Here is a 72,089-nt window from a genome sequence, read left to right as displayed (position 1 = left end):
TGATGCGTGATGCCTGTCATTGTGTGTGTGATGCCTGTCATTGTGTGTGTAATGCCTGTGATTGTGTGTGATGCCTGTCATTGTGTGTGTGATGCCTGTCATTGTGTGTGTAATGCCTGTGATTGTGTGTGATGCCTGTCATTGTGTGTGTAATGCCTGTGATTGTGTGTGATGTGTGATGCGTGATGCCTGTCATTGTGTGTGTGATGCCTGTCATTGTGTGTGTGATGCCTGTCATTGTGTGTGTAATGCCTGTGATTGTGTGTGATGTGTGATGCGTGATGCCTGTCATTGTGTGTGTGATGCCTGTCATTGTGTGTGTGATGCCTGTCATTGTGGCTGTAATGCCTGTGATTGTGTGTGTAATGCCTGTGATTGTGTGTGATGTGTGATGCGTGATCCCTGTCATTGTGTGTGTGATGCCTGTCATTGTGTGTGTGATGCCTGTCATTGTGTGTGTGATGCCTGTCATTGTGTGTGTAATGCCTGTGATTGTGTGTGTAATGCCTGTGATTGTGTGTGATGTGTGATGCCTGTCATTGTGTGTGTGATCTATGTAGGAATAGAGTGCTCCATAGTGCATTTATCAAAGGGCGATATTTATTAAACAAGTTAAATTATACTCACAAACATCAAAGTCACAATCGCTTGTCAGCGGTAAGCCAGCCGCTTAAACACCGGGCGGTGGATGGCAACGCGCTGTGGCCAGCAGCGCGATCTCCGTTGTCCTGGACTGCCGTCTCGCTTCCAGGTGGGCGTGCACGCCCACCCGGAAGCGAGACGGCAGTCCAGGACAACGGAGATCGCGCTGCTGGCCACAGCGCGTTGCCATCCACCGCCCGGTGTTTAAGCGGCTGGCTTACCGCTGACAAGCGATTGTGACTTTGATGTTTGTGAGTATAATTTAACTTGTTTAATAAATATCGCCCTTTAATAAATGCCCTATGGAGCACTCTATTCCTACATAGATCCATTTTGTTGACCCCTACATTGAGCGGCACAAGTGCAGAGAATCAAAGAGGAGCATCTGTGAGAACTGGTTTGGGAGCGCAAGGAACTTTTAAATTTTATTGTGTGTATGATGCCTGTCATTGTGTGTGTAATGCCTGTGATATTGTGTGTAATGTGTGATGCCTGTCATCGTGTGTGTAATGCCTGTGATTGTGTGTGTAATGCCTGTGATTGTGTGTGATGTGTGATGCCTGTCATTGTGTGTGTGATGCCTGTCATTGTGTGTGTAATGCCTGTGATATTATGTGTGATGCCTGTCATTGTGTGTGTGATGCCTGTCATTGTGTGTGTAATGCCTGTGATTGTGTGTGTGTGAGAGGTGTGTGATGCCTGTGATTGTGTGTGTGTGTGTGTGTGTGTGTGTGTGTGTGTGTGTTGTGTAATGCCTGTGATGTGTGTGTCATTGTCTGTGCGTGTGAGATGTGTAATGCCTGTGATGTGTGTGTGTTTGTGTGTGATTGTGTGTTGTGTGTGAGAGAGAGATGTGTAGTGCCTGTGATTTGTGTGTCATTGTCTGTGTGTGTGAGATGTGTAATGCCTGTGATGTGTGTGTGTTTGTGTGTGATTGTGTGTTGTGTGTGAGAGAGAGATGTGTAGTGCCTGTGATTTGTGTGTCATTGTCTGTGTGTGTGAGATGTGTATGTGTGTGTGTGTGTGAGGTATGTGTGTGTGTGTCTGTGTGTGTGTGTGTGTGTGTGTGTAATGCCTGTGATTGTGTGTGTGTGTGAGAGATGTGTAATGCCTGTGATGTATGGTGTCTGTGATGTGTGTGGCTGGGGCTGCAGAGACGGTGGGGGGCTTTACTCTGTGTATTTTTTAAAAATATATATATTTATCCTGCCCGATTTATTTTTGGAGGTAGGGGGCGGTTTTTGGTGGTGGTGGTGTGTGTGTGTGTGTGTGTGTGGGGGGGGGGGGTGTTGGTTGGAGCAGGGGGGGGGGGCCCATCCAAAGTTTCGCAGGGGGGCCCAGCGGTCTCTAGTTACGCCCCTGCCGGTGTGCCTTGATCCAGGAGGAAACCGGGGATTTCACACAGTGCTAGGATTGCTTGATAGCCATAATTATAACTGAATATTGTATTATCTGTGTATGACTCTTGCTAACCCTGACTATCCTTACTCTCAGTGATTCTGTACTTCTGCCCATCCGATCTTGTTGCCGACTCTGCCTGCTAAACCTTCCTGCCTTTGCCTTCTGACTCTAAACTCTATATCTGCCAGCCTGTTGCCAACTCGATTAGTCTGACCTCTCTACTCTCACCAGAGGGCCCTAGTCTCTGGTGAGGGGTTTTGCACTGTTAGTGCCCACCAGCTCCTCTGGTGTGGCATAGCAAAACCTGTCAGTACTACTGTTGCACCAAGCACAATACTTTGCTATCACATTAGCTGTTGGTATACCTGCATTATTGGTGATTCTGCAGATCATCAGAATCCAGCTCTTGCTGACACCAATCGTTACACTCACCCTTTAAAAATGACCCTCAGCTTGTTTGTATATTTTGTACTGCTCTTTTTTACTCAATAAACCTTTTGGTCAATGAAAAAAAAATGACCCTCAGCTAGATGGGTCCACAGGTCATCTAGGCCACCCCCGACTTCCAAGATACTCTTTAGCTTCTTCCTCTTGAGCAGGTTCTCATGAATCAATTCACATCCGATAAAAAACATTCAGGCCACTATAGCGTAAAACTGTATACCAATTTAATATAAATAAGAGTGCACACTTACACTAAAAATGTGAATAAAAACACACAGAGTTTTAGCAGGCTTTACACCATGCATGGGCCTCTGGGCTGGCTTTTGGTCACACTGTGCTAGTTGCACCATCAGGTACGAGGTTAAAGTGGTAAGAAACATGCTACAGCCCATAATTTTTTGTTTGTTTGTTTCAACAGGTTTATTAAGGCAATGATATATTTGGATGGGACTTCCCTATGTGTTGTGAATGTGTAAAAACATTTCTGTCCTATTGCTTGATGGGGAGCATTGTGACATCTTTCCTTATCCCCTTAACTAAGGAAGGCTTGCAAAAGTTAAAAATATAGCCCAGCCCAGAAGAGCGATCCTACTCTAGCCCATGCCCAGGAGCAAATTACTGTGGTCAGGAGCATGGTGCTGATGAGCGTTTATCTCATTTTGAACTTAATAATGATCTTCTCGATCGGGTGTAACGATTGTGGAACTTTCTCCGTGATCAGCGCACAACGCGTGCGCTGACACGGCGGAAATCCTCCACAATCGTGTATTTGCAGGCACCCAGCAAAAGGTTCTACGCACCTGTAGAGGGAAATTCCTGTCGGCAGATGGCGCTGGGGAGTGCAGAGGAACCAATCCTCTGTACCTCCACAAATGCCAGACAGGAATTGTACGAAGCGCAGAACGCAATCGCAAGAGAAGCGATTGCGAATGAGAACGAACAAAAGGGACAGGTTGTATGTGTGTGCGCCAACCTAGTCGCCACCCCGCGACAGTGCACACACAACAGCAGATATGAAATAGGAACGCGATCACGAGAGGTGCGATCGCCAGACGTGACACAAGGCAGATCAGGACAGAATACGAGGGTAGCAAAGGCACAGTAAATAATACAATGAGAAGATGCGGAAAACAACAAACGCTAGCTAACCGCGAACACCGCACTCATTCGCAACAGTGCACGCGGTTATGCACGGTCTCCACGTGATAAGCACAATAGAGACAAGCACGCCTAACTAACCATCGACAGACAAACATGAAAAAGAGGACGCGAACGCTTGCTTAACGGTTACCTCACCGAGCCTCCAGCAAGCGGTCGTAGCAGATAAGACAGACACACGAAAACAGGGACAAGCGAGAGATAGGATCCACAGCACTAGCGAAAAGTGGCTAGCGCGATCCAGGTACAGAGTAGCAGAACAGAAGGATCCCCAGCGCTAGCGAAAAGTAGCTAGCGCGATCCCAGGAGACAGAACAGAAGGATCTCCAGCGCTAGCGAAAAGTAGCTAGCGCGATCCCAGGAGACAGAACAGAAGGATCCCCAGCGCTAGCGAAAAGTAGCTAGCGCGATCCCAGGAGACAGAACAGAAGAGATAGCTGGTAGCAACCGCTGCACCAGCTATACTCCAAGAACAGAGATCAGAACCATTTCCTGTCGACCACCGTAGGGACTGGACAATGGCAACAGGCAAGACAAGACAGAACAGGCAATACAGATAATACAATCCTAACTGCACTAGGGAAATCTGCCCAGCGCAGATTCAGGAATTACTATAAGCTGATGTTCAAACAGAGAGCAAGGCTGACACCCCACCAGGAGTGTTACATTGGACGAAATCCTTATGAACAGCGAAGCATTGTGGGAAAGACATAGTACTTATAGTACACGCCTCCAATGAATGTGGCCAGGCAATTTGCATGACAACGTATGCAAATTCCTCTGCAAGCACAAGCTGCAAAACTGACAAAAGCTCTTCTTTCCAGAGTCCTGCAGCATGCAAACCTACACAATGGTCAAAAGGCTGGCTGCCTGCACAGGCAGCTGAGCAAATCATCACAGTACCCCCCCCCCCCTCCAGGGTCGAATTCCAGACGACCCTCAAAACTGCTATTAGCAACAGACTCAAACTGAAGACTCATGAAGGTCGGGGTAGCCCGACAAGGTCCAATTCCAAAGTCAGTCCACCCGAAACCGACCTCATCGGAAACAGAAGCCACCGAAACATGCCCATCAGTACTACCAGTCTCAGTATAACACCCATCAGGACTGTGAACGCCAGAGAAGAAGCCATCGACACCCTCCAGACAATACCCACCACCTTCCAAGGAGCGTCCGAAAATACCAAACCTGCCACAATACCTGTTCGAAGTGTCCCTTACAACACAAAAGCCACCGTTGATCTTATCAAGGGGACCAAGCAAAATTTCTCCCGGAATCTCCCAGAACCTTTTGAAGCTCCACAGAGATCCCAAGAGGGCAGAACAATCACCAGGCTCACATGGAGAATTACCAAGAACCCCCATGGAACCAATGACTATTCCGGATTCAGAATTACGAGGACACCCATCAAGATCAAGACTTTCAGGGACCACTTCTGGGCATGCAAGCAGGCAGGCTAAATCAGAGCATGTCTCCACCGAGGAAGCATCTGAGTACGCTGGTAACCGAGGCACACTTGGGCTTTCTGGGTCACAGAGCACACTGGGGTACACCAGCACAGGAGAAACCTCAGGACATGTCGGGGAACTGCCAACCTCAGAGTCCGGCACGAGGAAACCAAAACCAGGACTGGGCAGAGAATCATCACGAGCAATGGTCTCAAGCACTGGACTTTCAAAAGAAGACTCGGATTCAAATTCGGAAATTTCTGTGACTGCAATATCATCATTGACTACACATGACTGAAGCTCCACCAGAGCTGAAAAGGTAGCCAGCAAGGCAGCAATGCCTACGGAAGAGGGCAACACCTCAGAAGGACTTGAGGGACAGGAGACATCTCCTACAAGTTCTGCACCCTTTGGGAGGAACCCGGGGACCTCCAGAACATCAAACAAGACCTCAGGAACATCATTTTTCAAGTTTTCTAGGATGGATTCTGAACTATCCATGTTACAGGGCAAAACTGGAACTTTATTTTGTGGACAGGGCAGATGTCCCAGGAATGGTTCCACCATAACCTGAGACTGGATCTCATCATCATGAGGGGAATGTACAGGTATATTTACTGGAACACACACTGACTCCCTAACTTCATTCTCACTGTACCCAGAATTCTGTGTGGCAGTCAAACTAGCTTGTAACTCCAAAACTGCAGAAAAACAAGTAAAAATAGCAGCAATACCTAGACGAGCCTCTAGGGGCAGGGCAGGAGATATTGTACAAGGCAATGTTGACTCATCCAGAGTACAGGGTGGAGAGTCAAAACTTCCCTCAGAGCCAGAAAGGGACTCACAAATGTCAGTGTGATTGGACATCATATTGTTATTCATGGTACAGGGCAGGTTCAGAGAAAGCGTCTCTGAATAAGGCAAAGAGGGTTCAGCATCAGATTCGCAAAACCGAAGCGCTGTCTCACTCTTAAATTCGGCTAACAATGTCGAATTCGGGGAATCAGAACGCAAAACCTGCGAATCAAAATTCACTTTAGGTTGTGAAACTGACGCTTCTACAGCGCAAACCTCCGCGATCTGCGGAGCAGACTGCAAGGCATCTAGGACCGAAACGCTGGAGCAACTGTCCCCAGGCAACGGGCCCTGACAGGTGTGAACAGGGTGAGACAGAGACTCATCTGCAGAAGAAATAGTGAAATCAACAGGACAAACTTTATTAGGCATATTAAATTTACTTTTGACGCTGCATAGTCGAGAACTTTTCCCCATAGCAGGGTCACAGACGGAAGATCTCAAAGATCTGTTTCTAAATGACAAAGGATCCCACACATCCTTGAGGAAACCGGCAGACTCATGCCGATCACAATCTGCAGGAACATCCGAGAAACAGACAGATTCAAACTGCACACTGTCAGGAGCGAATCCTTCAGGATTCGCACAGGAATCAACCTCAGCGGCACACTCATTCATTTCAGATTGCACAAAGTCAAGACTCACATGCTTTACCCCAGAAAGGCAGGAACAATCATCCGACAACGATGTCTCTTTATTGGAATCAATTGGTTGGTGTGTGTGCAACTCATCCAAAATCGTTTGCCATACATAGATCACCAGATCCACATCATCCTTGTCACATTCATCGGAATCAATCAGAAGGTACATAGAGTCAAGACAAGCATTCAAGACATCATTACAAACATCAATAGGAAGTGTTTTATTCTGATGCTTGCGTTTTTTAGTTTTTCTCTTTTTCGCCACTTTGCATGTCTGCTGTTTAAAACCTGAAGTGGCAACAGACACATTGAACTGATTTTCATACTGAAAAGTTTTGCATGGAAGGGAAAGATCAGCTGACTTATCAGCAGCTACACACTCAATCAGAGCAGGTGGTAAGCCAGGCAGTTTAAACCAGTGAGAGAATATCACTGCAAGAAACTGATACAGATTATCATTCCAAGAATTGATTTTTAACAGATTATATGCCCAGGTGAACAAATCGTCTTTTAAGAGCACATAGGCAAACAGAAGAGCCGACGAGGACGGATCAGAAATCTGAAAGGTGGGATTCAGACAAAACCTCACACATTCAGAAAGAAATTCCGCCTTGGTCTCTGAATTTAGCCTTTTAAAGCTCTTAAAGACACAGGACCCAAACTCGACAAAATCGTACAAATCAGAAATTCCATCTACACTGGGGTTTTGGGTTGGGCTGTTCATACTGTAACGATTGTGGAACTTTCTCCGTGATCAGCGCACAACGCGTGCGCTGACACGGCGGAAATCCTCCACAAGGGGTGGGGAACAGTTTGTTAATGATTACCATTATTCAACATATCTATAGAAGTGATTATTACCAGCATAAGACCAATAAAGAGCTAATACTGTGGTTGAGGGAGTGCTCTTTGGGGCCCCTCTGACCCAAGGGGTCCAATGCAGTCACGACCTTTGCAACCCCTATTGCTATGCCCCTGCCCAGCCCTACTTTTTCTCCTCCCTTTGGTGTCCCTGCCCATCACTGAGGTGCCATTTGGGCATATCATTATGGGCCTAATGGGTTCCCTTGTGAAGTCTGCTTTGGGGACATCAATATATATATTAGTGATCCCCAGCTATGCAAACTGATAGGCAAGAGGCAATTCCCCTAAGAAAGGCCATCCATTTCTCAAGAACTATTTCAAATGTTTTTAAGGATATTTCCGCCTATCTCCGTCAGAGGAGCCGAAACAGCGCCCCCGCTGGAGCCTGGAAAGGTAAATATTGAAAAGGCTGTCGGATCTGTCGGGCCGGCTTTGAAGGGCTGCAGCGAGACCCCCGTGGGACCAAGGAGGACAGGGAAGCCTCATTAGGAGCCGGAGGCTTCCCCCTCCCGAGGTGAGTACTCCCTAGGGGACGTTTTTTTGGTTACAGCGTCTCTCTAAATCATCAGGGCATCTCTGCAGTCACTATTTTTTTTTTCCAAAAACCTGGACAGTGGCATGGCGGAGGGGGATCAATTGACAAACATTTGCCAAGAAGTACACCTTAGGTGAAAAGTACTGACAAATTACTTACTAGTTTATAATTTGCGTGACTGGGGCACAATGGCGGAGTCTTTCAAACATTCAAAAAGTTACTTTGATGATAGTAAGGTATGCTGTATAGTGGAAATAATCTATCTTTAGGAGATACCTATAGAAGAGGACATATTACTGTGAGAGCACTCTCCTATGGGGAGGTCACTGGCTTTAGGGCAGGGGGTCATGGGGCGCCCCATAAAACATTACACCATACACTTTATTCTCAGATGCCCAAATCTTTACATCAGAAAACATGTTTAACAATATGATGATTTGCTTGAAGATAAGTCAGGAAAATATTTGGGTTCATAGAAAGGATCTCCCCTTATATGCCCCAACTTCTGTACTCCCCATAGGCCTTACCTTCCACTTATTAAAATCCTGGTCCCAGAAGAACATACCATAAATAGGCCAACTTCTTAATAACAATCAAGCTCTACACTCTTTCCATACACCCATAACGGGTGGAGTCACAAAAACACCTGATCTGAAGGATGGATCTCAGAGGGAGTGAAGTAGTAGTTGGGGCCCCCTTACATCACTGGGGCCCCCTGCAATCGCAGGGGCTGCTCCCCTGTAGTTATGCCTTTGATTTCAGGTGTCCTTTAAAGAACAAGCGACACCCATGCTAACCTAGAAATAAAAACCACATATATAAGTAGATAAATACTATATCCTAGCAGAAAATCCTATTGCAGGCAGTGGCCATTTTGCCAAGCTAATGCTGACATCATATCCTCCCTGACTCTTGTTTTTCCCCCTCCCTTCTCTTGCTCATTGTGTATTCATTAGCTGCCCTCCTCCCAGAGTCTTCAGACACTCCCACTGAGGTGACACTCCAGACACTCCCACTGAGGTGTATACTAGGAACTGCACTTTTCTCCTCCAATCGCTGAGTCACCTTAGCCTTGCTTTTAAACACAAGTAAGCAGTGGATAAACAGCTAGGCAGGGATAAAAATCGAAGAGGAGGAATGAAACTGTTTGGCACTGTTTGGCACTGACTACTAAAGGGCCAATGCTCCTTAAGTATGTGATAACTCCAAATCATAACAGCAGAAAAAGTATTTGCAAGTTTTGAATGCAGGATTAGCATCTTTATCACTTAATACACTCAGACCAGTTGCTGTTGAAATTTGATTTTTATGGTGACAATACCGCTTTACAGTACTGCAGAAGAAACCAGCGCTAAATAATTACACAATATTTTAGTAATAATAGTTTATAAAAACAACTTCAAATCAAAGCCAAATATTGTTATACTGTAAATGCAAAAATCTTAAATTCTCTGATGCAACAACAGTACAAATTTACTATCAAGGATGTTTTTTTCTGAAATAAGTTTTTGTAGTATTAATTCTGTTTTTGTAATGCATAGAACAGTAGTCTATAAACTCTATTTGTAGAATAAGGACAAACTCTGAAAGTGAGGTCGTTTTCTAGCATCTATTAAAAATACAGCTGAGCATACAGAGATTAAAGGCAGCAAGGGTTAATTGGATAGGAGTTGTCCCATTTAGATAATGGTTGTTCTCACATAGGAGCCAAGTCTGAGCAGATGTGATGAAAACAAGAAAGGTAATTCTACTGTAGTGTGTAAGTGGTAAACAGTTACTGTGTTCTCCACATAACGTTCTATCAGAACACACCTCTTTTAAAAGTAATGTTTACTTTATCAAACTTTATTTATATAACAATTGTGAAGAAAGGGCTTTAAGTGGCAAGAAGTGAGAGAGTTTTGCGTCTAATAATGGTAATCTTAAGTTCTTCATAGTGAAAAAATAATAGAATACAAAATGAGGATTTTATCTTCAATAAGTGGTGTTTCTGCTGATGTTTCCCTCAGTTAATTCTCATTGCTGGTGGAAGAAGCATCTTACACAGGTGTTGGGTAGCATGTGAGCATGCAAGTGTTACCCAGCATTATTCTATGGGAGTCGAAACTGCTAGTGTTGAGCCGAAATTTGCGTAATTTCGTGTTTCCGTAATTGCGGACACGAATTTTGCCACTACGCTGCAAATTTGTAATTTCGGAATTGCCATACAAACAGTAATTCGGAATTCCGTAAGCAAAATCTCCATTACGTAATTTCACGTTTCAGTGCAAATTCATGTTTAATGCAAAATTTCGTAATTTCGTGTTTTCTATAGAAAAAGTTATTTAAATTACGAAAATGGACATAATTTAGGTTTTAATAGTAATTATGCAAATTTAAGTAATTACTAAACTCAGGAAAGTCACTCAGTGGGCTTGATTCACTAAGACAAGGTTAACACGCCTTATCAAAGTTAGCACACCTTATCAGAGTAGCATAGGGAGTGCTACGAACTTATGCCTGCTAATTGGCAATGACGAGAATCCTGCCCTGAGCCCCTGCGGGTTCGCAGCGCTCGCTATGCTGCTCTGATAAGGAGTGTTAACTTTGATAAGGCGTGTTAGAGGGAACCTAAACTGAGAAGGATATGAATTTTTCCTTTTAAAATAATAGGATCATGATCCTAATACTTTTAGCCACAGCCCCTGAACAAGCATGCAGATCAGATGCTCTGACTGAAGTCAGACTGGATTAGCTGCATGCTTGTTTCAGGTGTGTGATTCAGCCACTACTGCATCCAATGAGATAAGCAGGTCAACCAGGCAACTGGTATTTTTAAAAAGGAAATATCCATATCCCCCTCAGTTTAGGTTCCCTTCAACTTTGATAAGGCATGCTATTTGTCTTAGTGAATCAAGCCCATTGATTGCAATTACTGATAATGCAAAGGCCCTTACACATGCTGTCGCTTTAAATGTATCAGGAGGCTCTACCTGCAGCCACTTCTAAGACAGGTGCTCATTGTAAAGGGGCACTTAGCGGACATGCATGCTGAGACACTTGGTTTTGGGCCTTGCAATATCTGATAATGCAAAGGTCCCTGCACGTGTTGTCTCTTTAAATGTATCAGGAGGCTCTGGACTGGAACACAATTTTGAGAACGGACGAATTTCCGTGTTAAACACACAATTCCGATTTGTTTCCATTACGAATGATAATGATCATTATTATGAAATTCTGCATAAACGCGAAATTTTGTGTAATTTCCCAAAATTTCAAATTTTCGATAACAGCCAAAATTGTAATTTTGCGAATTACGCAAAATTACGCTCATCACTAGAGACTGCAAGAATAATGTAGCAGAGTACCCCATGTTGCACAATTAGTGTGACTGGAGGTACATACAGTAGGTAACGCTAGCATTGCTATGACAATGTGTATTACGCTACTTACATAAAGCAGCAATGTTTCTATTATCAATGTGGAATGTGCGGTACTCTGCTGGGGTATAAACAGGGCCGGATTTAGGCCAAGGCTTAGGCAGGAGCAAGGGCACCAATGCAGCAGGCTACACTGGTGCAGCATTTGCAAGCTTGCAAATTCTGCAGTCCAGGGAGATCAGGCGAGTGCCTGACCGCGGTACTCTGCTGCCAGCTGCCTAGGCAGTGTCCACCCTGCTCTCTCTGCACATTGGTGTTGTGGCCAGCGGCTATGGACTTGAGCAGTATACAAGTGGAGGATGTGGAATAGCAGCCGCCAGTCGTTCACATCTCCGCTCGTCTCCAACGTAGAAGCTTCCTCTTCCCATCTGAGTGGCTGGTATCATGCTGGCAAGTCACAAGTGAGAGATGCTGGTTGGAGGGACAGATGTACAGCAGCGGCTGATGGAGATGGAGGGGAAGAGGAAGCTTCTGCGCTGGAGACGAGTGGAGAGGTGACACTGATGGCTGCTGCGGTGTGGAGGCAAGCTGGCTATCTGTACTGAAACGTGGGAGTGGGAAGGGAGGGATTAAGGGAGTCATCTAGTTACCTATACTTGAGGGGGAGAGGTCATCAGGCTACCTATATTGAAGGGTGCAGAGTCCACACAAGCAAGCAAAAACATGCAACAGTCTCTTGAGCATGCTTAACTGGTTCTGTTGGGCGGTAAAGAGTACAAATCCGGCCCTGGGTATAAACCGATAATATTGCTGTCTGTGCACATCAATAATAAGGACTGTTAGTGAATCAACCTGCTTGTCTGCTTTTCTTATGAATTATATCTCCTTGTAGTTGAGGTAAAAAAAATTAAAGTGAGATAATTTACAAGGTAAATTTAGTGAATCAACACCAATATCAAAGCTGTATTACTGATTTTTTCCTATGGTTCCTTTATATTAAAAAAAAAAAAACTAGCATTTTATGACCAATGAATTACAGTTTTATTTGTTATGGCAGAAGCTAGTAGGCTTTCTGAGGAGAATGCCACCCTCCACCACCCCAGGCAGACACTTTAAGGCCAAGCAGATCCACTGTCTTATGATCACACCCAGCAGCTAGCTCCAGTGACTAGTGCTATCACGGGCAACTAGCAAACCTGAGAGCAAGGTATTTATACTGGCATCAGTCAGGGCTGGAACCCAATAGAGCGATTTTCTGAGCGTTTAGGGAGCGATCCAAACCGCTAGCGCTTTCCTTAAACGCTTTCCCTAAACGCTCAGCTAATGTTAATGGAGGAGCCAAATTCCACTGGAGCAATTGCGAGTACCAAATCGCAAAACGCAGGACATGCAGCATTTTTCATGTTTAGCGTTTCTGCAATGTAAAGTATATAAACGCTGGCATAATCCCTCGTCAAAACCTATACAATTATTATATTTTGCTAGCTTTTTACATCACTGCACACTGTAACAAAATTAAAATTAATTGAAAGGACTCATCAGAATTAAAAACGCTAATCGCTACACAACCACTGGCAAATTGATTACACTTTTTAAAATCACTACCGAAAACGCTCATGAAATCACTTACAAACCGCTCATACAAAATGCTAGCGATTGCGATTACCGATAGCGTTTGCAGTGGGTTCCAGGCCTCAATGAGGAAGAGCCAGCCACACTGCTGTCCAATAAAACGCACTTACATACAATAGTAATTGGCTCTGGCAATGGAACCAATCACTTCCTGAGTGCACCTCAGAGTTTATGTATTTGCAAGTTAGTTAACCACTTCCGTACCAGCAGTCTCTGCCCTCTTAAAGAGAACCAGAGACGAAACACATAATAGATTTATACATACCTGGGGCTTCCTCCAGCCCCATCAGCATGGATCGCTCCCACGCCGCCGTCCTCTGCCGCCTCTATCGGCAGTACTAGGTCCTGTCACTTAGGCCAGTCAGGGCCAATCATCGCAAGCGCAGTGTGCTCCCATGCATAAAGCAGGCGCTGGCGACACGGAGGGAGTCCCTGCGGATGCGTACAACTGGCCGCATCCAGCGGAAGTGACGGTACCCGGTACCGGCGATAGAGGTGGCAGAGGATGACAGCATGGGAGCGATCCATGCTATTGGGGCTGTAGGAAGCCCCAGGTATGTATAAATCTATTATGTGTTTTCGTCTCTGGTTCTCTTTAAGGACCAAAGACTGCTGGCATGGAAAAACGCCGCCTCCCGACGAATGGCCGCACATACCCGCCGCCCCATTGCCGCAGGCTCCTCTCTCTGATGGCAGAGTGCTGACAGCTGGTCAGGATCCACTTTCATTGGCTTCTGACGCTGTCTAATTATGGGAGCCAATGTGATTGGTTCTCCGTGATCACGCGATCGGGAGCCAATGAAAGCAGCTCCTGACCTGCTTACAGAGCTCTGCCGTCTTATAAACGGTAGAGCGAGCGAATTGCAGCAGGTGCAGAGTGGCGGTAACGGCGAGGATGAGCGATTCAGTGCGACATTGAATCTATGTCCAGTCAGGGCTGAAGCACCACCTGCTGGACGTAGATTTGTCGGTCCGGAACCAGTTAAGCATGCTCAAGAGACTGTTGCATGTTTTTGCTTGCTTGTGTGGACTCTGCAGCCAACCATTGCCAGGGATGGTGTGCCCATCTAGCATGTTTATCATTTATTATTATTATTATTATTAATTTATAAAGTTTGTACAAAATACTTTATTAAAACGTTACATGGGCAGGCTGGGCAATACCGAAATGCAGATGGACTGTTGCTAATACAGCAAAAACAACAGAGATGTAAATGTAGGGAGATGAGTCACTACATCCACCAGGGGCCAAGGACAGTGGGGAGCTCTAGCTTCTTACCCTCCATCCCTCTAATACAGGACCCAACTCCAGAGCAGGTGTTATTGGGGCTGCGCATGTTGTGGGGGTAGTCAGGGCAGAAGCACTTATCATAAGATTCCTGGTAGATGGGCCTTCTGGTCATGGGCATGGAGTTCAACATGGGCAAAAGAGTGTGAATGTTGGGGGGGGGGGGGGGCCTTTAAAGTTTTGCTTGATGGACCCATGATTTGTGGTTACTCCCTGGAATACCATGCAATGCAGTAGGCAAGACAGGTCATGCTCTTTCAACCTCAAAGTTTAACGAGAGAGCTTACTTGAGAAAGGGCACACAGAAGTTTGGGTGCCCCCCCCCCAAAAAAAAAACAATAGTAGGATAACGGTAAATATTCTACTCTCACAATGCAAATGACAATAATAAAATATCGTTAATAGATATCGATCTTTCACTGTTGCTAAACATAACCCTATTCTCACACTGAGCCCTCCTTTACTGAAGCCTAACCTTAACCACCCCCCATGACTAACCTTAACTACTTTGTAACCACTGCAGGTTAAAACTACGTTGCACTTGTGGCTGCCTAAAGCTGGCCACTAATGGATCAATTTCTAGCGAAAAATCGTTTGATCGATCCGAAATTCTAGGTCGGCAGTGATCGAATTGCCAGTAAATAATCTCCATTAATGGTTATGATCGATTATGAACGAGTAAAAAAAAAAAGTCGTCCGACTGAATTTTCGTCGAACGAAATTTTGAACTTTAAAGACGATCGTGATCGATAGATAGCAAAGATTGGTTCGTTGGTGGTGTAGTGAGCGATTTTTCTTCCGATCAGAATTTCTGATCGCTCTAACGATTTTTCGCTAGAAAATTGGACCATTAGTGGCCACCTTAAGCCTGATGCGGTGCAGTTTTAACGCCAGTGGCTCCCATGCACAGGACTCGATCAAGCATTCTCGCCAGCACAGAACTCAGCTGAAAGTTTTCATTGGCTTCTGACCGCTGATCACTGTGAGCCAGAGTCTTTGGTACTAAGGTACTTACCACCCACCCCCACGCCTTAAATGAAGGATCAGTGTAATTTCTGGCTGCGCATGCAAATGATCTAATGATTCAATCATAGTTTACAGTGATGTGTATACGCACGCCATCGCTAACGATGCGTCACTTGTGACTTGGTCTTTACTTGTTCATTGTTCATGTTGAATGTTGAACCTTTAGAATCAAAAGACTGACTTGAGCCTATATTTGAGAGACAACCAGTGGACTAATGTAGACACTGATCCATCAGCAACAAAAGAGTGAGAAGATAAATGAAGAAGTTGAGAAGCAAATTTCAGGATGGGCTGGAGAGATACTAGTCATTTCATTGGTAGAACACATGGAAGGGTGTTACAAGTTTGGGTGGGATTTAATGAGGGCATGAAGGAGCATTACATTTTTAGCGGCATTCTGCATCGTGTTGAGCTATTAGTTGGTTGTGAGTGTTAATTGTTATATGTCACAGGGAGGTGGTGGTTGAAGGTAGAAAGATTACAATTTCTGATTTGTCCATACCAATTTTAAGAAAACAGGGAGACATGAGAAGTTGAAAGAGAAAAAGAAAGATCGGGGAGATAAATTAAGGGGTAATTTGCATATAATTTATCTGAATGCATTTGTTGGAACATTTGCATGTGAGAGTGCAAGGGGTTAATAGATTTTTGCTATAATTTATATTGGAAGACAAAAATACATATGTGTAGATGGAAGAGACAAGAGGGCCAATTGCAGCTGCATGATTAAATTGAGTTTCTCACATTTTCCACTACAGCTATTGCGCTGCAATTCCACCATGATCCGACAGGTGTTTGGGCATGAATGTGGTGCGTTTTAAATTTGTGACAGGAGGAAAAACACAGGCGGTAAAATGTTTTGAATTGACAAATATTGCATAACGGCGCAATTGCCATGTGATTTTCCTGCTCTCCTATACTGTGCATAGGACGCCAGTTGCATGAAAAATGCAGCAGGCACGACAAATACAATCGAGGAAAACTGCAGTGCAAATGCAGCACACTAAAGGAAACATCCCCGCGCAGTTTCCATTAGTTTGAAATGTACCTAGAAAATAACCCTCATATTTGCAGTTGCTGTTTGCAGTTCATTTCTTCCTATGTGTACAGCAGAAGGCCTGTAGCACGGCTGCCCTGGCTTCAAGCTAAGGTATTAATGAGTGGCTTGTTGCCAGCTGATGTTTTTTTGCTGCTGGAACAAATGACAATACAGCTGTATATACTGTATATACATCCAAATACTGATAAGTTTACCGCAGAAAACTATTTAATTAAAACTGGTGTATTTTACATATATGTCATCTTTCTAACTAAATTCATTTTAATTTCCCTAAAAGCTATTAAATTTGTATTTTAGTTTGTACTAAATTCAGGAAATTGCATCATGACGGAGGCTCCCCTTGTGCCTCCATCCGCCCCTGTCCTGCACTCATCAGGGAAAATTAGCTAAAAGCTACTCACCTCCACAACGGAGTCCAGCACAATGTGATCTTCCTCTCTGCTCACATGACCAGCATCACCTACTGCATGTCTGGTGTAATTATATGTCATGCAGGAGTAATGATGGTCATGTCTAGGAGAACTCATGGATGTAATCACATCTTACTTTAACACATGAACATGACTAGCAAATTAGAGACTTAGATACCTTGTGTTTGCCAGTCCACTGCAGCCATGTAGACTAATTTGAACTGAGCTAACAAGCCTTTTATTTCCCACCTGAGTACCGCTCTCAGGGACTCCACACAATTCTGAAGTGGACTAGCTTTCTCAGCTGATATTATATAAAATGGTCCTCATACATGTGTGCAAGGCTTTAGTAATGGGAAAGACTTGTTTACTGCATCAGTTAAGTGGCACTCTCTTCTGTTCACATAACATTACCAAATGAAGATTTAGGTGAAGAAAACAAGAAAACTTGAAATAGTTTGTAATATTTCATATTTTCTAATTACAGTTTTAATTTTAGTTCTCTGCACAACAAAACAAATATACTAAGAAAGAACAACTGTGATATTTGAATATAAGTTGACTTTGGAAAATTTAAAAAATTGGAGTGAAACATAATATATGGAACTGGAATCTTACATTTGCAAAAAATGTGCTTCTGGAAATGGGGGAGGAAAAAAATGTTGCTCGAGCTGCTTGTAAAGTGTTCAATGTATTATGTAATATAAAATATGGCATGTACTAAAACAGTTCTTGTTTACATAAAAATAGCTGGGTGAAGGAAATAAGTAGGTTTTTCCTATGATATTTAGTCTATCACACACACTCTTTCTAATTTTCTGCCGGCAGGATAAGGTTGAAGAGGAAAAAAGCACTAGGTGCAATTCCATTTTTGGCCACAAGATGGCCACATGATGCGGGGCTGGAACGTGTCATACGCGTGCGGCGGTTGCTATGCGACTGCATTGTCGCGTATGACACAGAAAAATTGACGCGACGGAACAAGGCCGGAAGTGAGGAGGCGGCGTTACGCCTACATAGGCGGAAGACGCCGGATGCTCCACACTAGAAGCCAATGAGTGCGCAGCACACCGCGGATGGGAGAGGCCCGCAAGTTAAGATGTTTGTGGGCACCAGAAACGGTATTAAAGAGACACTGAAGCGAGAATAAATCTTGCTTCTTGTCTCATAGTCAGCAGGGGCATGTGCTATCCCGCGGTTAAACGAGGGTACCTGACCCCCCAACCCCCCCCCGCCCCCCTGCAAAATCTACGACTAACTTGGTCGTAGATTTTGCTGCTCTTGAGACAGGGCTAACGGCTGCAGCCCTGCCTCTCAGCGCCGTTTATCAGCGGCGCATCGCCGCCTCTCCCCTGCCCCTCTCAGCGAAGGAGAGGACAGACGCGCTTGAGGCAGGGCTGCGGCGGTTAGTCCTACCTTTATCCGGAAGAGGGGATGCGCTGCTCGGAGGGGATTTCGGGGGGTAAGGAACCCCCGTTTAGCCGCGGGATAGCGGCGTTTTAGCAGGGGCACACTTTAAGACTCTCTTTAAGCCGCTCTGATGAGGCCCAAAAATGACTTATGGGCGAAACGGCTGTAAGGGCGACCAACCTAGAATCACCCTAGTGCCACTCTTCTCTGCCTAGTCCATGACCTGCCAAAACAATTGATCACGCAAGTATACCTGCACTGCTCCTCTGTCGCTCCTCGCATGCTTCCTTGCTTTTCTTCAAGCTGAGATATGATGCTATGTGATGGTGAGACTGTTCACAAAAGGGTCACAAGTTTGCCGAATGGCATAGATGTGATGAGTGTCAGGTTCCAATAAAGTTTGCCTGCCATTTTTTCCTCCTCTTTTTGATAAGTTGACTTTGTGTATAAGTCAACCCTAATATTTTACCCTCTAAAGCTGGAATTTTTTTAAATGATTCAAGTAAAAATCTATCCAGCAAAGTTAATGGCTGCACTTGGGGACTAGGATTGTTTAATGGCTACACTGCATAAAGTATTGTAGCCATGTGATGAGGGGGATAGAAAGAGGCAGCCACATTTTGGTTGGTGGTGTTGAGTGGGAGGGGTTAAGTACACTCGTGACTTTAGCGCTGCTGGGAGGGGTAGAGAGTATGACGCCCGCCCCTAATCTTGGCTATAGGGCAAGAAATTTATAAGGCAACCCCCACACTGTGAATCAGCCCTAAATTCCTGGACTTATAGTAAAGTATACTGTACATTTGACATTCCTTTAAAAGAAAAAATCCCTTTATTTAGTGCATTTCTTTTTGGTAAATTTTATAAACAGTTTTTTTTTGTTTCAATTGCACCTTTTTTGTTGTTGTTTTTTTAATATCACCTGCATTTGGAACCTTTAAAGAGGAGCTGTTAGGTATAAGGTCTCAGAGAAAAAAAACACATATATCAGAAGCTAAATATTGGCTGTACTTACATTACATATGCATTTCACTGTCCATGTTTGGATTTCACAGAATTTTTATATAGTACTTGCAGAGAATGATGCTCCTGACAGCTCATGGCAGGTTCCATGTTTGTCTGTCTTGTATGAAGCCAATTGTGATGTCATATCCTCCCTTTGCTTGCTTCCTGATGATTCGACTCACAAAAAAGATCAGGATCAAAGATCCTTATGGTTTATGATCAGGACAACACTACTGTGCAGTGAATATTAATTAGCCATGTGGCTAGGAACAATAGCAGACTCTGCAGTATACTCTAACGAAACATGTGCCCTGTGAACAGCACATTGATTTTTCAGTGTTGTGAGCTGGGCTGCAAGTTACAAGCTGCTGTAACATGAGCCTGTAACTTCTCACTGTGAAAGCAGCCTTAGGGCGGGATAGGGAAATGAAGGGGAGGACCAAGGGAGTGCAGTGGGGAGAAGAAGCAGCCCCAGAATGCTTTGCAGTATCTGTTATGCGGCCTGCCAGCCTCCTTAGGAGCTTGGGAATAAAGAGCCTTGCTGTTCAGCAAACGACAAAGTAAGAGAGATTTTTAACTTCAGTATTGCCTTTTTGGCTTTCTTCTAAACTGTTTAACACAGGAGAATAGAGGTTTAAATTAGCTTTTGAAGCCTGACAGTTACTCTTTAAGGGTATTAACTCACCGAGGTGTTAGTATCTGTGTTTATAATCCGTTTTAACAGCGTAACCAAGCAGCTTGGGGTGACCCAAACCACTAGGAATGTATAGGGGATAAAATAGACCAAAAAGCCCTCCTATCAAAAAAGCAATGCTTGGTATAATTTGCCACCCTAAAACAGAAGGAAACTTGCAATAATTCAGCTATAAGTGAACATTTATGGTTACCCACAATGCACCACTACTGAATATGCAAATGATCAATTTTAAAAACCGTATGTAGTGCTGGACCAATGCTACTTATAATTTCATCATATGGTTTGAATGCATGGAAGCTTGTCTGCTAGATCACAACCATAGATTGAAGGTAGGCTAAGAAATGCATTCCCCCCCCCTCCCCCCATACACATACACACACACATACACGCACACTCCCCCACCAACCCAGAGTCCTGCTCCTGATTTTCAAGGCATTCCACTAACTCCTAGTGGTGTTGGGACAGAAAATATTCAACAGCAATAATAAATTGATGAGTGTTTAGCCACTCATCCCCCCCCCCCCCACACACACACACACACTGACTCACACACTACCAATAAATGTTTTTCAGTCCTTGGAAAGGTTTACTTCCTGTCAAGAGAGGATGCAGGGGAAATAATTCCAGATGAGGACGCAGACAATATTAAACTTTTTTACACTGTCTAAATCTGAAATAAAAACTGTTTAACTGATCTCTATAGGGATTTTGTCTAACTTAAAGATTGTGTAAGTGCCTACTAGACAGGTTTTATCTTCTAGTGTCGATAAAAACCAATTCAAGTGGTCCAGAAATTATTCTGAATACTGAATTCTTTCACATGGCGGAATGATGAAAAAACACTCTAAAACATTGGTTACAAAAAGTAAACCATGATTTCCTACTGAGTTATTCATATCTGTAAAATATTACCTCATTTGTGACAATAATACAGCGAACTCTGACAATATTTTCTCTTTTTAAGTATTGGATCATTCAATACATTTCCGTGGTCTTCCATGTACTTCATTGAAGCCAGGTAGGAACAAACATTTAAGCACTTACATACATTCTAATTTAAAGGACCTCTGTCGCGAAAATCTTACAATTTAAAATATATGTAAACATATACAAATAAGAAATAGGTTTTTTCCAGAGTAAAATGAACCATACATTTCTTTTCTCCTATGTTGCTGTCTCTTACAGTAAGTAGTAGAAATCTGACAGAACCGACAGGTTTTGGTCTAACCCATCTCCTCATGGAGGATTCTCAGGGTTTTCTTGATTTTCAAAAGCACTTTTTGAATGGCAGTTGCTCTGTCCAACTGCCAAAAAGTGTGCAGCGAGCATGGAGGCTGGCCAGCATCTTTGTATAAATCTTTTTCAAGGAGTGTCTTTATAAAGAATAAAGGCTATGCTGAGAATCCCCTATGGAGAGATGGACTAGCCCAAAACCTGTTGGTAATGTCACATTTCAACTGCCTACTGTAAGTGACAGCAACCTAGGGGAAAAGTAATTTATAGCTCATTTTACTCTGGAAGAAACATGCTTCTTATTCGTATGTGTTCACATATATTTAAAATGTTTAAGATTTTTGCGACAGTGGTCCTTTAATAAAGTAAATAACGTCCTGCAACGTTTCTGAAAACAGAAGACCATTTGCTGCCCAATCATGCAAAATGATTTACATCACCATTTACCAATCGTAATGCTCTGAAGGACAGGTGATGACCTGTATGGCATCAGTTTGATCTACAGCAGAACTTTAAACCCTGAGGTCTTGTGGATTGTTGGAGGATGGTAGATGTTAGTGTTGTCATTGCATTTAGCACTTAAACATGAGTACCAGTGAAACAGAAAGTTGTTGCAAGGACGTGGTGAGCAGGATGGATCATCTTCTCACAGCTGTTGAGAATGAGCTGCAGGCTGGCAGTGAGAAGGGAGACCCCACAGAAAGGGAACTGAAAGTTACTTTGGAGGAAGCGGAATTGTGGATAAGATTCAAAGAACTTACAAATGAAATGATAGTGACAAAGAATGGAAGGTGAGTGTAATTCTCTACTTACTTATTCTATACTTTATAATGGCTATAGCAGAGCACTGAATGCCAGAAAACAAGCCAATTTATATGTCCCAGTAATACTTGTCTACACAGTCAGCTCTAAAGACATAAATGGGGACCGAATCGTAATACAGTGCAGCTTGCTTAGCACAACTGAGTGGGCATATCTGTCAAAATGTTATTTATAACTCTGCCCACCATTCTCTGTTGTGTACAGATTCCTGTGGCTCGCATTTATATATTCAATTACAGGTCCTTTATGTGTGTATAAGCTGTATGAAACTGGAAAGGAAGTGAAAGGAAAAAGTGTGACTGCTGATTTAAGGTACAATTGAAGAGAGATGTAAATGGAGGCTGCCATATTTATTTCCTTTTAAGCAATACCAGCTACTTGGCTAACATGCTGATCATCTGCCTCTAATAATTTTAGCCATAGACCCTGAACAAGCATATGCAGATCAGGGGTTTCTGACATTGTCAGATCTGACAAGATTAGCTGCATGCTTGTTTCTTGTGTTATTCAGACACTACTGTAGCCAAATAGATCAGCAGGACTGTCAAGCAACTGGTATTAAATAATAAATAATAATAAAAGGAAATATATATGGCTGCATCCATATTCTTCTCACTTTGGTTGTCCTTTAAGATGCCCTTTGCTTTGTTTTGCCATTATGTGGCTGACTAATAGCTAAACTGACTAATAGCATAACTAATTTAATCCTCTGTTACTTCAGGAATATCATACTGCAATATTCTGCTTGTAGCAGTTTCAGAAGCCTTTGGATGTATAAGTATCAGGGATTAGATTTTCATAAATCTGCATATAACCTTTTGTGTTGTTTTTTTTTGCTATCCAAAATACTTTAGTGCAGATAATTAATATGTGGGCATATCTTGAAGGCAGCACAAATATTACTTCCAGTTGACTAATTCTACCTACACACTGTGCAACTTCCTGTCAGACCGATTACAGGCGTAATAATCTGAAATAATCTTGTTATTGATCGGGATCAGTTTGGACATGTACACGCAATGCATCTTCCCATCAGATTTCTCATCAATCTGACAGGAAATTATATCATGTGTACCAAGCATTAAGTCGCAAACTACTGTACTGAAACCAGCCATGCTCATGTTAGTTGCAGCACAAGCCAAAAGTAGTTTGAGTGTGGCTAGTGTTAGTGTGTATTCACACTGTAAGGTACATTGCACAACAATACCACATATGTTCATATCATTCTCTATATTATAACATATCACATGATTTTAACGCACTGTCTACATTGTGTTTCAGGATAACACATGTAGAAATGTGAGCATTCCGTAGTTATCTACCACACTATGAAATAACGTACCCATTGTAGTGCACATAGTATGTTTGTGTTTTGCGTGTATTATGACCTGTGTTTTATGTAATGCACATACTGTATTTTGTATTGCATGCTGTTGGTTATTCTGACAGAATCAGTCCCACAGCACCACTGATGCGTAGATGTGAACAATATCAAACAAACAAGTATAATTTTTTTATAATCTTGGTCTTGAAAATTAAACAATTCAAAGAAATCAAAAAGAAATGAGTGTTTATAATTGTTATTTATTTTTTTGTTTGTTTGTTTCAAACAGCTCTCTCTTATTCTTAGAGGATCCCACCATGGTTGTTTGATGTGCTTCCTGAACTCAGTGTTCTTGTTTAGCAATCAGCTGATATATGTCACAGTTTTCTCTTCAGTCATGCATTCATGACACCACCCATATAACAATAGGTTTATGAAGATATGATACCATTAAAGAGGAACTGTCGCGCAAATCTTAACATTTAAAACACATACAATTAGATAGTACATTTCTTCCAGAGTAAAATGAGGCATAAATTATTTTTTTCCTATGTTGCTGTCACTTACAGTAAGTAGTAGAAATCTGACATTACCGACAGAGTAGAGTAGACATCTTCTCATAGGGGGGTTCTCTGGGTTATTTTTAAAAGCACTTAGTGAATAGCAGTGTGCAGCGAGCAGGGAGGCTGGACAGCATCTTTGTATTAATCAGGGAATGTCTTTAGAAAGAATAAAGGCCATGCTGAGAATCCAACATGAAGAGATGGACTAGCCCAAAACCTGTCTGTAATGTCAGATTTCTACTACCTAATGTAAGGGCCCGTTTCCACTAGCGCAGAATCCGGGCCGAATCCGCAGAGTTTCCCCGCAGGCAAATCGCGAGGGGAAACTCTGCCATAGGACACAATGGTGCCGCCGGCCGAATTGCTTACCTTAGCAATTTGGCCGACATTGCCATCAGTTTTCGTGCAGGAGGCTGCGATTCCCATAGCCATGCATGGCGCGGCTTACAGGATTAGTCAGCTTTCCCGCTGACCAGGAAGTGACGCCGCGGGTTTCGCAGCTGCACGGGTTGGCTGGTGGAAACGGGCCCTTAGTGACAGAAACATAGGAGAAAAGTCATGTATGGCTCATTTTACTCTGGGAGAAATATACTTCTTATTTGTATGTGTTTTAAATTTTCAGATTTTCGTGACAGTTCCTCTTTAAGGAGCCTATGCAGTAAATGAGACACCTCACAACTTACTCTTTAATTACAGACTGTCAGGACCTAAACAATTAAAATAAAAAACTGGTGATACATACTACACCTGTTCATGATAAAACTTCAGAAATCTACATTTTAAGAGTAGGGTTTCAGTTTCTTCCAACTATGTAACTATGTTAGGTTCTCCTAAAGGTTAAATATTTGTATCTTCTTTTTGTGATAGTGATCGATGAACAGCCACCCATCTTACAAAATCATTAGCCCGAATGAGTTAATTTTTTAAATATTTCCTATCTTTTTTTTTATACAGTGTAGAAAAAAAAATTCAGCACCTAGGAAAAAAAACTTACTTTTAATATCACGTTTTTCACCTTATTTGTACAATTCATTTGTGTGCTCTGTGCTTAAAAAGTATATATGAAACAATTAAGAAAGGCACCATACATATTTGTTCAAGGGAAAACCTTGCCAATTTTGGCATCTACCTACTTACATTTTTGCATACAAAATATACTGTACACGTGTATGTAAGGACTTGAATCATTATTAGTATTTTAAGTTCAACCTTCACAAAGCAGATCATTTACAGTTTGTGTTTATCAACATTGCTTAGTGAGAATACTGAATACCACTATCCCAGCTCTCTGCTTTGTAGAGTACACAGACTGACCCCTATGGTCCAGTTTACTACGTTCCATATAAGACAACAGAAATTGTTATCCTTGCATCATTGACTGATTGTTTATTGCTTCCCTCTGCTTGCATCATTTTTTCACTGCTGGCTAAATTTAATGATTCCTTTTTATTTATTTCTTTTTCTTTTTCTCTGCAAATCAAATGAGCAATTTTTCCCTGTAAAAGCCAAACCATAAGCATGTATGTATATTTATATTAATACATTAGTAAAATTATAATTGCAAAAAATAAATATTTAGTTAGGTGAGTTGATATTTCAGATAAATATTTTCACAAATTTAATGCTAGTTCAATATATTAAGGACTAGCTGACCTAAGCCCGTTTAAAAACGAGCTCTACGTCTGTCACCGCAGCAGCATTACAGTGTGCATGTGCGCGCCGTCCACCGTGCCACACAGGGAAAATATATAACGAGATTACTGTTTTTCCTCTGCTTAAATTAATAGGGGCTTGTAAGTAATGTAATATTACCGATATTCTACTATTGGTACAATAGTACTACAATAGTACTACAATACAGTAATACTACAATAGTACAATATCTGTAGTTTTTACCAATTTTTTACTAACACCTAACCCTATTCTAACACAAGCCCTCCCTCTACCGATGCCAACCCCTAACTAACCCCCCTGCTGCATTATCCGCCAACATTCATCACTAAACCCAAGCCTATTCTCCCGCTCACACTAATACTTCCTCTTTCCTCTCCCGATGCCTAACACTAATCTACCCCCCTGCTGCAATCTCTACTGTATGAGCGCTAAAAACGTTCTCTCCTTTGCTATTTATTGACAAGACAAGACAAGAAACATTTATATCGCGCTTTTCTCCTGGCGGACTCAAAGCGTGCCAGATGCCTAATCACATTATTTATCAGGTGCGGAGTGTGCCAGAATAGTCGCGACTAACCAGATTATACCAGAGCGCAGCCGTTGCCCAAATTACTGACTTCAGCTTTTGTGCACCTTTCTTCATCTGATAATTATATTTTACTAAAAAGAAATGTGGTAATATCAGCTAAAATCAGACTATGGGCTTGATTCACAAAAGAGTGCTAACTGTTAGCATGGCCGTTTTCGTGCTAATCTTTGCATTGCACGCGCTCGCGAATTTTTGCACGAAAACGATATCGATTTTGTGCGAAAATTCTTGTTTGCGCGCGACAACCGTTATCGTTTCACGCGAAAATTCGCAATCACGTGCAATGCGAAAACTCGCGCGAAAACGGCCGTGCTAACAGTTAGCACTCTTTTGTGAATCAAGCCCTATATGTGTGAACTGGCATTCCTGTACATATGCTTGTAAAGCGACATATTCAGCATTATTTTCTATCCATGGATACATGCAAGGAAACAAATACAGGATATGTTAAATAATTACTTTTCTTTTTATTTTATATTATTTACAGGCTTACAATTCAAAAATAAGAAGTACAAGTAATTCATTTTTATAGCAGTAATTGTCTGTGAAAAGAAAATGTTGCTAAATATTTATTTGCAGCATGGCATAGCTGGATAGTGTAATGGCTAAAGGGATACTGTAGGGGGGTCGGGGGAAAATGAGTTGAACTTACCCGGGGCCTCTAATGGTCCCCCGCATACATCCTGTGCCCGCGCAGCCACTCACCAATGCTCCGGCCCCGCCTTTGGTTCACTTCTGTAATTTCAGACTTTAAAGTCTGAAAACCACTGCGCCTGTGTTGCCGTGTCCTCACTTTCCCTGATGTCATCAGGAGCGCACGGCGCAGTCACAGACCGTACTGGGCCTGCGCAGTACGCTCCTGGTGCCATCAGCGGGAGTCAAAACACGGCAACGCAGGCGCAGTGGTTTTTAGACTTTAAAGTCTGAAATTCCAGAAGTGAACCAGAGGCGGGCCCGGAGCATTGGGGAGTGGCTGCGTGGGCACAGGATGTCTGTGGGGGACCATTAGAAGCCCTGGGTAACTTCAACTCATTTTCCCCCGACCCCTACAATATCCCTTTAAGGGCTCTGTCTCTGACACAGGAGACCAGGGTTTGAATCTTGGCTTTGCCTGTTCAGTAAGCCAGCACCGATTCAGTAGGAGACCTTGGGCAAGTCTCCCTAACACTGCTACTGCCTATAGAGTGTGTCCCAGTGGCTGCAGCTCTGGTGCTTTGAGTCTGCCAGGAGAAAAGTGTGATATAATATGTTCTGAGTTTGTTTGACAGCATGCACATTAGTATAATGAATAAAAAAAGGCATACAACTTACAGCAGTGCGTGTGTATATGTAATATATATATATATATATATATATATATATATATATATATATATATATATATATATATATATATATATATACCTTTTGTAAATAAAAACATTAGTAAGGTGCAACGATCCTACTGAATTCTCTCACAAGATTTTTCTCATCTCATCTACAAAATATCCTTTCAGCACCTAGCAAGTGAAAAAGTGAAGAAGTATTGCATATTTGTGCACACTCAATATTATCAAATGTAAGTTCACGTTGGACAGTTTATTTGGCTACTTTTTTGCTTGCTGGGGGCTGGAAGGTATTTAAGGTGCAAAAATATCTTCTGTGAGGGCTGGTGCACACCGAACGGCGTCTTCAGCGGCTGCGGATACGCTTGGTCAATGTATCTCAATGGGCTGGTGCACACCAGAGCGGGAGGCGTTTTGCAGAAACGCATACTCCCGGGGTGAGGCATTTTTTGGATTGTGGATGCGTTTCTGCCTCAATGTTAAGTATAGGAAAAACGCAAACCGCTCTTAAAAACGGCAGTTCAGAGCGGTTTTGCAGGCGTTTTTTTTTTTACAGAAGCTGTTCAGTAACAGCTTTACTGTAACAATATCTGAAATCTACTACACCAAAACCGCTACACAAAACTGCAAAATGCTAGCTGAAATGCTACAGAAAAATAACAAAAAGCGTTTCAAAATCTGCTTGCATTTTGCGGATCTGCTAGCGGGTTTTGGTGTGCACCGGGCCTATGAGAGGAAAGTGTATTAAATCAAAACCAATAATTATTAGATTGATCGGGTTTACAACTCCTGCCTGGGTCAAAATGGACCATAGCAATGACTGCTGAGGGAATAGTGAATTCATTTCATGATTCCAGTTGTGTGCACACCTGCAATTCAAAGGGTATTACTTTCACACTATGGGGTGCATTCACTAAACTACATTAAAATGTATGTGCTCATATAGGGCACATAAATTGTAATGTAGGTTACGCAAATTACCTAACACGCTATGCAAATTACCTAACACATTATGCAATTTACAGAACTCGCATTTTACAGTATATACATCACAAATAGCATAATACACGCTATACAGCCATACATGCAATGTTTGTAGAATGCGAATTATGCAAATTGCATAATGTGCACTTTGTAATTTGGTAAATGTCTATTACATATTTGTGTGATGTCTGTGCACATAAAGTTTAAATTAGCTCAGTGAAGATAACAAAATTCCCACTGTGTGCACACAAAGGGCTCGATTCACAAAGCGGTGCTAACCCAGTTAGAGACTTTAGGCGTGATAACCATTGCACCACGCTGGTGAAAAGCCAGTTTAGGCGTGATAAGTTTAGGCGTGATAAGTTTAGGCATGATAAGTTTAGGCATGCTAAGTTTAGATAAGTTTAGATCGCGTGCAAAGTCCCGAACGCAAAGCAGCGCCATTTAACTCTATGTGAAGTGCACCAGAATTTGCTAGCGCAAAACTTTTGATCAGCTGTGCACTGCGATGCTAACCCAGTTGGTGCCTAACCTTCCTGGCGGTAAGCCCGAGCTGAGCTCGGGCTATGCCGCGCAGGAGGATTTCTCAGGCCCTACTGGGCCGATTTGCTTACTTTTTTTTTTTTGCAACACGCAGCTAGCACTTTGCTCCGTGCTGGATCGCCGCTGATCGCCACGCTGTGCCACCCTCCCCCCCAGACCCCTCAGCGCTGCCTGGCCAATCAGTGCCAGGCACTCAGCGCTGCCTGGCCAATCAGTGCCAGGCAGCGCTGAGGGGTGGATCGGGACTCCCTTAGACGTCACGACGTCCATGACGTCATCCCACCCCGTCGCCATGGCGATGGGGGAAGCCCTTCAGGAAATCCCGTTCTTTGAACGGGATTTCCTGATCAAAGATCGCCGGAGGCGATCGAAGCGGGCGAGGGGATGCCATTGTACAGCGGCTATCATGTGGCGAGCCCCAGGCTCGCTACATGATTTAAAAAAAACAAACATTTTTTTAAAAATAGTGCTGCACTGCTCCCTGGCGGTTACTAATAGGGTCAGGAGGGTTAAACTTATCACGCCTAAACTTATCACACCTAAACTTATCATGCCTAAACTGAGTTTAGGCGTGATAAAGGGCTTTTCACCAGCGTGCTAACTGTTAACACTGCTTTGTGAATCAGGCCCAATATGTGTATGTTATTTCGTAGCATCGTCAATTGCTATGAAATGTGCCCCTTTTTTGCACGTTATCAAGAAAGGCACCGTAAAGGCATGTAATGCTGGGAACACACGTTACGTTTTTTTCACCCGATTTCCCGTGTGATCGATAGTACGAATCGAATCTCAATAAAATATCAACAGTAAATTTATCAGCCGCCTGCTACACACGTGTACGTTTTCTGTTCCGTTTTTACTATGTTCTCGACTAATTATGCCCACTATTGATGACACTGCACTCTGATATTGCCCCTTGAATGCCTCTATATTATCTATATCATACACATAATAGAGCCGCTTCATTGATCGCACCAAAACACGATAAGATAGTAGTCATTTCAACCGTTTATTTTCAACATGTAGATACTATTTCGATTGAGAACACACTCCATTCTGCCCATAAAATCGCTCAAGTGTGCTGAAAAATGCTTCCGACTTTGGTTGCGAATCGATTCGTACTATCGATCGTATGGGAAATCAGGTGAAAAAACGTAACGTGTGTTCCCAGCATTAGGTTAACAGAATCTGTTACAACACATATATGTAAACCTGCATAGAAAATTGTATGGGCTGTGAGTTCACATGTGGTTACATACTGTGTGAAAGCACCTATAGTGATGTGCTTTGTGAGTACTGTAATGCCTATTCTTATACAATCAGTTAAAACTGTCAACTTGTGTTAGCTACCAAAGACAAGTTTTTTATGGGGCAGTTTGTGTTCCATGCACATCAGTAATTCTCAATTTACTGTCAAATGTGTCTTAACAATATCATATTGTGCTTTTTAAAGGAGAAAGTTATTGCTTTTAGCTTTTTCACCTTAATATGGACATTGTATACTTAAACTGCTTTACAGCCTTTTTACAAACAGCCAATGTTGTCTAGATGACAACAGCTTTTTTTCCCCACTGCACTAATTCAATCTGCTTATTACCGTATATTGGTGAGATATGGCATACAGTCTCATGCAGCAAAATCAAAGGCAGTTGGATAACTCCTTTTGGTTTCCGAAGCATGTTTTCTTTGAGATCTCATCGATACTAGAAAACATATTAAGGTGCTCATCAACAATACAATCTTGATTGTGCAATCTTGCCACCACTATGAAATAAGAGACACTACTGATATTTTCTGTTTAAAGTGTATTCACTCTGGTTACCCTTCTACTACATAGATTTGTTAAGAAGCTACAAACAAGACTGTATCCTCCAAGAGCACCTTAAAACGTCAATGTACTTAAAGCGCACCTGAAGGGAAAAGTAATATGATAAGATAAACATATTTATGTATAGTACTAGCCCTACTAAGACATTTTCTGAACTCCCCATCCGTTTTCCAATACAGCAAGTCAAAAATCAGTAGTTATGTATGCAAAAAAGCTTGTTGATAGCTTGTAGAAAATTCAGATGTTCCTAAACAGTTAAATAGAAACTAAAAAAGCTGAGTCAGGGCTTGTTCACGCTGCAGGCATTTTCCGCTTTTCTTTTGCCCGCCTGTGGTTTTTCAAAACGCCCCCGAACGCGTGGCCAACGAATTTCTATGAGAAGGTTCATATCAGTGCAGGTCGTGCGCAAAGCGGCTAGGAAAGCCATGCGTGTTCCATTTTCGGGGGCAATTCCACCTCAATGGAAGGTATAGGAAAATCGGCGAACGCGTACAAAAAACGCGCATTACGGCGATTGCGCTCACGTTTTTAAGAATAAATACATTGTATTTATTCTTTTTCGGGTCAAAGAGTTCAGACTTGCGTCAGGGAGTGAATTACCAAACTGTTCGGAAAAAAACACTTAGAAAACCGCTAAGCACAAAAAGAATTGCCCACCCAAGCACCGGGAATTAAAAAAAAGACGCCTCAAAAAAACCCCAACGCGGACAGACACGCGAAAGGAACGCAATGTGAACAAGGCCAAAGAGAGAGATAAGGATTCTAATGAGGTTTTACTGCAGGAACGTTTAAAGGGTCATTATGTCTGTATATATTTCAACTAAACAAGGCAGAGTATGTATTCCAAACAGCAGCAGTGACAGTCTGATGCATCTTATAATGTAATATGAAAATAAAAATATTAGGCTCATTCCTATGTTAATAATATTGTATTTATCATTGGCACTACACATACAGTTAATTATCTCATAAGTTTATTTTCACTTCACTTCAGGATCACTTCAAGATAACATGAGTTTCTAAACAAAGGACAAATGTTTTTTTAACCTATAAAACTAATATGTTAATGCTGATTACATAAAACTATTACCAATAAATAATAATAAAATAAGAAAGAAGTAATACCAAATATGTTTAGTTAGTGATTACCATATGTGCCTTTCCAAAACAACAGAAAAGAAAAATTCAAATGTACAGCTTATGCAAAAAAGTAACCCAAAGTTTAGGTGCTTCAACTGTTACACACGAGAAGTCCTCCTGATCTAATCTGAAAATTCACTTGTTCAGCTGGGGTAAAATGTGAAAAGACTCACAGCAGGGAAATGTTTACTATGACCACACGCACAGTAATGGGACTGTAGGCAACACTGCAATTCATATCTTAAAATATATACATCTAATTATAATAACGGACACAAGACACTCCAAGCTGGCTTTTAAAGGCCGTGGCCATCTTTATTCGTATTAACTTAAAATTAAAGATTAATTGAGGTCAATAAAACCAACTTTATTAAAACATAAATATATAAATACATGTAACTCAGATGCATATCTTACTACCACAGTCCAGATATGTTTAACAAAGACCCCAATCACCACTGTTCGCACCTCCAGGCGTAACTGATGAATGAAGGTTGGCCACGACGTCCCGCAGAAGTGGAGGGCGGGGAGCTCACCTTCTGTCACCTCTGTCACCCACAGAGGTGACAGGCAGCTAATAGCAGGACAGACCCTACTTATATATTCCTTACTCTCTCCTGATTGGCCCAGGTAATCTTCCCTGACCCCCAGCAACACCTGGCAGAAATATCTTCACCTGCCTGCCGACCAATCACAGACCTTTGTGACCTGACTGACATTTTTTTTAATCTTGCACCAAATGCCAGCCAATCACCAGACACTTTACCTCAGAGAGGGACATTACAAAGCTCTCTATGACAGATAATGGACATCTCTAAGTTAACCTACTGAATTGACTCTTGCAGGTTGCCACAGACTAATGTAAGACCTGCTTTAATATTAGGCCCTATTTTATGATGCAAAGTAACCCTAAGCAGCCATTTAAAAGTCATATTTTGCAGTGTTGTTATGTGAGTGAATTATTTGGATGCTTAGGTTTACAACTTTGAACAAATCACTTTATTTCAGTGATTAATACATCCTAGTGATTCTTCATCCTATGGATCCCCAACATGCACCATGTTATATATAATCATATTTTTCATCAAATAAACAAGTATTGCTAAGTATAGAAAACTTCTGTTTTAGGGTGCCACTCTAACTATATTAAAGTATGTTTTCTATATATTGAAAATGCAAAAGAATAACAGATATTTTAGTGGTGCTTATTCAGACCACTGTTGTGTTGTAGTGCTTTGAAAGATTTTCTTCATGTGACATTTTAGTACATTGACTTTTCCCTTTTTTTTTCAATGCCTGGGGTGATCGTTTCTTCTAGGAGAACGTGATAACTTTGTAATTTTTTTAATTGGCTGGTCTCTGCAAAAGAGTACAAAATAAAGTGTAAGAAGATAGTCAGTCGCAGCACCTCCCATACTGTGTGCACACTGCACAATGACATCCTTTCAAACACACTCTACCCTGCTGGAAAGGAGGTGCTGGGTGAAAGAAGACAAGGTACTTGAGAGGGCCGGAGGCAGTGGATTAGGTCACTTGGGCACTGGATCAACTGGCATCTAATAGATGCCATTGCAATTCATTGGTATTTGGACACCCGGGCGATGAGTTGGGCACCAGATGTAAAGGTAAGATAAAAGAGGCACTAATTGTTGCAAAAGAAGGTACCTTTAATCCACGGTGGTAGGATACATTGGGGTGTACAGTGGGGGTGAGGGAGACCTCCCTCACCCCCACTGTACACCCCGATGTATCCTACCACCGTGGATTAAAGGTACCTTCTTTTGCAACAATTAGTGCCTCTTTTTTCCTATCTTCAGCATATGCATGCTTGCCTCTGAGTGCACAATTGGATACGAAGTACATAATCCGGTGAAGCCAGAAATTCTTTGGTCAGCATCTAGTGCCAGGCTTTTTCTTCTCACCATAAGATGTAAAGGTAAGATGTAAAGCTGATTTACTACTAGATAGGGAATAGTGATTGCAGCCAATCGTCTATCTGTAGATGATCGGTGTAACGATTGGTGTAGCACACAGACGTCTGATTATTGTGTGATCTGCAGAATCACCAATAATACAGACTCTATACCCGATTATGTGGTGATTATTATTATTATTTATTGTATTTATAAAGCGCCAACATATGACGCAGCGCTGGACATTACTTAAAGTTACAGACAATATTTAGGGGTGACATACAGCAATATGACAATACAGGAATACAAGAAAACCAGATCACACAGCACAGTATTAGTACAAGGTAATGCTTAGTCAGTCACTGGATGAAGCATGGAGATTAGGCAAGTTAGGTTCACTCAAATGCATGGAATGGGTTCACAGTAATGGAGGTGCCAGATCAGGTAGGACACAAAAGGAGGAGGACCCTGCCCAAAGGCTTACAATCTAGAGGACAAGAAAACCAGTGATTGGTGATCTGCAGTATCACCAATAATGCAAGTATAGACAGCTGAGAAACAGAGGTGTAAAGTGTTTGGTGCAACAGTAGATTAAATGGATAGATCTCACCAGAGAAGCTGGTGAGTACTATCTGAAACAACAGTGCTAGACCTCACCAGGGGAGCTCGTGGGTACTAGCTGCAACAACAGTAGAATAAATAATAGGTCTTACCAGAGAAGCTGGTAAAGTACTAACAACAAAGTTTGGCTAAACCTTACCAGGGGAGCTGGTAAGGTACTATCAGCACAAGCGACTGAATAGTTTAACTAGACCTTACCAGAGGAGCTGGTAAGGTACTATCAGTCACAGGAGCTGTATCACTGAAACTAAACCTCACCAGAGGAGCTGGTGGGTATTTTAATCAATAGAGCACCTCACCAGTGGCAAGGGCCCACTGGTGAGTAGAGAGGTCAGACAGGCAAGGTTTGGCAACTGAGAGGCGAATACAGTACAGAAACGTGAGGCAGAAGAATAGTGAGTTATCAGGCAGAGGTTCAGCAACTAAGGTCAGATGGGCAGAAGTGCAGAATCGATGAGCAATAGCAAGGTCAGAGTATAGCCAGAATCATGCGCAGGTAATCAGTAATACAATAACAATAGTCCTAGTCTTGTGTGAAATCCCTGGTTTCCTCCCAGATCAAAGCACACCGGATACTAGTCTAAAGTCTGAGCGCGAACACGAGTGTATTCGCAACAGCAGAAAAGTTGCAAATGAACAGTGAAGGCTTAAGAAGCTGAGGAGAGCTCACAGCCGCGCCCCTTATCAATCAGCCAATCCGAGCGGCGTGAGTCACCTCTGACGTCAGCCGACCGGCAGGTCAGCTGACGCACCTTCTTCCAGCATAAAGGTCCTGTCTCCACGCGCGCCCGCACGATACAGCGACCCTATGAGCACGAGACAGTACCGTTCCCGACGTGCTAGATGCCGACGGAACGGATGAGGCCTGAGAACAGGGAACAAAGGCGGCTGCGGGTATACCCTGCGTGTCCGCAGCCGCCATAGTTGCAGATGTTACAGTAGGCTACAAAAAACAAAAGTTTGGGCGCCAGAATTAGTGTTAGGTATAATGAGAGGCAGGTAAGTGTGAGGCACTAGGAGAGAGCTAGTGTTAACAACAACAAACATTTGTAAAGCGTTTTCCTCCCGTAGAACTCAAAGCGCATAAGCATGGCTCAGACCAGTAATAGGTTGATTGGTAAAGCGTTGTACAGAGGAAGAATCCTATAAGACCGGAAATGCCAGGCTAAACAGGTGGCTTTTCAGTCTGCATTTGAATAACTCCAGAAAAGGGGCTGTCTTTACTGCATGTAGTAGGGAGTTCCAATGGGTAGGGGCAGCATGACAGAAAGTTCTTTTTCCAATGGTTTTGAGGTGCACTCTGGACGTGACCAAGTTTATGGAACCTGATGATCTGAGGTTGTGAGAGGTGTGGTGCAGCTTCAGCAAGTCCTTCATGTATCCAGGGTCCAAATTGTGCAGTGACTTGAATGTCAACAGTCCACTCTTGAAGAGTATTCTCCATTTTACTGGTAGCCAGTGCAGTGAATGAAGGATCGGTGTAATGTGACAGGGGGGTGGGGGGGATTAGTGTTAGGTACCAGGATGGGGGGGTTTGTGTAAAAATGGGGGCTGGGTTAGTCTGAAGTACAATATCGGTAATGTAAATTACCACTATTTTTACTAGTGGCACCATTTGGTGCCCAACTCAAATGATGCGGGCACTACATGTACTTCAGAGGCAGTGCCACCTGGATAGGGAGGCTGTTATACACATCCTTATTTTTAAAAAAAAGGATGGTTATGGGTTACAATCCCACTTTACATTCCTGGGTAGAACTGTTTCATGCTGGTGCTGCTAGCTGTTACCCCATCCACTTTGATAGTCATGCTGTGCCTTCTGGGATGAGAAGTGGCTAATCTTCAATTGAAAACTATAGAAGGAAGATTTTGCAAATGCTGCTAATCTCCCTACCTGTCCACGTTGCCTTATTGAAGGATGGCATGGCCAAGCTGCCAATCATCCTCAGAACTCCTACCCTAGCTTGCTGGGTATACATGAAAGGAGCACACAATATTAATAAATGCGTTATATTATTGTGAGCTGATGTATTTAAAGTCACAGTATTGTACCAATGGGCTTACGGCACTACCCCTTCTTCTCCCCCTTCTCTCTCACTGAGTATTCAGATGACTACATGAATCTCTGACATAAAAACAGGAAACTGCATTTATTCTAGCCATAATTAATTTTGCATTTTATATAACTAATGAAGCTATCTAAAAAATAAATGTTCTATATATGAGTAACTCGTTTTCTTTTTATTTTAGGAGAATGTTTCCTGTGCTAAAAGTAAGTGTCACTGGTCTGGACCCGAATGCAATGTACTCTTTTTTGATGGACTTTGTAACTGCAGACAACAACCGGTGGAAGTATGTGAATGGTGAGTGGGTGCCTGGAGGCAAACCTGAACCTCAGGCTCCCAGCTGTGTTTACATTCACCCCGACTCTCCCAACTTCGGAGCACACTGGATGAAGGCCCCTGTTTCATTCAGCAAAGTCAAACTCACCAATAAAATGAATGGGGAAGGACAGGTAAGGTTTAATCATTGTGCATTGTTATCATGTACTGTATGTCTTCATTCCTTTACTTTGAATGTTACATACTTCAATATCCATACAGGAAACATAAAAGTGAACATGAATAATTCTACACCAGTGGCAAGAAGAGGTCTTCCCTGGTCTGTTATTATAAAAAAAGCAGTGCTGATATGAGAACACCGAGATGGAGGTTGACCTGGAAGGGGAGGGACTTGTGCTAGCCAAAGCTTCTTCAATAAGGGAACATTATAGTACACTGGTAACGAGTCTACAAGATTTCTGTACCAAGTCTGATTTTTAAACAGATTTCTATTAAAGACACAACACCAGGGGATAAAAGTGGCAAAAGACTCATTGCAAGTGAGTCTCCTATTTCCTTATTACACACACTTAACTGGCTGATTTAATTAAAAACTTAACCCAACTCCTATTAACCACTTCAGCCCTCAGTCTTTTTCACTTTATGCATCTGAGCAATGTTCACCTCCCATTCATTAGCCTATAACTTTATCACTACTTATCACAATGAACTGATCTATATCTTGTTTTTTCCACCACCAATTAGGCTTTCTTTGGGGGGTACATTTTGCTAAGAGCTACTTTACTGTAAATGCATTTTAACAGGAAGAATAAGAAAAAAACTGAAAAAAAATCATTATTTCTCAGTTTTTGGCCATTATAGTTTTAAAATAATACATGCCTCCATAGTTAAAACCTGCGTATTGTATTTGCCCATTTGTCCCAGTTATTACACCGTTTAAATTATGTCCCTATCACAATAGTGCATTTTATAGAAATATTTCATCTTTACATTGATATTTAAAAAGTTGAGACCCTTAGGTAAATATTTATGTGTTTTTTTTATTGTAATGCTTTTTTATTTAGTAAACATTTTATTTGGGTATTTTTCGGAGGGTGGGATGTAAATAGTAATTTTTTTTAATGTAAATATATGTGTAATTTTATTTTCTTACATTTAGATGTAGTTTTTGTGAGAAACGCGGAAAAGCCGCCGCGTGCGCTCAGAGTAAGGCGGCTGTTTCCGCGTCCAACGTGGCGGTCTGCACGCGTGGGCCTACATCTGCTAGTATGGCCGAACGCGGAGAAACCGCCGCATGCCTTGATAGCGGTGCGGCGGATTCCGCGTCCAGCGTGGCGGGTGGTACGCAAGACATGTCTGGTGTGGCTGGGACCGATAGTCCACACAGGTTCAGAAGGACGCGCGCGCGCGTTGAGAGGCAGAACTTTTATGACAGCCAGAAGGGAGTCAGCTGACCAAGCCGGTCAGCTGACGATTGTACCAGTTCCCATTGGTCCAGCACTTAGGGGAGGCGCTGGAGAGCGCTGGGCTATATATACTGGGTACTGGTCATTCGCTGGTTGTCTGCCATTGCGATCACTACGTGGTAGCACTCAGACCTTATTGTCAGAATCTGTGTTATCATTCTGTTATACTTCAGACTAGTCCCAGGGTGTTGATGATCAAGGACCTCACACCCAAAGATTAGGAATCTGTGTTATCATTCTGTTATACTTCAAACTAGTTCCAGGGTGTTGATGATCAAGGACCTCACACCCAAAGATTAGGAATCTGTGTTATCATTCTGTTATACCTCAGTCTAGTTCCAGGGTGTTGATGATCAAGGACCTCACACCCAAAGATTAGGGACTTGTGTTACTATTTTGTTATACTTCAGACTAGTTCCAGGGTGTTGATGATCACGGAGCTCACACTCAAGACTAGGCATTGTTTATTATCTGTTATGACCTTCTGTTTTCCTGACCACTCTTCTGTTCACTGATTTGGTACTTCGCTATATCTGATAATCTGTTGCCAAACCCTGCTTGCCTTAGGATTACCAAATCAGCCTCCTGTCTTTGTACCTTGTATGTCAGTGTGTTGCCGACCTGGCTTGTCCGACCTTGAGAGCTATCTCCCCAGTTAGAGATAGTTCACAGATCAGTCAGTGGCATCCTTCTATTGGTGTCACTCACGCTCTGGTCCTTCCAACTCCCAGTCTGACTCCTCCCCACGGGAGAGTCTCAGGCTGTTGAAAGGTACTACTCCAGCAGTATTCCTTACTGTCTTGTACCTGTCCTCCTGGTATTGTTCTCAAAGTATTACTGTTGCACCAAACACTCATATCTCTCAGGTGTCCAGAGGTTAGTAATATATCTGATTATCGGTGATACTGTAGATCATCAATAATCAGGTATATATCTGTATTCTTGGTGATGCTGCAGATCACCAATAATCAGACCCTCTCTGTGTTACACCGATCGTTACAGTTTTACTTTTTGGCCACAAGATGGCAGCCATGAGTTTGTTTACATGACGTCACTCTAAGCGTAACATGTACGCTTAGAGGGACGTAGGGGGATGCAAGAGGCAGAAAAAGCGAGGTTTCCGAGAGAAGCTGTCGCTTTTTCTGCAGGGGAGAGGAATCAATCAGGCAGCGGATCGTTAGCCCAGGAATCAATCAATTGGGACATGGTGCCAGATGATTGATTCCTCTCTCCTGCAGAAAAAGTGACGACTTCTCTCGGAAGCCTCGCTTTTTCTGCCTCTTGCATCCCCCTACTTCCCTCTAAGCGTACATGTTACTCTTAGAGTGACGTCATGTAAACAAACTCATGGCTGAAGAGAAGTGAAAAGGTCAGCAATGCAATGTACATGGCGGTTGAAAATATGTAACCATTTTACACAGCATTAATAATACATAAGGTGAAAGAGAGTCCTGCCCACATAAACTTCATTCTTTGCGGTTAAATGGTAAGGGTAAAGCGGGATCCATTGAAAAGGGCGCTTGAGCTGCCTGTATGAAAAGGGCACCTCCATAGACATCAATGTTATTTCTGCAAATATCGGCTACCAGGTGGTGAAAAAGGGCGCCCGAGTTTTGATATAGGCTACAAGCGGGCGCCCCTTGGTAGCCCATATTTTATTTGGCTACTTTCGGCTATAGTAGGGCACCCCTTTGTAGCCCATATTTTTTTCGGCTACAAGGTTTTCGGCTGCAAGGTTTTTGATTCTGCTACAACAGGGCGCCCCTTTGTAGCCAATATTTTTTATTCGGCTACAAGGTTTAGGGGTTAGGATTAGGCATCACAAGTGGGGGGGGGGGGGGTCTTAGGGTTAAGCACCACTAGGGAGGTTTAAGGTTAGGCACCACCAAGGGGGACATAGGGTTAGGCACCCCCAGGGGAGTCTTAGGGTTAGGCACCACCTGAGTGGTCTTAGGGTTAGGCACCACCTGGGGGGTCTTAGGGTTAGGCACCACCTGGGGGGTCTTAAGGTTAGGCAGCTCCGGGGGGGTCTTTGGGTTAGGCACCACCAGGGGAGTCTTAGGTTTAGGCACCACCAGGGGAGTCTTAGGGTTAGGCACCACCAGGAGAGTCTTAGGGTTAGGCACCACCTGGGGGTCTAAGGCACCACCTGGGGGTTAGGGCTAGGGGAGGGTTCTGTGTGAGAGTAGGGAGAAGGCACCACCTGGGGAGTCTTAGGGTTAGGCACCACCTGGGGGGTCTTAAGGTCAGGCAGCTCCAGGGGGGTCTTAGGGTTAGCCACCACCAGGGGAGTCTTAGGGTTAGACACCACCAGGGGAGTCTTAGGGTTAGGCACCACCTGGGGGGGTCTAAGGGTTAGGCACCACCTAGGGGGTCTTAGGGTTAGGCACCACCTGGGAGGGTTAGGGGAGGGTTCTGTGTGAGAGTAGGGAGAAGTTAGGTCATAGTAATTACCAGGGGCTGTCTTAGGGTTAGGCACCACCAGGGAGAGGTTAAGGTTAGGCACCACCAGGGGGGTTAGGGTTAGGCACCATCAGGGGAGGGTTCTGTGTGAGAGTAGGGATAAGTTAGGTCATAGTAATCACTTTTCTCAGCTATATCTAGAGCCCTTTTATAGCCCAACAAATTTTGCCTATAACAGCATCCTTTTTAAAAACGAAAACTAGCTTTTTCGGCTACACCAGGAGCACTTTGTAGCCGAATTTGGCATATATAGGCTACACCAGGCGCCCTTTGTAGCCGAATTTGGCATATATGGGCTACACCAGGTGCTATTTGTAGCCAAATTTGGAATATATGAGCTACACCAGGCGCCCTTTTTGTAGCCGAATTTGGCATATATGGGCTACACCTTTTTTCCAGTCGCCCTTTTCAAATTGAGGCGGGGAAGCTGGTAGCATAGTGGTCAAAGGCTAGTTAAAGGGAACCTGAAGTGAGAGGAATATGGAGGCTGTCATCTTCATTTTCTAATAAACAATGCCCTACCTCTAATACTTAAAGCCACTGAGAAAAGCATAAAAGTCTTTTTAGATTTGTCAGTTGCCACAAAGTCATTGACCACTTTAAGTAGGGCTGTTTCTGTTGACTGACTAAGGGCAAATGCCCAATTAGAGGTAAAATGGTGGCGAGGTGACACTGATCTTGGTAACAATGTACAGTAAATGTGCACCTTCAAATTCTGTCACCCGTCAGGATCAGGACTTGATCCATCAGGGGACAGTTGGGTGCTGCAAGCCTTCAGGTTACTGGCACACTCTAATGCTATACAGAGGGGAGAAGGGCCAAATATATGGCACATGATGGAGCAGGTGGGGTGAGTAGGAGAACAATGCCCTCAGCCAGCACTTGGCCAAGTCGATCCACTAGGTGCATCACTTGCCAACGCATAGAAGGTGATTAAGGATACTTTACTCATGCTGGTTTCTCGGCAGAGAGGACCTTAACTGGCAGCCTTGGTCAAAAATCATCTAACGTGTATAAGGCTTTACACTTTTATGCATTTTCTTGAGTGGTGTTGCTGATTAAGCCTACAACAAGGGGAAATTATTCGGGAAGAGGTCACATTTTTGCCAAAGTCAATTTCACATCACAATTTGACTTAATATTTTTGAGAAACTATAATGAACTTTTGCAAGACAAAACACATTTTCTGACCTCAGTGCATTTGACTTCAGTGCATTTGGTGAAAACGAGTTTTTGCATGCATGCCCCCAAATTTTTGCTCATATATCCATTTGTGCTAAAAAGTGTTTTCTCATACCCCTAGACCTAATGCATTTGGTGAAAATATGTTTTCTCATGTCCATGTATTTTCTAGAGCCTCATCAGTGCAAAATTGTGCTTTTCGTCTCCTTCTATTTTTTGTGAATATTCTAATCTGTACGAAAAAATGTGACCATATTCGCTCATCACTAGAAATTATCAGCTTTTGCTAACATTTTTCTTTTTAAAGTTAATGCCATAGAATTAGTTTTTCAAACCTTTAAGGAAATTAAATACAGCTCTTTAAAAAAAATTATAACAATAAACAAATGCAATTTACATTGTACTGAAGACTGATTCTTCAAATTTTCTTTCATTTTTCAGATCATGTTGAACTCTCTACATAAATATGAACCCAGAATTCATATAGTACGTGTTGGTGGTACACAAAAAATGATCACGAGTCACTCCTTCCCAGAAACACAATTTATAGCTGTCACTGCGTACCAGAATGAGGAGGTAAACATCATACTGCTCCTATTCTTTATTCTATGCTCTGTTATGAATGTGGCTGTGTTGGTCTTTGTTGGTTTCATAGAGGGGTTTCTATTATGTACCAACACGAAACTGCATCCAATATTACATTTTTATTCAGAAACCAAAGATCATAGACCATAAAATGGGAAACATGTTTTAATAGGATAAAACCTGAAAAACCTATATCAGACTTTCTTGTACTTAAATTACAATCCACTTACTTGAGTAGCAAATATGACTTTGTCATAGAAAACATTTTGTCCTTAGTGTTTTCTCTTTTGGGAGACTGTCAGCAGCAAGGTATGCCATTACTCAGCCCGTTTCCATTTTGACTTTAGTAGTTTATGAGAAGCTGTGCCTGTAAATCCTCACCTGTGTATGAAAATTCACATGTAAGTGCCGGTCTCTCAGTACACAAAGCAAAACAGAAATGCCTCCATAACATTATTTCTGTAGACAGGAGCAACTTTTATTACAGCTCTCTATTCATTTCCAGCAATTTTTGAAAACTTCATGGCTGTGTGTGACTGACTGTAAATATAAAGCATATTACTGTATTTATGGTAGTATGTGAGTTTGCCACTACTGTATATTTATTATTTTGCAAATGATGAAGTTCAAAGAAATGCCACACAGACCCATATATGGAATATAAGTGATACGAAGAGTGAGGTTATATATTAAATACACCTCTCTCTCTCTCTCTCTCTCTCTCTCTCTCTCTCTCTCTCTCTCTCTCTCTCTCTCTCTCTCTCTCTTCGATATTGTGTTCCAAAGGGGAGCAGCAGAAACTTAATATATGTCTTATTTCAAAGTACATTGTACAATTATCTGGGTCTTACTTGTCTTCCTAAAAGTAAAAATAGTAAATACCCCTCTTATGAATATTCTAAATGCAATTGGTTTAGTCGGTCTCTGGCTAAAGTTCGGAGTTTGAAGAGTCATGGAATTGTCCATGTGGGAGGGGATTTAACTAAAGGAGTAGTGCAGTGAAGACACAGGCGCCTTTATCCAATTCACTTTTCTCCCACGTTTTCTCCTAAGAGACAATTTTTCTTCTTCCAAATACCCCCCCCCCCCCCCCAGCTGCTCTGTGCCCGCAACATTTCCAAACAATTGGTAGGACTCTTTGGGCCTGATTCACAAAGCGGTGCAAACTTTTTCGCGGACTTTTGCGCGCGCAATTTGCCGCTATTAGCGCGAATCGCGGCAAATTGCGCACGCAAAAGTCGGCGATCGCGCGAATCGCGGCAAATTGCGCGCGCAAAAGTCCGCAAAAAAGTTTGCACCTCTTTGTGAATCAGGCCTTTTATATCATATTATATCAGTCTTTAATCTCCTTGGATGCAGGCACGAGAGGCCAGCAAGAAGCTGCGCTTGCATGTTTTTATGTGGTTAATAAAGGTATTATAGTCTATTCATAACTTACAGTGGGTTGCAAAAGTATTCGGCCCCCTTAAAGTTTTCCACATTTTGTCATATTACTGCCACAAACACGCATCAATTTGACTGGAATTCCACGTGAAAGACCAATACAAAGTGGTGTACATGTGAGAAGTGGATCGAAAATCATATGTGATTCCAAACATTTGTTACAAATAAATAACTGCAAAGTGGGGTGTGCGTAATTACTCAGCCCCGAGTCAATACTTTGTAGAACCACCTTTTGCTGCAATTACAGCTGCCAGTCTTTTAGGGTATGTCTCTACCAGCTTTGCACATCTAGAGACTGAAATCTTTGCCCATTCTTCTTTGCAAAACAGCTCCAGCTCAGTCAGATTAGATGGACAGCGTTTGTGAACAGCAGTTTTCTGATCTTGCCACAGATTCTCGATTGGATTAAGATCTGGACTTTGACTGGGCCATTCTAACACATGGATATGTTTTGTTTTAAACCATTCCATTGTTGCCCTGGCTTTATGTTTAGGGTCATTGTCCTGCTGGAAGGTGAACCTCCGCCCCAGTCTCAAGTCTTTTGCAGTCTCCAAGAGGTTTTCTTCCAAGATTGCCCTGTATTTGGCTCCATCCATCTTCCCATCAACTCTGACCAGCTTCCCTGTCCCTGCTGAAGAGAATCACCCCCCGAGCATGATGCTGCCACCACCATATTTGACAGTGGGGATGGTGTGTTCAGAGTGATGTGCAGTGTTCGTTTTCTGCCACACATAGCGCTTTGCATTTTGTCCAAAAAGTTCCATTTTGGTCTCATATGACCAGAGCACCTTCTTCCACATGGTTGCTGTGTCCCCCACATGGCTTGTGGCAAACTGCAAACGGAACTTCTTATGGTTTTTGTTAACAATGCCTTTCTTCTTGCCACTCTTCCATAAAGGCCAACTTTGTACAGTGCATGACTAATAGTTGTCCTATGGACAGAGTCTCCCACCTGAGCTGTAGATCTCTGCAGCTCGTTCAGAGTCACCATGGGCCTCTTGACTGCATTTGTGATCAGCGCTCTCCTTGTTCAGCCTGTGAGTTTAGGTGGATGGCCTTGTCTTGGTAGGTTTACAGTTGTGCCATACTCCTTCCATTTCTGAATGATCGCTTGAACAGTGCTCCTTGGGATGTTCAAGGCTTTGGAAATCTTTTTGTAGCCTAAGCCTGCTTCAAATTTCTCAATAACTTGATCCCTGACCTGTCTTGGACCTGTCTTGTGTGTTCTTTGGACTTCACGGTGTTGTTGCTCCCAATATTCTCTCAGACAACCTCTAAGGCCCTCACAGAGCAGCTGTATTTGTACTGACATTAGATTACACACAGGTGCACTCTATTTAGTCATTAGCACTCATCAGGCAATGTCTATAGGCAACTGACTGCACTCAGATCAAAGGGGGCCAAATAATTATGCACACACCACTTTGCAGTTATTTATTTGTAAAAAATGTTTGGAATCATGTATGATTTTCATTCCACTTCTCATGTGTACACCACTTTGTGTTGGTCTTTCATGTGGAATTCCAATAAAATTGATTCATGTTTGTGGAAGTAATATGACAAAATGTGGAAAACTTCAAGGGGGCCGAATACTTTTGCAATCCACTGTATATCTGTTTTTCAAGAACAATATATGAGTGCAAAAATAAATATTTTGTAGTATAAATAGTTTGAATTGATATAAGTAGGCTCTTTAAGATATAAAAGATATATTTTTGTGTTCTTTTTTCCAGATTACTGCTCTTAAGATTAAACACAATCCATTTGCTAAAGCCTTCCTTGATGCCAAAGAAAGGTAAAATATCATATAACCTTAAAGACCACGATCACAAAAAAATGTTAAAAGATAAAATACATGTGTACACGTCCAAATAAAAAGTACGTTTCTTCCAGAGTAAAATAAGCCATAAATTACTTTTGTCCTATGTTGCTGTAACTTACAGTAAGTATATGAAATCTGACAGAACTGGTTTTGGACTAGTCCATTTCTTCATGGGGAATCTCAGCATGGCCTTTATTCTTTATAAAGACAATCCCTGAAAAGGATTCATACAAAGATGCTGGCCAGCCTCCCTGCTCACTGCACACTGATTTGGCAATGGGACAGAGCAACTGCCATTCATAAAATGCTTTTCAAAATAGAGAAAACTGTGATTATGCCCCATGAAGAGATGGACTAGTCCAAAACCTGTCGGTTCTGTCATATTTATACTACTTACTGTAAGGGTCAGCAACATAGGAGAAAAGTAATTTATGGCTCATTTTACTAATGTACTTCTTATTTCTACTTGTACTCATGCATTTTAAATTTTACAATTCTTGCGATAGTGGTCCTTTAAGTTTCAAAGGATGTGTATTTCTTTGTCTGCGTTTCTATATGTAGAGATGGGAGGCTCATTCCCTAAGATCCTCCAAGCTGGAGAACACTGGATTGAACATGAGTGATTCCGCAAATCTCACATGCATATATCAAAAGTGATAGTTACCAGGTAGTCTTTCACTACAACTCTTGCCTGGGACGTATCACATTACAGAGGTGCTGAAAGGTTACCAGCCTGTGCTATGGCCATCATTTGCATTCTTTTGCAGCAAGACTTTTTTTTAATGGATTCCTATGAATTTCTATGAAGGGCTGCCTATGTTGCACAGCAGAAAAATAGTAGTGCTCTAAAGTCCAATTTGACCCAAAACTGTAGTTGTTAATTTCTGGAAGCAGATACATTGTTTAGTGTAAACTATATGTTAAGTTCCCTTTGGGAACTACATTTTTAAATTGAAAGGTATGCATTACAGCAGTGATTTCCTTCACCCATAAATCCAACCATACAGATTTCAGACCTCTGCATTGGCTGTTTTCTTTTTCAGAAAGTGGGGTCTTGAAATTACTGTACTCTTCCTGTGAACTAGAAGTCTATGACAGGCTGTGCCAGTGTAGTGAGTGTCACAAGCTCCTGTCCATATCGTGTGCAGAAAGTGGAAAGTGAACTGTGCAACTAAAGTAAGAAATGTGTGAGCTTTGTCATTGTTTCTGCTACTCTTTGCCATCCTGCCCACTGCTGGGAGTCTGGCCTCTTTTATTCTTACTATTTTGAGAATCATATGGTTACTCCTGACTGACCTACCCACAAGCTGAACCTACGAAGGAGCAGACGTAATTGGACTGCAGCTCCACATAGATTTGACTCATGAGAAAGGCATTTTGTGTACAATAGAGAATGGATGTTAGCTGCAGGGAATGTATTTGAAAATCTTGCCTGTATTGTTTGCATAAACAAGAAGTTTTGAATCAGGATGATACCATTTGTTTGCATAAAGAATGAAGGCTTTGCAAGGCACTAATGCAACCTCTTTCTCTAAATATCAGCACTGACATGAGGGACATTTTCAGTTAGATGATGGGCAATAAAATGAATTCCCAGCTATGAGAAAATCACTGGCAGTTAACTGGCGAGTCTCTTTAAAGTTGGCAAGCCGAATTGTCCATAGCAAATATAGGGGTTGATGCACATAAGTGCGGTAATATTGCTGTACATAGACAGTACACGGAAATATTACCATTACTACTGGCAGCGTGTACTGCAAGTTATGCTATTAGTGCAACCCGCGGTACTCAAGTAGCAGTACCGTTGATTCAGTAACGTGCATTTCTAATGATCATTACTGTTAGTAATGCTTGTTACCGTAGCAACCCTTGTGCTACTCGAGTACAGCGGGTCATGCTAATGGCATAATCTCACAGTATGCGCTGCCGTTAGTCATGGTAATATTGTCGCACGCTGTCTGTGCATGGCAATATTACTGCACTTTTGAGCATCAACCCTCTAGAACTGTAAGTCTATTATCTTTAAAGTTATTTCAACTTATTTCAACGTATACTTAACTATTTACTAAGCCAGGAAGCCAGAACCAATTGCTAGCTTCCTGGTTTCATTACATTGTTTATCATTTTTGGTGCCAAGTATATGCTAACATCTTTAGGGCCGGTTCGGCTAAGTCCATCTGCCAGAGGCTCATTTAATCAATGCTGACCCTTTCTGCTAATGAGCAGAACAAAGCGTTTGGCATTAGTTCCAGACATTTAATTACTACATTGTGTTTTGAGCCCCTAGGGGGACACAGAACCCTAAAAGCAGCTGACAGAAGATGCTACACGCAGCATCTCAGAAAACTCTTTCTGCCATTCATCTCAATATGGGAATTCAGAGCCAGATTTGTAATTTTTACTGCCCAAGGCCCACTACCACTAGCTACTCTAAGGATTGACAGTATCCTAAACTTCCCCCCTAACACAGCAGGAATTAGACTGTAAGCTCCTTTGAGGACAGTTAGAGACGTGATGGCAGGGATAACATTATAAGCCTCCCTGAGGACAGTAAGTGACATGATGGCAGGGATTTGGTTGTGAACTTCATGGTGAGCAGCGCATTGGGTGAGTGACAGGCAGCTCAGAGATCACGGTAATTGACTGTTCACGGCCCCCTCATCCCCCGAGTACCAGATCTGGCTGTAGGTAGCCACCCACCCCTATGTGCAAACATCAGGAATAGTCTGTTTTGGTGCTCACCCGACTGCTACGAATAATTAGCAGGTCAACTGTTGCTGCCGGCCTGCTGCCCACAGCCCACCCCTTGCTTTCCTTGTGACTTAGGCCTTGGCCTTTGTGGCCTTGTCTGAAATGCGGCCATGTGTGGGATGTAGTGGTTTCTGGCGGTAAACGCCTTGCAGTCGCATGTCTGAACCGGGCCTTATCCATTTGTGAGTGATGTAGAATATAACAACTAAAGTGAAGGATTTATTGTTTTTAACAATATCAGCCCTGAATTAAAATGTTGTATTTTGTGTCTGGCAGGACTGACCATAAAGACTTCATGGATGACGTAGAGAACAGCCAGCAGACAGGGTACTCACAATGTAAGTTGTCACACTTTGGAAGACAACAAACTTGTACCCCTTTTTATTATCATTTAAAAATTTCAACACTCACAAAAATATACCTGATGATTTATCTATTTGTAGCTCAGATATACAGTGGGGTACGAAAGTTTGAGCTACCTTGTTAATCGTCATGATTTTCCTGTATAAATCATTGTTTGTTATGATAAAAAATGTCAGTTAAATATATCATAAGGGGGAAGGCACACAGTGATATTTGAGTGAAAGTAAAATTAAGTTTATTGGATTTACAGAAAGTGTGCAATAATTGTTTAAACAAAATTAAGCAGGTGCATACATTTGGGCACTGTTGTCATTTTATTGATTCCAAAACCTTTAGAACTAATTATTGGAACTCAAATTGGCTTGGTAAACTCAGTGACCCCTGACCTACATACACAGGGAAATCCAATTACCGTAGGAGTATTTGCTGTGCATACCAATAATGGGTGTAACAATCATCCCCTGCGACCCCCATCACTTCGGAGGGGCCTGGGGGCTTTGAGGGCCCATTCTTCCTCCCTCTCCCCACCCACAAGTGCACCTCATAACCAAGAAAAGAACTTTCCGTTCCCTCACAAAAGCTGCCCCCGCCACCTCGTAGCGCACGGAGTGAGTGTACATTTATCTGCTTACAAGTGGTACAGGTCTCCTCCATACATCACAGCTGAACACCTTCTGCGGCCATTCAGCAGCTCCTGATCACATGACCAATGCAAGTCACATGATCTGGAGCCGACAAATAGCTGCAGAAGGCGTTTCTCTGCGAATTATGAAGGAGACCCGCGGCACCTATAAACATACATCCGCTCCCTGCGCTACTCTGCATGGTGGGAGGAGGTGGTTGGGGGACAGCTTTTGTGAGTAAACGGGGATTTTTGTTAAACATATACATAGACTTTTTTTTGCTCATTGGCTGCATATGCGGGGAAGGGGGTGGGGGCGAGTATTGGCCCATGCTTTCTTTTTTGCAGGGGGGCCCCAATCAGTAGAGTTACGCCCTAATATAATGTACCTATGTACCTCTAGACACTGCTCTATGCTGCTGGCTTTGCACTTAATTTCTTTGTTGCATTCACACCAAAGCATAGGTGAAAAAGTACTGTCTACATTACTCTGAGTCATTTCTTAGTTGCAGGTGGCTTTAAAGTAATTCTATTGATAAGGTGTGAAAATATCACCTAGGAGAATACTTGGGAGACAAAACATAAAACATTTATACCTTGGCAGACTCAAATGGCAAGAGCTGCAGCCACAAGGGTGCATTCTATAGGGAGTAGCAGCTTCAAGGAGTCTTGCTCAAGGTCTCCTCACTGCATAGGTGCTGGCTTACTGAACAGGAAGATTCAAACCCTGGTCTCCTGTGTCAGCGACAGAGTCCTTTACTAGTACACTACCAGCCACTAATTTACAAACGTAAGTACATGTCTACATTGCTTCGGTCTGTTCTACAATGCTTTGATAAGTAGTGTTAGAATTCAGGATATTGAATTCAGAAACCCAAATTATGCCAAGCTTCGCAATTCAGCCCCGATCGAGTGAGCGGAGTCATGGGAAGTTCCCATGACTAGGGTATGCTTCCTCCTTCACCTTGGATAGGAAGAAGCATCAGAGTCACGTGAAGAACCCCATGAAGTGCAAGTAACTCCCCATGACTCTGTCCACATGCTCGGGTGCTGAAGTGCAGTGTTCAGGATGATTCAGGTTTCCGAATTCAATATCCCAAATTCGAACACCAACACTACTAATGAGACAATCCTCATCCAATAAATGAATTTATACACACATCTGTAACTGAAAAACTGTTTTCTTTCTTTTTAAAGTGGGCAGTTGGCTGATCCCTGGGTCCAACGCTTTGTGTTCTCCAGCAAATCATCATTCTCAGTTTGGGACTCCTATATCCCTTCCTTCCTCGCATGGCTGTGAAAGATTTATTCCACTAAGAAATCACAGAGCGTCACCCTACCCGAGCCCATATGGCACCAGAAACCATTCCCCATGTAAGTAGTATTAGTTCTGAAAAGCACATCAAATATTGCTAAATGCAAGAGCTATGATTATAGTTCAGATCTAAAGCTAAGGATCTACTTATACCAATTTCTGAGGTGGCTCATAACAGGCTTAGAGAGTGGCTACTGTCTATACTGTGCAGTGCATTTAGCTAATGGTAAACGTAACTGCTTGCATTATATTAAGTAAAATGTTATGTATAAACTTCAATAAAACATATAGGGGTTGATTAACTAAAGGAAAAACGCAAGTAATCTCCTGTTACTCTCGCAATTTCCGCTTTAAATGTAATGCGCTGCACGCTATTAGCCACGTAGCGCGCGCATACACAGGATCGCACACTATGCTGCGGGTAGTGCAGCATAGCAAACGCTATTACCTTAAAGTGACACTGAAGTGAAGAAAAAAACGTATGATATAATGAATTGTTTGTACAGTACGGATAGTTAAACATTAGTAGCAAAGAAAATAGTCTCATATTTTAATTTTTAGATATATAGCTTTTTTTTTATAACATTCCATAATTCTCTAATATTTGCAATTACAAGCCACACTCTGTATTTTAAACCGTAACACAAGCAGAGCTAATGACCTTTTCAACTTCCCAGGAGTACAAATGTTATCTAAATCTGTCTCTGACTGTTAATGTATAAATGTTTTAGAAAGCAACATCCTATAGACCAAATAGGTGGAGCTCAGATAAGCTCTTTTGTATAGATAAAAACTAAAGTTTTTTAATTCTTCATGTGCTGAAAGCAATATCTGTGCTGCTAATGTTCTATTTCTTAGCTGTACTACACATACAAATCATTATATCATTAGTTTATTTTCACTTCAGTTTCCCTTTAAAGAGAATCTGAAGCCTTCCAAAATACCTGTTTTTATGCTGCAGGCTTCTTCATCATTATAATCCGAGCTGATTAGCTGCGTGGATGCGGCAAAATGAGGTCTTAATCCCCCCGAAATCCCCGGGGAAGATTTGGCGGAGCTTTGGGCAGTAGCTCTGCCTCTACTCACATCAATCTGCGCTGATCGCTGCCTCTCCCAGTCCGCCTCAGTCTTCTTTCACTGAGAGGGGCAGGGAGAGCCAGTGATCAGCGCAGATTGACTGCACTGGAGGCAGAGCTGCAGCTCGAAGCTCTGCCTCCCCTGGGCTGCAGAATCCACGGCCTGAAAAATCGTGGAATTTTAGTATAAAGCCCACGTTCTGCTGCGTTCCCTGCGGCAAATCAGCTTGGGTTATATTGATGAAGAAGGGAGCACTCTTCTCCTCCCATTTTGAGCCTCTTTTGGATCCAATTACTATAAAGGACGTGATCCCCAGTGCGGGGATCACATCCTTTATAGTGATTGGACGCGAAGGAGCTCAGGGCGGGAGCAGAGGTGCACTCCTTATTTGCTGGAAAGAGGCTTAACGTAATAGCGTTCGCTATGCTGCACTAACCGCAGCATAGTGTGCACTCCTGTATATGTGCGTTCTATGCAGCTAATAGCGCGCGTCTCTTGCAGCCCATTACATTTAAAGAGTAACTGTCAGGCTGCAAAAGCTAATTTAAACCTCTATTCTCCTATGTTAAACAGTTTAGAAGGAAGCCAAAAAGGCAATACTGAAGTTAAAAATCTCTCTTACTTTGATTTTTGCTGAATAGCAAGCCTCTTTATTCCCAAGCTCCTAAGGAGGCCGGCAGGCCGCATAACAGATACTGCAAAGCATGCTGGGGCTGCTTCTTCTTCCTACTGTACTCCCTTGGTCCTCCCCTTCATTTCCCTATCCCGTCCTAAGGCTGCTTTCACAGTGAGAAGTTACAGGCTCATGTTACAGCAGCTTGTATCTTGCAGCCCAGCTCACAGCACTGAAAAATCAATGTGCTGTTAACAGGGCACATGTTCCGTTAGAGTATACTGCAGGAGTCCGCTATTGTTCCTAGCCACATGGCTAATTAATATTAGCTGCACAGTAGTGTTGTCCAGATCATGAACCATTAGGATCTTTGATCCTGATCTTTTTTGTCGAGTCATCAGGAAGCAGGGTAATGGAGGATATTACATCACAATTGGCTTCATACAAGACAGTCAAACATGGAACCTGCCATGAGCTGGCAGGAGCATCAATCTCTGCAAATACTTTATAAAAATTCTGTGAAATCCAAACGTGGACAGTGAAATGCATATGTAATGTAAGTACAGCCAATATTTAGCTACTGATATATGGCCTGGTGCACACCAAAACCCGCTAGCAGATCCGCAAAATGCTAGCAGATTTTGAAACGTTTTTTCTTCTTTTTCTGTAGCGTTTCAGCTAGCGTTTTGCGGTTTTGTGTAGCGGTTTTGGTGTAGTAGATTTTATATATTGCAGAAAACAAAGCAAGCGCTCACCAATATGGGCTGCAACTGATTGACTCATCTACCAGGCTAGCAGCACCCATTGTGCTATCCTGTTTTGCATGGCAAGTATTTAGATTAGTTTTGCATATGTTTTGCATCTGTCTGATTGCTGAGTGTGTATTTGAGCTATTTAAGCGGTGCATATGAGGTGATGAGTCATTCAGTTGCAGCCCATATTGGTGAGCGCTTGCTTTGTTTTCTGCTGTCTGTATTGAATGTAAGTTACACATTTTAGCATAGCTGCTGCCAGGGTAAAGACATTTGCTTTTAACTTAGGTCAGTTTAGTGTTAGGACATCTGCTCTGGAGATTTACCTCAACGTTGGTGCAGATGTCCAGTATATTATATTTTTGCATGCAAAACTATGATGGAAGCTAAAATTTCTCCATAAACCAGTATTGCATTGTTTGGATGCGGGCGTACATTTTAGTCCAGGGGGGGCGGTGTGCGCCACAGCGATTAACCATTCAATTGTACAGTATTGGGTCAGGGATGCGCAGCCTTCTACCTATATTTTGTTTCCACAGTTCTGTAACTACCAGGCTAGCAGCACCCATTGTGCTATCCTGTTTTGCATGGCAAGTATTTAGTTTAGTTTTGCATATGTTTTGCATCTGTCTGATTGCTGAGTGTGTATTTGAGCTATTTAAGCGGTGCATATGAGGTGATGAGTCATTCAGTTGCAGCCCATATTGGTGAGCGCTTGCTTTGTTTTCTGCTGTCTGTATTGAATGTAAGTTACACATTTTAGCATAGCTGCTGCCAGGGTAAAGACATTTGCTTTTAACTTAGGTCAGTTTAGTGTTAGGACATCTGCTCTGGAGATTTACCTCAACGTTGGTGCAGATGTCCAGTATATTATATTTTTGCATGCAAAACTATGATGGAAGCTAAAATTTCTCCATAAACCAGTATTGCATTGTTTGGATGCGGGCGTACATTTTAGTCCAGGGGGGGCGGTGTGCGCCACAGCGATTAACCATTCAATTGTACAGTATTGGGTCAGGGATGCGCAGCCTTCTACCTAGATTTTATATATTGTTACAGTAAAGCTGTTACTGAACAGCTTCTGTAACAAAAACGCCGGCAAAACCGCTCTGAACAGGCGTTTTTCAGAGCGGTTTGCGTTTTTCCTATACTTAACATTGAGGCAGAAACGCATCCGAAATCCAAAAAATGCCTCACCCCGGGAGGATTCGTTTCTGCAAAACGCCTCCTGCTCTGGTGTGCACCACCCCATTGAGATACATTGACCAAGCGGATCCGCAGCCGCAAGCGGCTGCAGAAACGCTGAAAAAGCCGCTCGGTGTGCAGCAGCCCTCAGTGTTTTTTTTCTCTGAGACCCTATACCTAACAGCTCCTCTTTAAAGCACACTGTGGAAATAGCACTAATAATATGAGATTACTTGCGCTGTTTCCTTTAGTGAATCAACCCCAAAGTGTATTTTTGTATATTATACCTTTATGCATTTTTTAAACTACACAATTAGTTTTTGGTATTATAGCATGCAGCTAAAAACAAACTAATCAGAGGGCTATCATTACATCCCCTGTTTTCTGTCTGAAGCATTATTGATGGAAGAAAACAGAGGGGATGAAAGACGATCATATATACACAATGCTTTTTCTACGTACGTTACAACACATTCCTTATTTGAATAGCTGACATACGAAATCAGCTAGTGTCTAACACCGAACAGTACTTTGCTAAAAATATGCCCCATGTGTTGGCTGTTCAGATGAATTGACGGCATCCAGGTACATACTTCCAAATGTTTTAAGATAATAGAGAGATACCTTTTAGACAAGCCCCACCCACACCTGGCATCCTTTAAGACATGCCCTCACCACTCCTGGTAAAAGAGGGTGTGTGCCTGTGAAACAGATAATACACCCCTCCATTTCTAGAAATGGATACCCACAGCAGAGACAGTGCGGCCTGTGTAATGGAGAGGGTGACATAGCACCAGCACCCCCCTCCCCTTTACTCTAAAAGCTCTCTCACCACTGCTGCTGGCCACGTGGGGCTTTTCCCCGTATCTCTGTGGCTGGTGGTTTGTCCAGCAATACCAGTGAGAGTCTGTGGTGCTATCAGATCACCACAAAGTAAGAGAAATCAGATAAGCACCCGTTCTGGCTAATGTGAATAGGGATCTCTTGAGACCCTGTACGCATTGGTCCAAAGTGTGTAAATGTTAGTGTCAGTAAAAATGAAAAATGCTTTGTAATATTTCAATCTGAATTTTTCAGGAACCCCATTTTAATCAGCAGCCTTGACTGGAGTCTCTGCAGGGAGGTCTACTCTCTTCAAGCTGCCCAATTAACAGGCTCACACCAGCTCCTCCTCTATGTATACGTTCAGCCAGCCATGCTGCAGAGTACACCAACATGTATATATATAGAGGAGGAGTCAGAGGGAGCCTGTTAGTTGGGCAAAAGTAGTTAAAGAAGACAAACTTGTTAGTTGGGCAAAAGTAGTTAAAGAAGACAAACTTTCCTGCAAATACTCCTCAATGGATAGAGGACTTCAAAGGTTATTATGTTCCATTAGCAAAAATAAAGTTATACTTAAAGGGGATTCCCCTATCTGTGTTAAACAGAAATGGGGATCCTCAGAAAAACTCCTTATGCAAGCATCTATGTAGAGAACCTTATTTTAACCTTGTTATACTATGATCTTTTTGCAGCAAGCTACACAGAGAATTCATCTACATGCCTTCCCCTATTCCAATCAAATGAACAATGGTCCAGTTTACAGATGCAAACACAGAGTGGAATGCTGCCAGTAAACCACGCCAATGTCACGCCATCCACTTCTTGGTACGTATTATCACTAATACAACTACCTGCTGATTTGTATCATAGTTGTTACAAACGGCATTGGATAACATCACAGTAGATGTAATAAGTCACAGTGACAGCAACAAAGTCCCTAGTATGACACGGGCTTTATTTTTACTGGTTCTGGCTATGTTCATTCATTAGGTGTGTTGCTATGGAAACTCAATTTTCAGTATTTTTGTTTGGCAAATCACCTCTTGGAGGCAGTGAATGACTTCTTTCTTTACATCATTAACATGTTACAAGTTTTTATTTACCTCACTTACCAGATAGTTACTACAAACTTTGAGCTGCTGTTAGGGCTGCGGCACTCCAGAGCGGTTCATGAGTGTTTTAAAAAACGCTAGCAGTTTCAAAACCGCTTGGGTAATGTATTTCAATGGGCTGGTGCACGCCAGAGCAGTTCGGTTTTTCCACGAACGCAAACTCGGGGCGGGCTGCGGCATTTTTTAGATTTCTGATGCGTTTCTGTTAAAGTATAGGAAAGTGGAAAACCGCTCTGAAGAAAAGGCTAGATCAGAGCGGCTTTCCAAGCGTTTTTGTTACAGAAGCTGTCCAGTAACAGCTTTACTGTAACAATATATGAAATCTGCTACACAAAAACACTCCAAAAACGCTAGGCATGTTTAGAAAACCTCTCTAAACATGGCTAGAATTGCTCTGAAAATCTGCTTCAAAAACCTCTAGTAGTAGCGTAAAAAATACTATTACCACTGACAGAAAATACTGCTTTTTTGAAAATGTGGGGCTTCGCTCCTTTTCACACACAAGATGGCTATACTGCACCTGCACAATAGCACAAATCTGCTTGTGGACGAGCAGCTTCAGCTTACTGTGCAAACCCGGTCTAATTGCACCTATGCTCATACACGGCGGGGAGTGAGGCCAGGAGAACATAGCTGACAAGCTCCTGAAGCAGTTTGAGGTTTATGAATGCCCAGACAAATGTGCACAAAGTTGCTTTCTGGTGAGCAGAGGAAGTACTACAGTCCAGATGCACAATGCCACTAGCAGAGGAAGTACAACAGTCTAGGCATGCGATTCCACCAGCAGGTGAGAAAAGGTGAACCAGGACTCCCAACCAGTGGAGTGACTAAGGAGCTTGGGGCCCCGGTGTGAGTATTTTACATGGGGCCCCAAGTATTCCATTGATATGGAGCCCCAAAACCTACTGTTGACAGCTGCAGTGTTAGGTGTAATAAGAAAATAGCTTGGTAAGGATTACCACCATTTATTGCACATGTAGAGGAGAGGTGTTCATTATCAGCATAGCACCAACAAAAGGCCAATAAGATGGATAAATGAGGGCCCCTACTGGGCCCCTCCGGTTGCAACCTCTTTGTCCCTTATTGCTACGCCACTGCTCCCAACAATGCATTCTATTTTCGTACAATCAATAAATCATTAACCACTTAGGGCCCTTTTCCACTATGAAATGCGATCGCGATCGCGATTCCAATCGCGATCGCAATCGCGTTTCAATTTCCACCATGCGATTGCAATTGCGATTGAGCTACTATACTCATTATAGTCCAGCTCAATCGCATACAAAACGCGGCAGGACGACGATTGCGCTTTGACCAAAATCGCATCGCAATCGGATCGCACTAATGGAAATTGCTGCTGCAGTTTCCATTAGTTTAATGTACCTTGCGATTTTCGATCAGAAGCAAATCGCAAATCGCAGGCTAGTGGAAAAAGGCCCTTAAGCCCAACTGGACGAGATTTCTCGTCCAGTTGGGCTGCGCGCACTCCCGCGGGTCGCGCGCGCGCGCCCGCGGGCCCCCCCGTGCGCGCCCCCGCTGCTGCCCGCTAGCCCACCGATCAGTGAAAGGGATTATAAATCCCTTTCGCTGATCGGACCCCCCCGGAGAAAAGCCGACAGCATCTCTTCAGATGCTGCGGCTTTTCTGAGCTCTGGGCTCCTTTCTTCTGCCTGGGAGCGAGATCGATCGCTCCCAGGACTTTTTGATTCTGGCCATCTTGTGGCCAAATAGCTAATTGCACCTAAAATAAAAATTTTACAAGTAAACATATAAATATATTAAAAAAAAAACCCTGTTTACCTCCCACACCAAAAAATACCCACATACAAGTTTAAATTTAAAAAAAAACAAAAATTACAATAATAAAAAAAAAAAAACATAAATAGTTACCTAAGGGTCTGAACTTTTTAAATATGCATGTCAAAGGAGTATATCAATATGATTTAATAAATTATGGGCTTCTAAACAGTGATGGACGCAAAACGGAAAAAATGCACCTTTCTTTCCAAATAAAATATTGTCGCCATACATTGTGATAGAGATATAATTTTAACGGTGAAATACCCGGGGCATATGGGCAAATACAATACGTGAGTTTTAATTATGGAGGCATGTATTATTTTAAAACTATAATGGCTGAAAACTGAGAAATAATGAATTTTTTCCATTTTTTTCTTATTCTTCCTGTTAAAATACATTTACAGTAAAGTGGCTCTTAGCAAAATATACCACCCACAGAAAGCCTAATTGGTGGCGGAAAAAACAAGATATAGATCAATTAATTGTGATGAGTAGTGATAAAGTTATTGGCAAATGAATGGGGGGTGAAAGTTGCTCGGATGTAAAAAAATTTCAACCCTTCGGGCTTAAGGAGAGACTTCATCAAGGGTGTGAATCATAGTAATATGTGAGTTCACTTGCCAAATTTAATTCCATAATATCTATGTTAGGGTTGTGAAAAGGGTGCACAGTTGTGGATTGTTTCCATTACCTGAACCAATCAACTTGCACAGAAAAAATATTGCCAGTGCAGACTATACTGAATTAAAGTCCTATGCTACCCACCTAGTGTCAGAGTGGAGAATAATCTAGCACATGATATAGTATTATAATTATACTAGTATACTGTATTTACAGGTTCTATTTTCTATATCAATGGCACAAAATGATGATCTGGATCCAATTTACTCATACAGCAGTTTATTTTTATATATTTTACTGTTTTTAGAGCAAAACATTGTTCCACCAACTAGTTATGACAATGTGAGATGATGTATTCATTTATGTTTTGCAGTCAGTACCCAAGTTTGTGGTCTGTGAGTACTAACACTACCATTGCACCATTGTCACAAGCCGGAGGCATCTCTAATGGTCTAGGATCTCAGTACCTAAGAAGCTCCAGTGCTCATTTTACACCTTATAATCAGATTGTTCCTCCTACTTTTATGGGATCTCCTTTGTATGAAGGTGGAAGCACAGACCTAGAAGACACTCAGTATGATGCCTCAACACATGACAGACTGGCATTATCATGGTCATCACCTCCCTCAATGTGAAGGGCTAAGGAAAGAAAGCCAAGGACTACCTTTCAAGGATGACTGTAACTGTATTCACTTTAAGAACACATTATGAATTACTCTGTGGACTGTCAACATTTATGGTAATATTTTCATGGACTGTATTAAGGTGTCATGCAAATTTGTATTGCAGTGTGCACATTCAAATATATATGCAGTGCTTGGCAACTTAAAGCATATGGAAATATGACATATAGCTTTCAAAATGTCCATTAAGTGTTTTAGCAAACCCTCTTATTTTTAAATTATTTAGCACAGCCTGTTATTAATACAATAATAAACTCTGCTTACAGTTAAAAAATGATCTAAGCATTTAAAGAAAATGTAATGCATTATATAAGTAGCACGGTGGCATAATGGTTAACTCCCTTGTCTTGCAGCACTGGGTCCCTGGTTCATATCCCAGCCAGGAAACTATCTACACAGAGTTTGTATGTTTTTCCCATGTCTGCGTGGATTTTCTCCAGGCACCCTGGTTACCTCCCTCCCACATATCAAATATGCATTGCAAGGATTCATGGGAAATATACTGCCATAAACTGGTAGCTCGGTGTGTCACAACCTGCTGCCAATCACTCAATCATTCCTAGTATAGAAACAAAGACATAAGTAGAGATGGCCCGAATGGTTCACCGGGGAACGGGAACTGGCGAACTTCCGTGGTTTGCGATCGCGGAGAACCGCAAACTTTACCGGTAGTTCGATTTCGCCCCTATAGTGCATCATGAGGGTCAACTTTGACCCTCTACATCACAGTCAGCAGGCACATTGTAGCCAATCAGGCTGCACTCCCTCCGGGAGTCCCCCCCCCCCCTTATAAAAGGCAGGCAGCATCAGCCTTTTCACTCACTCAAGTGCCTGCAGTAATTAGTTAAGGGTGAGCTGCTGCAGATTCACATAGGGAAAGCTCAGTTAGGCTCTTGCAGGCTTGTTAGCTTGCTGCTTACTGATTCTTATTGCTAAAAAAGCACTCCTCAACAGCTCTTTTGAGAGCTAATCTTGTGCTTGTGATCTATTTTTTTTTTGTGTGGACCACTTGCATTATATACAGCCGTCAGTCAGGCGCAGCTGACCTTTGGCCCCTTGGTGGTAATTACTACTGTGCCAGGTGCAGATTTGTAATACCCATCACTGCATATACCTACCTGTTGTTCACTTCAGTGCACCCACCTACCTACGTGAGCGCACACAGTGTCACTGTGCCTGTCTGGTACCTGTCTGTGTGTTACAGGTGCACATTATAATACCTATCACTGCATATACCTACCTGTTGTTCACTTCAGTGCACCCACCTACTGTACCTACGTGAGCGCACACAGTGCCACTGTGCCTGTCTGGTACCTGTCTGTGTGTGACAGGTGCACATTTGTAATACCCACCACTGCATATACCTACCTGTTGTTCAGTGCACCCACCTACCTATGTGAGCGGACGCAGTGTTACGGTGCCTGTCCGGTACCTGTCTGTGTGTGACAGCTGCACATTGTATTGTAATACCAGTCACTGCATACCTTTCACTGGATCCGTGTGACTGCACATTGTATTAGTCAAGTCAGTGCATACCTTTCACTTTATCCCCCCCCCCCCCGATATGGACAAAGTTATGTCTGAGTTAGGCGACACTATGGATGTAATGTGTGAGGAGGAGGATGATGAAGTACCTGCTGTTGGTACAGTTTATGAGGTGTCTGAGGCAAGCAAAGCTGTGGAAGATGATTATGATGATATGGATGCCACGTGGGTTCCCAATAGAGGAAATGAACAGGGGGACAGTTCAGAGGAGGAGTCAGAGAGGAGTAGGAGGAGACAAGTTGCTGAAAGAAGCAGGGGGAGCTCGTCCTCAGAAACAGCTGGTGGCAGTGTCCGGCGCCATGTATCGCCACCTATGGGCAGCCAGTCAACATGCCCTTCAACGTCAGCTGCTGAGGCCACCATAGTGCCCACACCCCAGGGGGGCTCAGCAGTTTGAAATTTTTTTAGTGTGTCTGCCGTAGATCAGAGTAATGCCATCTGTTCTCTCTGCCTCCAAAAATTGAGCCGTGGAAAGGCCAACACCCACGTAGGGACAACTGCCTCACGAAGGCACATGCTGAAAAGGCACAAACTGCAATGGCAAGATCACCTGAGCAAAAGCAGCACGCAAAAGCAAAGCCACCCTCCTTCTCCTCTTCCTCCTTCAGGTACATCATCTTCAGCCGCTTTCTCCCTTGCACCTTCACAATCACAGCCACCCTCCTCCACTCCGCCTCTCACCTTGAGCGGTTCCTGCTCCTCTGCCCACAGCAGTAGCCAGGTGTCTGTGAAGGAAATATTTGAGCGGAAGAAGCCAATGTGTGCCAGTCACCCCCTTGCCCGGCGTTTGACAGCTAGTTTGGTGGAACTGTTAGCTTGCCAGCTGTTACCATACCAGCTGGTGGACTGTGAGGCCTTCCGAAAATTTGTGGCCATTGGGACACCACAGTGGAAGATACCAGGCCGCAATTATTTCTCAAAAAAGGCAATACCCAAACTGTACCATGAAGTTGAGAGGCAAGTGGCGTCATCTCTAGCACACAGCGTTGGGTCAACGGTCCATCTGACCACGGATGCCTGGTCTGCCAAGCACGGTCAGGGCAGGTACATTACTTACACAGCCCATTGGGTCAACCTGGTGCCCACTGGCAAGCAGGGAGTATGTGGCTGTGCAGCGGAACTTGTGACACCTCCAGGGCTTGCAGGCAGGCCTGCTGCCACCTCCTCTCCTCCTGCTACATCCTCTTCGCTGTTGTCCTCCTCCTCCTTCTTGGCTGAGTGGCAGTTCAACTCTACTGGTGCTGCAATCTCCTCTCCAGCTACACAGCCCCAGCTCCCCAGGGCCTATGCTGCATGCCAGGTACGACAGTGTCACGCCATATTAGACATGTCTTGCCTCAAAGTGGAGAGTCACACTGGAGCAGCTCTCCTGGCTGCTCTTAACAAATAGGTGGTTCAGTGGCTGACCCCGCACCAACTGGACATCGGCAACGTGATGTGTGACAACGGCAGCAATCTAATTTCAGCTTTGAATTTGGGAAAGTTGACACGTTTTCTGCATGGCACATGTGCTGAATCTCATCATTCAGAGATTTGTGTCTAAATACCCAGGATTACAGGATGTCCTGAAGCAGGCCAGGAAGTTGTGTGGGCATTTCAGGTGGTCTTACACAGCCATGACATGTTTTGTGGACATTCAGCGGAGAAACAACTTGCCGGTGAGACGCTTGATTTGTGATAGCCCGACTCGCTGGAATTCGACCCTGGTCATGTTTGACCGCCTGCTACAACAGGAGAAAGCCATCACCCAGTATCTCTACCAGTGATGAGCGAAAATGCAAATATTCTTTTCGACGAATTTTCGCCGAAATAAGTACAATTTTTGCTTCGACAAGCGAAAATTTGCCAGAATATTTTAGCGTTTATTTTAGCCTAATGTCCGTGATTTTTGCGGTAAATTGCAAAGCCCCCTTACAAGCTAGAATCACCAAATTAGCAGAGTATGTTAAAGAGAACAGTGGGTATAAGGGGAAAAATAATTTTTCAAAAAGACCTTATAGTTTTGGAGAAAATCAATTTTAAAGTTACGATAGGAAAAAAGTATACATTTATGTTAAAAATATTATATGAAGTGCACGTGTCAGTATTATTACAGTGCCAGGGGAGCAGTTGCTCAGTCAGAGTGACCATCACCCCCATAAGTCAGGAGAAGCAGGCAGTGTACATATTCCATAAAATGACAGTGGCGGGGGGAGCAGCAGCTCGGTCAGAGTGACCATCACCCCCATAAGTCAGGAGAAGCAGGTAATGTACATATCCCATAAAATTACAGTAGTGGGGGGAGCAGCAGCTCGGTCAGAGTGACCATCACCCCCATAAGTCAGGTCCAGGAGAAGCAGGCAACCTACATGTCTCATAAAATAACAGTAGTGGGGGGAGCAGCGGCTCGGTCAGATTGACCATCACCCCCATAACTCAGGTCCAGGAGAAGCAGGCAATGTACATATTCCATAAAATGATAGTGGCGGGGGAGCAGCGGCTCGGTCAGAGTGACCATCACCCCCATAAGATGGATAATACGTCTGGATCCAAATTTGTACAGATGGCATCTTTCATGCTGTCCAGCCTGATAAAGGACCCCTGTATAAAAAAACTCAAGGGGAATGAGCTGTTCTGGGTGGCCACGCTACTAGACCCTTGGTATAGGCACAAAGTGTCGGAGATGTTACCAACTCACCTGAAGGCAGAAAGGATGCAGCACATGCAGAACAAGCTGGCAACTATGCTTTACGGTGCGTTTAAGGGTGATGTCACAGCACAACGCAATAAAGGTACCACTGCCAGTAATCCTTCTCCCAAGTCCACGAAGGCAAGGACAGGACGCTCCAGCAATCTCATGGTGATGTTGGACATGCGGACATTCTTTAGTCCAAAGCCTCACCTTAGTCCTTCCGGATCCACCCTCCACAAACGCCTGGACCGGCAGGTAGCCGACTACCTGGCCTTATATGTGGATGTAGACACTGTAAGCAGCGATGAACCCTTGGACTACTGGGTGCGCAGGCTTGACCTGTGGCCAGAGCTGTCCCAATTTGCCATCCAACTTCTGCCCTGCCTCAAGTGTCCTGTCAGAAAGGACCTTCAGCACAGAAGAGAAGTCGCCTAAGTCACAAAAGTGTTCAGTACCTCACCTTTATCAAAATAAATGAGGCATGGATCCCGGAGGGCTACTGCCCGCCCGAAGACTAAGTCAGTCTCCGCACACAGCATCTCTGCCTGCAACAGGGTCCAGGACTCCAGGCGGATCCCTGCTAGCAGCGGCCGCTATAATAATTTTTCTGATGCGTGTACATGCCTGCCTAACTTTTCTGGCTGCACTGCAGCTGCAACAACAACACAAAAGGCATGTACATGTGTCAATTCCCCTTTGTGATTGTTAGCTTGCCGCAGTGGAGGGGCTTGCGTATCACAATGCAGCAATGACCGCCGGCTATATGAATGTCTCGGAGGGGGGGGGGGGGGGGTGGGACTGGGGCACACCCAAGATAATAAGGTCATTGCTTCATTGTGGACAGACCAAATTCGATCAGCTGGACACTCAGTCACTGTTGTTGTTAAGCTTGGGGGTGTAATCTCCACAGTCAGCATACAACACATAAGCTGACGTGAAGGAGGTACACACACCAGCACAAGGGATCAGGATATCCCCAGTTTAGTGGAGGAGAGGACTGACTCCAATAGGAGATTGTGGTGCACAGAGCCGGTGCAGATCTGAACAGCCACAAACACTTTCGTAATAACGTCTCAGCGCAAAGTAGCGCTGAGCGCATAAACCAGGACTGAGGAGATCAGGACAGGTAGACAGAATGAACGCTTGCTAGCTAGCGATTACTTAGCGACAGCAAGCGTCCAAAACCAGACAGACTGGAATGAGGCAGCCAATGCGTTGCGGCGATGGCGTGCCTCACAAAGACAGGACAGGAGAGACAGGAAATAGCAGGATCGAGATAGATGAACGTAACACAGATAAATATACAATAAGTATGTTTTCCTAGCGTATTACAATTACAGCTATCAATGAAACTATTCGTAACGTCTGGCTAACATATGTATATATTGGCAATGAACCGATATATGACATAAGCAGGAACTCTGACTAAGACTGAAGTAATACAGGGAACAGGACTCAGAAGGATTCGCTATCTCTTCGCAGAGATGAACGCAATCCACAAACAGGACCAGGAACAGGATTCAGAAGGATTCGTTATCTCTTCGCAGAGATGAACGCAATCCACAAACAGGACCAGGAACAGGATAACTAGCTCAGCACGGGTGTTCACGATACGCGCAAACTACCAAAACGTGCTGGAAAGCTGACTAACTGAACACAGGAAATAAACAGTTCGTGTACGTATATATCAGCGACACTGATATATTAACGTAACACGAATACAAGGAAAATAACAAAATGCGCAAGTATGCGTATATATTGGCGATGAACCAATATATGACTCAAGACAAGCAAGTAGCAACTTCTAGAACAAGAGCAGAACTAGGAGGACTCGCTGACCCCTTCGCAGGAGTCAGCGCAGTCCACACGGACCAGGAACGAGGTGGGGCACGAGCAGAGTAACAGATAGAGTCTGAAACTATGATAGCCCATGAGGCATTGCAGGAAGCAGTTCTTTATACTGAGGTCATCCAATGGGAGCAGACCTGCAGATTCCCACACAAGTGAATGGTAATTAATCACAGGCTGATAGCAGGAAAAGGCAGACAATGATATGCAGCCTGCAGGAAAGGGACCGCCCCTCCACTGCAGCAGACAATGTTTGTTTACACAAAAGCATATTAAACTGTCATAAACTTCAGAGCGACTGCAGATGGAATCAGCAACTAGTTTAAGTGCAAACCAAACTATGCAAGCAAATGCATGTAATGACATTAGAACTGCTTGGTTTGCAATACCAGTGCAGTCAGCAGTAAACGCTGCAGAAGCGATCATAACAGTACCCCCTCCCTTAAACGCGGCCTCTGGACGCCTATGAAAACTGACATATTTCTCCTGAACCACCCAAACCAAAAAATCAGAAGTGGGAAATCCAGCAAACTGATCTGACTGAAAATTCATGAAGGTCGGATCCGTCCGACAAAACCAAATTCCTGAATCAGTCTCACCAAAACTAGACCAATTGGAACCAGAACCTACCGAACCATGCCCGTCAGCACTACAAGCCTCAGTGTGACACCCATCAGAACCACGACTTCCAGAAAACAACCCCAAGAAACTCTCTGCGCGATACCCACCGCCTTCCAAGGACTGTCCAAAAACGCCAAAGCCTTTGCAATGCCCACCGGAACTGTCCCTACCAACACAAAACCCACCGTTGAACCAGTCCAAGGTACCAGGACAAGTTTCCTCAGAGATCTCCCAGAACACTTGGAAGCTCCAAAGAGATCCCCACAGGTCAGAACGCCCCTTAGGCTCACATGGAGAACTATCAAGAACCCCTATGGAACCCAGGGCAACTCCAGAGTCAGGGTCACAAGGACAAACATCAAGATCAGGGCTTTTAGGGACCAGAACCATCTCCGGGCATGCAGGCCAACCGGCAACATCAGAACATGTCTCCACTAGGGAAGCACGTGAGCACGCTAACACAGACAAATCTGGGCAGTCTGGCATACGAAGCACATCTGGGCACACCGGCACAAGAGAAACCTCTGGGCATGTCAAGGAACTGCGAACCTCAAAGTCAGTCAAGACAGGACCGAAACCAGAACTGGGCAAAAAAAATTCATCATGACTAGACTTCATAGTTACTGGATTCTCACTAAAAACTGCAGGATCAGACTTAGATGTCGCTGATTCCAGCAGGGTTATTAACAAATCATGTTCAGGGGCATTTACAAGACAGGGCAAATCTTCTGATGTATGCACTGAACTAGACAGGGTTCCCATAGCTTCTTCTGGACTAGACAGAGACTCATCAAATACACTGGACTGGAGCTCATGAAGGGCTGCAAAACAAGTCAATATTGCAGCAATCCCCACTGAACTAGGCAAAACTGAGTAACTCACTAGACAGGAAGGGAGCTCTGGAACTTCTGCCACACCGGCCAGAGAACCAGAATTTTCCAGGATACAGGGCTGGGTTTCAGAAACACTCATTAACCCGGACTGAAATTCTGAGATTTCTATTATTTTTTCCAGCGAGTCAGAATTATCCATGTTACAGGGCAAGACTTTTGAAACATTCAGAGGACAGGACTGGAGTTCCTCGGCTGTTACAACACTGGAGAGGGACTCAACAACATTGGTTAAATCAGACTGTGTACAGGGCAAGGTATCTAACACACTTGCTGACGAGGACAATATTTCAATGGCTTCTGCTTCGCTGGGCAGAAATTCATCAAGTTTTATTAGAGCAGACTGTAATTCCAAAACAGCTGCTAGACAAGTGAATATTACTGCAACACCAACTGAGGTAAGCAGTGCTTCAGCCTCCTCTGCTAAAGGGTTTAAAGTATCCAAAGTACTGGGTGAAGCATAAGACTCTGCGACCACAGCTTCACTGGACAGGATCACTGAACAGTCCATATTGCAGGGCAAAACCATGGAAGCACCTGCTGGACAGCATAATGATTCTGTGACCTGAGTTTCATTGGAGAGATCTACTGCACAATTCATGGTACAGGGCAAATTTATTGGAAAATTTTCTGAACAAGGTAATAATTCTGCGATTTCAGGTTCACATAGCAGATGCTCTGAGCTATTTACGAAACTAGAGCGAGGTGTAGAAACAGGAAGATCAAGACACAATGTTTGCGCATCTGAATCACCATTCATTTGTAAAATTGGAAAATTCAGATGCTGGGGTTCTGAGTTTACTAGACAGGATTGCTGGGACTCGGAAACTGATATAGTGCATCTATTGGCATCTGCTGGATCAGACAGGAGTTGAACTTTATTAACACAGGTAATTTCTGCAGAAGTGTTTGCAGAGACAGGCAAGATTTTTCTGGTGTCTGTTTCACTAAACAAAGAGTCATGAGTACTGGCTAGGCTGGACTCGAAAGTCAGCAGGACTTCTGGGTCCTCTGCTGAGAAATTTGTGCAGGGCAAGATTAAGGAAGTATTAGTAATTTCTGTCTTACTGGGAAGTAACACTGAGTTATCCATGGTACAGGGTGGAATTACAGGAACTTCAATTTCACACAAAAGGAGCTCAGAATCACTCGCTGAATCAGCCAAAGGTGCTGAAGCAGGCGAGTCCTCAGGAACTGAGGAAGTGGAACAATCTCCACTTGACAGTGTGTCTTCCCTGGTATCAACTGATTGAATTGCATAAAAATCGTCCAGAATCATTCCCCACACATCGATCAATGGAGCCACAAAGTCATACCCACACACACCAGTTTTTATTAGGTTATAAGCAGACTTAATGCATGCATTCAATACTAATTCACTTTTTGCACTGTAAAACTGACAAAATGAACTTGCATCTTTCTTCCATTCATAGACCAGAGCTTCCATCTCTCCTTTCTCAAATGGAGGATCCCATGCATATTTAACAGCTGAGCATTCCGGCTGATCATAGTTTGCAAATGTGTTAGTGGCAGAAACATACATTGGGTTATTTAGCAGGTGATTGGCCGATTTCTTATTCCTAAGGATCTCCAATACCTGTAGCAAGTATTGAACTGTAGTGTATGCAAATTTCCCTTGCTGCACGAATAAATTGATCTGTTCAATACTCTGTAATATATCTTCATAATCATATTCAGATAATTCATTTAAACAAGAACCTTTATTTTCCCTGGCTAGCAATGAAAGTTCATTAGTAGTTTCATAGGTCCATTTGACTCCCCTGAATGGTGACTGAATTTCATTATCTGCTAATGGTGGAGTCTCGTTACAGATCTGATGCGCAGTCGCCAAGGGCAACGACTCCGCTGATTGTAACGCTTTTCTTTTGGAGCGTTTACGTTTGGCTTTAGACCCTGCTGCCTTAGCAGAAGAAAAGTTATCAGAACAATTATCTGCTTGCTGATTATTTTTGTAGGCAGTAGAAGGAGCAGCTGATTGACAAGCTGCCAGGAGCTTATCAAAAGGGCTAGGCAAATCGGTTTTGCGCAGCCAGTTATGGATCACAAACGCTAGAAATTCCAGTGGTCTTTCTTTTAAATTGGTATGATCCAAGACATCGTAGGCCCACTGAAACAATCTTCCCTTAAATAAAACATAAACTAGCTGGGGGGCCCACGTTGAAACAGGAGTAGCCTGGAGCTCAGGATTGGCCAGGAACCTGGCACATTCAGAAAAAAACTCATTTTCTGTTTCAGAATTGAGCTTCTCAAATTTCTTAAAGGAACAGGAACCATAACAAACAGTGTCATTTTTGCTGGGAACCCCCCCCACAATGGGGATTGGTAATGGGGCTATCATAATGTTAAGCTTGGGGGTGTAATCTCCACAGTCAGCATACAACACATAAGCTGACGTGAAGGAGGTACACACACCAGCACAAGGGATCAGGATATCCCCAGTTTAGTGGAGGAGAGGACTGACTCCAATAGGAGATTGTGGTGCACAGAGCCGGTGCAGATCTGAACAGCCACAAACACTTTCGTAATAACGTCTCAGCGCAAAGTAGCGCTGAGCGCATAAACCAGGACTGAGGAGATCAGGACAGGTAGACAGAATGAACGCTTGCTAGCTAGCGATTACTTAGCGACAGCAAGCGTCCAAAACCAGACAGACTGGAATGAGGCAGCCAATGCGTTGCGGCGATGGCGTGCCTCACAAAGACAGGACAGGAGAGACAGGAAATAGCAGGATCGAGATAGATGAACGTAACACAGATAAATATACAATAAGTATGTTTTCCTAGCGTATTACAATTACAGCTATCAATGAAACTATTCGTAACGTCTGGCTAACATATGTATATATTGGCAATGAACCGATATATGACATAAGCAGGAACTCTGACTAAGACTGAAGTAATACAGGGAACAGGACTCAGAAGGATTCGCTATCTCTTCGCAGAGATGAACGCAATCCACAAACAGGACCAGGAACAGGATTCAGAAGGATTCGTTATCTCTTCGCAGAGATGAACGCAATCCACAAACAGGACCAGGAACAGGATAACTAGCTCAGCACGGGTGTTCACGATACGCGCAAACTACCAAAACGTGCTGGAAAGCTGACTAACTGAACACAGGAAATAAACAGTTCGTGTACGTATATATCAGCGACACTGATATATTAACGTAACACGAATACAAGGAAAATAACAAAATGCGCAAGTATGCGTATATATTGGCGATGAACCAATATATGACTCAAGACAAGCAAGTAGCAACTTCTAGAACAAGAGCAGAACTAGGAGGACTCGCTGACCCCTTCGCAGGAGTCAGCGCAGTCCACACGGACCAGGAACGAGGTGGGGCACGAGCAGAGTAACAGATAGAGTCTGAAACTATGATAGCCCATGAGGCATTGCAGGAAGCAGTTCTTTATACTGAGGTCATCCAATGGGAGCAGACCTGCAGATTCCCACACAAGTGAATGGTAATTAATCACAGGCTGATAGCAGGAAAAGGCAGACAATGATATGCAGCCTGCAGGAAAGGGACCGCCCCTCCACTGCAGCAGACAATGTTTGTTTACACAAAAGCATATTAAACTGTCATAAACTTCAGAGCGACTGCAGATGGAATCAGCAACTAGTTTAAGTGCAAACCAAACTATGCAAGCAAATGCATGTAATGACATTAGAACTGCTTGGTTTGCAATACCAGTGCAGTCAGCAGTAAACGCTGCAGAAGCGATCATAACAGTTGTTCTGTCATTCAGCTACCTCAGCCGACCGTATGGGCTTGAAAACCGGCATGGCCTGCACTCTGGCCATGGTGCGCACCAGTCCAGCACGGCCGTCACTACACAAACAGCTGTTTGCGGTGCGTTACACAGTGAGTTTGGTCTGTCAGTGTGAAGCAGTACACTAATTACACTACCTGATTGATGTATACACATGCAAGATGTTTTAAAGCACTTTAGGCCTCCAATTTAGCATGCAATGTGATTACTGCCCTTAAAACGCTGCTTTGCGTCCAATCCAGATTTTTCCCCGGGATTTTGGCGTCTATCCCACTCATCCATGCAAAAACTCAGATGTTAGACCCCTTGAAACATCTTTTCCATCACTTTTGTGGCCATCATAAATGTTTTTAGTTTTCAAAGTTCGCCTCCCCATTGAAGTCTATTGCGGTTATCAGATTGTACTACTAGATAGATGAAGGGAGGGGAATATCTAGGTGGTCTAGTGGTCCAAGTCAAACGACAATCCCAGTCGGACTCAACCCAGCATGGATGTATATCCAATCTTTATTGCATATGTATCGGTAGCAGTATCAATAGCAGCAGTACAATAGCATTACCACAGCATGCATGACGTTTCGGGCGAAGGCCCTTTCTCAAATGCTGAAGTATCCTTCTGCACCTCAACCATATATAGCCTATAAAACAACACGCCCCCAACTTAGGGGCGGGCACTAACTTCCACATTTCTTAACCCTTACTTAGGAGAATAGAGCAGCGATCAAACCTCATAGAAAACATCTAAGACTAAAATCTTCATTTAACCCGCCTGGTGACTGTGTCCCCAGCTTGTCCATCCAAAAAGCCTCCCGCCTAAGGAGCGCATTCCTATGATCACTCCCTTCCACACAATTAACCACCTCCAATACTAACCATCTAATCTGTGTTACTCTATGTCTTAATTCAATGAAATGTCGTGCCAAGGGAGACTCTCTTTTTATCTGTACCTCACCCTCTCTCACTTTGGGGGGGTTTTGTATGCTACTTTTGTGTTCATTAAGCCTAGTTTTTATTTCACGTGTGGTCTGGCCCACATAGGCCAGGCCACACGGACATTTAATAAGATAAATTACACCCTTGGTATCACATGTGGCATAGTGCCTCAATGGGATGGAGAAACCCGCACTAGGATGGCATACTTCAGTGCCTTTAATGATACTGTTACAATGTTGACAATTCAAGCACGGGTATGTGCCAACCTTCCCAGGGCCTAAAAACATCTGCCTTTTCCCTTGTGTACGTCCAACATCAGCCCGCACTAAATG

At 43.2% G+C, this 72,089-nt stretch overlaps 1 protein-coding gene across 3 annotated transcripts; it reads left to right on the top strand.

Moving 5' to 3' along the window:
- Positions 1–21,690: 21,690 nt before the first annotated feature.
- LOC137570813 (T-box transcription factor T-like) lies at positions 21,691–59,583 on the top strand. 3 transcript variants are annotated; one of them, XM_068279519.1, is made up of 8 exons: positions 21,691–21,896; positions 36,682–36,946; positions 42,326–42,460; positions 45,646–45,707; positions 48,762–48,823; positions 50,668–50,844; positions 55,927–56,059; positions 59,141–59,583. In XM_068279519.1, exons 1-8 carry the CDS (start codon positions 21,691–21,693, stop codon positions 59,400–59,402), a joined length of 1,302 nt encoding a protein of 433 aa, XP_068135620.1. In that variant the 3' UTR covers positions 59,403–59,583. The 3 variants fall into 3 exon arrangements, with proteins under 3 accessions (XP_068135620.1, XP_068135621.1, XP_068135622.1); XM_068279520.1 differs by having other exon boundaries at positions 48,762–48,827; positions 50,675–50,844; XM_068279521.1 differs by lacking the exon at positions 50,668–50,844.
- The last annotated feature ends 12,506 nt before the right edge of the window (positions 59,584–72,089 follow it).

Source organism: Hyperolius riggenbachi, chromosome 4 (assembly GCF_040937935.1).
Source record: "Hyperolius riggenbachi isolate aHypRig1 chromosome 4, aHypRig1.pri, whole genome shotgun sequence".
In the NCBI taxonomy this organism is placed as follows: domain Eukaryota; kingdom Metazoa; phylum Chordata; class Amphibia; order Anura; family Hyperoliidae; genus Hyperolius; species Hyperolius riggenbachi.
Note: the sequence above shows the minus strand (reverse complement) of the source record. Positions and strands in the feature narration are given on the sequence as shown.

Coding starts and splice junctions, on each gene's coding strand:
- LOC137570813 (XM_068279519.1), top strand. CDS start 21,691: ATGAGTACCAGTGAAACAGAAAGTTGTTGCAAGGACGTGGTGAGCAGG. Junction 21,897..36,681: donor ATAGTGACAAAGAATGGAAG/GTGAGTGTAATT, acceptor TTTTTATTTTAG/GAGAATGTTTCCTGTGCTAA. Junction 48,824..50,667: donor GCAGACAGGGTACTCACAAT/GTAAGTTGTCAC, acceptor TTCTTTTTAAAG/TGGGCAGTTGGCTGATCCCT.